The following is a 72,089-nucleotide window of genomic DNA, read 5'->3' on the forward strand; positions in this document are numbered from 1 at the left end:
TGTTCACATCCTAACCACTTATTTACCCACAAATCTGTGTGATTTAACGCAAAATTATATTCTGTAGGCAAATTTCACATTATTCCTAAAGGTGTAATTCTACTTTGCAATGCCTGTGCAATCATTTTCAGATTGGTGGAGTATTCAATCTGAATTTCTAGACATGCTCTGGCCACTTGGGATTCCTGTTCACTTTCTATTAGAGCTAAAGTAGCATCTTGTAGATGTGACACTGAAGATCCCAACACAGCAGCAGTGTTCAAAACCATCTTCTCAAGGAGTTGATGCAAACTTTTCAAATGTTTTACTCCTTTGCCTCCAATATACCCAATATTTTCTAAATCTGATTTAAGTGTATGTATGTCGGATGTCCATAGTGTTAATTAAACTTCCCACTGTTCCTAATCCCCCCAAAATACCTTCTAATATCCCCCTCTTACTTCTAACCTGTGTTGACGTTCTTCTCCCAAACCATTGTTCTATTCCCATCTCCATGTTGATGAGATGTGATTGACACTGGGGATATCTGGATGAGATTTTCCAACTAGACATGTTAAAAGTCCAGACCATAGTCATCAACACTCCATCCCTTAATAGAGGTTTAGATTGGAATTGATTGATTTGGAAAGGAGTAGATGGTTGAAACCTTGTCTGTGTACATACATTATCTACTGCTGACCAAACATTTACATCTTTACATTGTTTGTAATTATTTTTACTTAAAACACAACATTGGTAAAGTCCAGAATCCTTAGGAGATGGATTATCTAGAGAAAAATCAAAATTCTTATGCAACCATCTCACATTCCCGTATTGACTTCTATGTATAACATTTGTTGGACCATTTGAAAAACTTCCCAAAAATATTTTGTTTCTGGTCCATGTTAACAAAGACTCGGGAGGTAACTCTAACCTTGTGTTGCATTTCAATAAAAGAGACGACATATTTTCTTGACTATGTACTGCTTGTGGTGCAACCCTTACTTCTGGAGCGATAGTATTTGTTACTGTAAAAACTACAGATACTTGTACTGATTCTCTGGTTAGCTGGAAGTTCCATGTTTTTACCCAATCTTCATCTCCTTCTGTAATAGAAAGTAATGAAGGATAAAAAATTTCCCCAAAAGTTGTGTCTTTAACATAATCTCTGTTTCGGATGTTCTAACTTTCCCTTTTGCAAGCATATCATTAGGAATATCACCCGACCACACAGCTTTCTCTTCACCTCTTATCTCTATATTCCAGTATAACACATCTGTAGGATTACATTCCCATATGCCTGTCATGCCATGTGATACATAATGTATCTAATAATGTATCTAATCTCCTTGTAATTGTGTAAATTTAGACTTAGATCCTATGGCGGCATGTAATATTAAGTGTCGTGTATGAAGTGTAGCTCAATTCAGCATTTTACATCATAACCCATGCAAATGTTCCCAGTAATATCTACTGCATCGTCTGGCTTATCTTCATCTATTAGATTTTGTATACTTGATCCTCTTGGTTTCCGTGAATGTAAAGTTCCTTTGATATGTCCATTCACTTCACTAGTATTTGTTCCATGATATAAAATGTCTTCTGTGTAGATCAGAATTGAAATAGTACAAAGTAGCAGAAATGTGGTTCCCATCAGATAGTAGCTTTTCCTGGGAAACCTTTTCTTTTCTTGAAGGATTGGTGTTGAATCCCTTCCATCAATGACATGGTATTCCGTATTCCAGCTCTTATTGGAATCCATTTCTTCCTAAAAGAAATGCAGTATCATTATTTTGCAATATACAATTTGCATTGATCAACGTGTACCCACAACTTTTGTTGTCTGCGGATATTTTTAACCATGTTGGATGCTGGTTGCACTAGGATCATAACTTGTCCCATGGTGTCGATTATTTCAAAGGGACCCTCCCAGTTACTTTCCCAAGGTCCACTCTTCCTGAAAGATTTAATCATGACTAGAGCCCCTTTTTTGAATTTGGATTCATATGGTGGCTCCATCCTCTGCATTCATGTGGAAGAAAGGTTTTCAAGTTTTCCTGCAACAATTGCAACCATTTGGACCTTGGAACAGCATCTTTTTGAGGTGTGGACAAAAATGGTTCATGTGGGAAAATTAATGGCATTTTCCTTCCTGTCAATAGTTCAAAAGGAGTAAATGGAGTTGTGGAGGAAGTTGTTCCTCTAACACTCAACAGTACAAAAGGCATCCACCCAAGTATTACCTTTGTCCAATAACATTTTGGCAATTCTGGATTTTATTGTCCTATTCATCCTTTCCACAATACCAGCAGACTGTGGATGGTAAGGCACATGAAACTATTGTACCCCTAGAATAGTACAAACTGCTCGCATGATTCTTCCTGTGAAGTGACTTCCTCGATCAGAGGTAATCTTTCTTGGGATCCCCCAAGTACAAAAGACACGATTAACTAATGCTCTAGCTATAGACAAAGCATCATCTTTCCTGACAGGTAAAATTTCAACCCATTTAGAAAAAACATCTACTACAACCAATGCATACCTGAGACCATTTTTACCTGATGGTAATGAACCAATATAGTCTATTTGTAACGTAGACCATGGACCATCTGCAGGTGTGGTTCGCAGTAGTGGCGATTTCTGTCCTTTTTGTCTTGGATTAATTTGGGCACAAATGAGGCATGATTGAACAATATTTCATACAGTCTCTTCCATCTTTTCCCAGTAAAATCTCTCTGAGAATGCCTAACAATTTCTGTTGGCCCAAATGACCCAAGCTGTCATGATTATATCTCGTGAACTCATCCTGTAGATGTTTTGGTACAACAGGACGCAAGTCCCCATTTAGGTCATGACACAAAACCCGGGAAGCAACAAGACTTGTATCTTTTTCTTGTTCTTCCGCAAAAGAAGGGATATGCGTGTCTGTTCTTTGAACTGCTGAAACCTCGAGAGGTTCAGGCTCAAACACTTCTATCAGGGCTGCCTCTTTGGCTAACGTATCTGCAGTTGCATTTCCAACAGATCATCATCATCAGACTTTTTATGGGCATGAACTTTGACAATTGCAAAACCGTTAGGGGTTTTTGAAGCTATCTCAAAAATTGTTTTCAGTGTGTCACTATGTACAAGAGTCTTGTTAGAAGAATCTACAGCCTCTTTTTTCCAAAACTGACAGGTAATCTGTCAATGATCTCACAACATAGGAGCTATCACTGTAGATTACAATGGGACACTGATCGTCAGCCTCATTCAGCTGTAGCACCATTCTTACTGCTTCTAGCTCTACCCTCTGAGCTGAAAATGACTCAGTAACTTTTGTTTTACCACCTGTCTTCTTGTGGGATAAAAAATGGCATATCCTGTATAATAGTGCCCATCTGAATAGAATCTGGAACCATCTACAAAGACTGCTTCATCTCTTACCTCGGCCTACCGTCTGAAAAGTGATAGAATCGGATCCTGAAAAGAATGGAGACAATCATGAGTTTGCCCTTCATATTGCATCAACTGAGGAAGAACATATTTGGCCTTATAATCTACCTCAATTTGATTGGAAGACAATGACAGTAACCAATGGGCAAATCTCTGATGTGGGATACCTGGGATATTTTTCTCAAAGAGAAGCTTTAGTGTAGAATGAGGAGTTTGCAGAATAATTTGGTTGAAACCAACAATGTGTTCAGTTGCTTTGACTGCAAAGTAGACGCCTACCAAGTGTCTTGCACAAATGTCAAAACCTCTTTCTACAGATGAGAGAAGCTTAGAAAAATAGCCCAAAATTCTCCACTCTTCTCCCTGCAATTTTAACAGAACAGCAGACACCGCTGTCTCTGATGTGTGAACTTGCAAAGCAAATGGAGCTGAAGGATCTACTGTGGACAAAGCAGGTGCATTATGTAAATTCATTTTCAATTGTTCAAATGAGGTTTGTTGTTCAACATCCCAAGGACCAAAATAATCATTATTTTCACCTTTCAAAAGATCGTACAAAGGCCTGGCCTTATCAGCAAAATCCTCAATGAAATTCCTAGAATAGTTTACAAGACCCAAAAAATGTCACAATGCCTTGTGTGTGGTTGGGATTGGGAGAGAAGCGATTGCCTCTATTCTTTCCAGCAATGGCTGTCTTTTTCCTGGACTCAACAACACTCCCAGAAACCTGACCTCGGTCTGCATCAATTTGACCTTTTTAGTGTTAAATTTCAACCCTGCGTCATACAACAGTTCAAACAATTCTGTCAAAAGAGAAACACATGACTCCTTATTCTCAGTAGACAACAGAATATCATCCACATATAGCAGTATGCAATCAGGCCTAGAAAATCTGGATAATACCTTCACCAATGCCTGATGAAAAACACTAGGTGACAAATGTGCTCCTAGAGGTAACCTGCAAAACAGATATTGTTCATCCAAGAAAGTGAATGCAAACTTGTACTGACAACTCTTTTCAAGAGGTATACTGAAAAAAACATTACTGATGTCTAGTACAGAGAAATATTTTGCCTTTGCATTTAGCCTTGCCATCATGTCATGAGTATCTGCAACAATGGGAGCAACATTGGGAGTATGTTTATTAAACATCCCCAAATCCAATATCATTCGATATCTACCATCAGATTTCAATACACACCATAAAGGATTGCTACTTACAGAGTTAGCCTTAGGTATGACACCTTGAGCTAGCAATTCCTGTATGATCTTATACATAGAACCAATTGAATCTGGAGGCAATTTATACTGACGCTGTGGAGGAGGATCACGTCCTTCTACATTCACAACAAAATCCTTCTTTGTACCCACCTCATTCCTGAACTGAGCCCAAAGAGAAGGAAAACATTGTACAATTTCAGTCAGTCCCTCATCACCACCAGTTTCAGGCCACAAATGATCTGATGACACAACATCATTCAAGCAAATACTTCCAACATGGCTATATTCACTAGGGTCAATGACTACAGGTTTACGTCCATTAGAATCTTTCCAGATCACTTGATTCCCTAGATCAATTACCCATCCAAATTTCTGCATAAAATCTATGGCAAGTATATTTTCAGAATCACGACAATGCCAAATGTCAATTCCTGTTTTGAAAGAACAAAGTATTTCCAACATAACATTGGGAACGAGCTTTGCTTTTGTTTTTCCTTTTCAGCTGAATCCGATAATATTACAACTTGGAGATTCTGGTTTTACCATCAACTCAAGGATAGTAACACTTAATTGTGCCCCTGTATCAATAAAAAACACAGCACTTTGTTCTGCCAAAATCACATTGAGAAATGGTCTTCCACATTCATCCAATGTAACACTAGTCACAAATTCCAATGGATGGGGTGTGGGAGCGTTCTTTGCTAGTCAGAGAGATGGAGATGGGAGCAGACCAGTGTGTCTTTTAAAAGCACTGTCCCTGCAATTTGACTCCTTCACTGTCATCTCTCTGATCTGTCTGATTAATGGAGCATACTGTGACTGTGTTTGTGTATTGTCAGTGTGAGGGGATGTGGGAGAATGGAATGGAGGGGCGGAAGGTTTGTTGGATGATTTTGGAATAAGTCAGTATTCCCTTCCCAGCTTACCTGTTCCCGATGTACCTGCCTCTGATTCTGCTCTCAAAAATTTTCTGCATTGACACTTTAAGTGTCCAGGTATACCACAAAAATAACAATTAATATTGCTCCTCTGTGTGATATTTTTACCTCTATGTTCAGTGTAATCTCTGTTCCTAGATGTTAATGTGGGTTTAGGTTTTGGTTGAGTTTTTTCTGATGTCAGTTATCTATCTTTTTCCTCATGAACTACAGCTATTTTTGCCTTGACCTGGTTCCGCTTCATGGATCTCCTAATTTTGTCGATAAAAGTTGTTGCCTCCTGCAATGATGTCTGAACACTAGCCAAATGCACTGAAACAGGATCTAGGTACTTGAATTTTGTTACATACAATTTGATCATCAATGTTGGTTCCTCATTAGACCCAACAGGCATCACCATTCTATAGGCCTGTTCAAATTTGACCAAAAAAGCAAATGGGTCATCATGGATACTCGCACTCAAATGATGCAAAATGTCAAGAGAGGGCATGTCTCCTGTGGTAAATAATAGCAATTGTCTAAGTCTGTCTTCTTTTGTAGTATGTATCAGTTCATTATCCTCATTTAATCTGTGTGTGGTCTGTAATCTTTTTGCCATATGTGAGGGTAACCATACTCTGAATGTCTTGTCTTTTTTGTTCATCATTAAGATTGAATTTATCTTTATTAGATTCAAAAATGTCGGCATTATCAAAATCATCCATCTTCTCATTGTACTTTGGAATGTCTTACAATTTTCATTAATGGATCGTGTATTTTAAGCCTGATTCGTGCTACTCTGTCATGTAATTTTTTCCTTTGTAATTCATTTCCCTGTAAAGCTTCTCCTGAAACATCTGGATTTTGTGTGTCTGGTACAAATGATGTGGAGGTATTATCTTCACTTTTACTATTGGATCTTGTATGAACAGAAACCTTTTTTATGTCTTGGTGTAATTTGGACAATAACTCTGTCCGAGTATCAATTTGATCCTCCAATTGTTCAATATGTTCTGCCAAAATCAAACAATTTGGACAATCAAAGTAATCCCCGTCAGCGTCTTGTGTCTCAGTATGACTGGTCTCTTGTGTGTCCACCTGTTTTTTCGAAGACTAAATTATTGTACACACGGACCATAAGCATCACATTTTGAAGTTTTCTCTAACTTTTTTACAGAGAGAAACCTTTTATCAATACTAAGATTCTCTGCTTCACATTGGCTATACAAATAGACCATAATTGTGCATCTGTATGACTATGAACAAACTTAAACTATATGTTACTTTTCTTAGAATAGTCAAGAATAAAATCCATTTCTCACCTAAGGAATGGCTTTTCCCCTCCTGGATTGATTCAACCGTCAATGGATGGTCCTTTGTGGCTTTTCTGAGTTCCGCAGACCTCCACGTGGTTGTATGCTTTGGAAACACACTCCTCACCGTCCTGTAGATTCCATTTGATCTTTGTGAATATGTGGAATTCTTGATACTTGGACAACAGGTTTTTGGTGTTTTTTTTTAGCAAAAACTCTCCTCCCCCCATAGAAGTGACCCCGCTCAGTCCACTTCTATGGGAGCAGTGGTGTAAGGTGTAACCCCGCTCAGTCCACTTCTATGGGAGCAGTGGTGTCATGTGTGACCCCGCTCCGTCCACTTCTATTTGAGCAGTGATGTCATGTGTGACCCCGCTCCCTCCACTTCTATGGGAGTAGTGGTGTCATGTGTGACCCCGCTCCGTCCACTTCTATGGGAGCAGTGGTGTAATGTGTGATCCCTCTCCGTCCACTTCTATGGGAGCAGTGGTGTAATGTGTGACCCCTCTCCGTCCACTTCTATGGGAGCAGTGGTGTAATGTGTGACCCCGCTCCGTCCACTTCTATAGGAGCAGTGGTGTAAGGTGTGGCCCTGCTCCATACATTACAAACTGTGTATCTAATCCCATCCTGTTTGATACACTCTGCTGAGTTCAATATCTAATCCCATAATGTGATATACTACACTTAGTCCTGTATCTAATAGCAGCATGTGTTACTCTAAGCGTATCTAATCGCGCATGTGATGCAGTCCACATATCTAACCCCAGTTTATGATACAGCGAGCAGCACCATCTATCAGGATCAGCTCTGCCGGCCGTCCTCAGTGACACTGTACTTGTCAGTATCGCTGGCGGTCACCAACAAAATGTGCGATACTCCCCAGACCGGTGTATTTAATCTCGTCATCGTGTGCGCTATGCCCCGGACCGGGGTATCTAATTCCGTCATCGTGTGCGATACGCCCCGGACTGGTGTATCTAATTCCATCATGTGATACACTACACTGAGCCCTATATCTAGATATGTGTAGTGTATCATGTGCTGTGAATAATCCCAGTGTGTGGAACACTCCGCGTATTGTTATGGTAAATATTTATACTTTGCTTTGATTATTATTTTAGACAATTAAATCTATCTACCGTATTTTTCGGACTATAAGACGCACCAGAACATAAGAAGCACCCCATATTTTAGGGTGGAATATAGAAAAAAATATTTTTTATAAGATGGGGGTCCATCTTATAGTCTGAATAGGTATTGTATCTTACCTGGGGGGCAGTGGAGAGAGGGTCACAGGAGGCAGGGTCCCTCAGGAAGTCAACGGCTGCAGCAGAAGAGGTCAGATGCTGTGGAGCCGGTGCCGGGCCAGGGCCTGTGCCTGGCTGAGGCCCTTAGCCTGGCCGGTTCCTGTGCTGGGGCCTGTGGCTGAGGCCTCTGGCTGGGGCTGAGGCCTCTGGCTAGGGCTGATGCCTCTGGCTAGGGCTGAGGCCTCTATATGGGGCTGAGGCCTCTGGCTGGGGCTGAGGCCTCTATATGGGGCTGAGGCCTCTATAAGGGGCTGAGTCCTCTGGCTGAGTCTGAGGCCGGGGTCTCGGGTTGGGGCCTGTACCGGATTGAGCCCGGGGCCCTGGACTGGGGCCTGTACCATGCTGAGACCGGGACCTCTAGGTTTTTCAAAGTAGCCACCTTTTGCTTTGATGACTGCTTTGCACACTCTTGGCATTCTCTTGATGAGATTCAAGAGGTAGTCACCGGAAATGGTTTTCACTTCACAGGTGTGCCCTGTCAGGTTTAATAAGTGTGATTTCTTGCCTTATAAATGGGGTTGGGACCATCAGTTGTGTTGTGCAGAAGTCTGGTGGATACACAGCTGATAGTCCTACTGAATAGACTGTTAGAATTTGTATTATGGCAAGAAAAAATCAGCTAAGTAAAGAAAAACGAGTGGCCATCATTACTTTAAGAAATGAAGGTCAGTCAGTCCGAAAAATTGGGAAAACTTAGAAAGTGTTCCCAAGTGCAGTTGCAAAAACCATCAAGTGCTACAAAGAAACTGGCTCACATGAGGACCGCACCAGGAAAGGAAGACCAAGAGTCACCTCTGCTTCTGAGGATAAGTTTATCCGAGTCACCAGCCTCAGAAATCGCAGGTTAACAGCAGCTCAGATTAGAGACCAGGTCAATGCCACACAGAGTTCTAGCAGCAGACACATCTCTTCAACAACTGTTAAGAGGAGACTTTGTGAAGCAGGCCTTCATGGTAAAATAGCTGCTAGGAAACCACTGCTAAGGACAGGCAACAAGCAGAAGAGACTTGTTTGGGTTAAAGAACACAAGGAATGGACATTAGACCAGTGGAAATCTGTGCTTTGGTCTGATGAGTCCAAATTTGAGATCTTTGGTTCCAACCACCGTGTCTTTGTGCGATGCAGAAAAGGTGAACGGATGGACTCTACATGCCTGGTTCCCACCGTGAAGCATGGAGGAGGAGGTATGATGGTGTAGGGGTGCTTTGCTGGTGACACTATTGGGGATTTATTCATAATTGAAGGCATACTGAACCAGCATGGCTACCACAGCATCTTGCAGTGGCATGCTATTCCATCCGGTTTGCGTTTAGTTGGACCATCATTTATTTTTCAACAGGACAATGACCCCAAACACACCTCCAGGCTGTGTAAGGGCTATTTGACCAAGAAAGAGAGTGATGGGGTGCTACTCCAGATGACCTGGCCTCCACAGTCACCAGACCTGAACCCAATCGAGATGGTTTGGGGTGGGCTGGACCGCAGAGTGAAGGCAAAAGGGCCAACAAGTGCTAAGCATCTCTGGGAACTCCTTCAAGATTGTTGGAAGACCATTTCCTGTGACTACCTCTTGAAGCTCATCAAGAGAATGCCAAGAGTGTGCAAAGCAGTCATCAAAGCAAAAGGTCGCTACTTTGAAGAACCTAGAATATAAGACATATTTTCAGTTGTTTCACACTTTTTTGTTAAGTATATAATTCCACATGTGTTAATTCATAGTTTTGATGCCTTCAGTGTGAATGTACAATTTTCATAGTCATGAAAATAACGAAAAATCTTTAAATGAGAAGGTGTGTCCAAACTTTTGGTCTGTACTGTAGATATATAGTAAATTAGTGCCTCCCAATTTAGTTTGGCTATATAATTTACCATGCAAATAGAGAGTGTGTCTGAAACTCTTAACACGTCAGGATGACAATCAAAATGTCAGATATTAAAAGTAAAACACCCCTGTAGTTTGTGTTCTAAACAGGCATAATTTAAAATAATAATAATATTCCTAATGGGATTTGAACCATAATACTGCAGTTTCAGAGGCTGATGCCTTACCATTGAGCTATCCAGTCAAGTGATAGTAACTGGCAGCTTTACTTGTCTTATGAGATTCACCATGAAAATACTCACGGTGACAAAAAGTCATTGTGATTCTGATTTGAAGAAAATCACATATCAGACTCACACATCAAAATCAAACATCATTTGAATTTGGCTTCCTTGCAGTCTGTGCATAAGTCCCAATGAGTTTTATTATTATTACAGTTGTAAAAGTCACTTGTCAAAGTCACTTGTCAGAATCACTTGTCAGACAGGGTATTTAGCCTCAAACTGACATCATTCTGAGGTTTGATTTTGATATCTGATCATGTCCTAAAATGGACACTGTACTACAGAGACCCCTGTACGGAAATATTAGGGCTCCAGCGACATCAAATCTATTATACAGAGAATAGCGCTATCTCCATAGCTCTGTACACAAGGACATAGAGACCAGACAAAGTACTCATATTCAGGCAGCTTCTATTTTACTCCAACCCTCTTTATAAGAACAAGATCAGAATCTCATTATACCGAGCAGAGAAGCTCCAGGGACAAAGACCCCGTCTGCTCCTAACACGCTGGGGGTCTCATTTGTGGCCCCAGCGTTTCTTGTACAATAAATCCCTTTCTCATCCAGTCCTGTAGTAATGACTTTGTTATCAGGTTTTGTAGGAGGGTTCGTCTGACTCCATCATATGTTATCAATATCTGTGCGAGAAACAAGAGACGTCCAAGTGTCTCGCCCAGGGGAAGATATGGGGGAAACTCGGTACCCAGGCCTTTACCTTCTGTGGGATGTCACGGCAGTCGGCTCCCGGGCCCGTACCCTGGGGTCACTCTTTAAAAGGGGGAAGTTATTTATAGGGGAATTGGTGGTTTTTGGAATTTAGAGTTCGGGACGCCACCTGTGGTTCCTGGTAACGGATACCAGCACTGCTTCAGACCGCCGGGGGTGATGGGATGGCAGCTGAGTTGTTTCTGCTCCCCACAGGCGTAGCGGGTCCCCCGGGACAGGGTTAATGGAAGGGATGCAGGTGAGAGGTGGCCCAGTCAGGTCAGGGGAGAATGATCGACACGCACACAGGGGTTTGCTTCAGTACCTTTACTGGTGTAGACAGCAGGTATGGTCCAGGGTACTTGGTAGGAAGGGTTCACTTCTGGACTCTCCCCAGTGAGTGGGTATAAGGCCTCCTGATCCGTTTCTTCCTCTCTCTGAAGCTTCTGACCCGCCTGGAACTGGGCCTAGCTTCTGTACTGTTCACTCTTTCACCTGTCTGCTTGGTGGTAAGAACTTTCCTCCACTATCCCTGGACGCTGGGGCCTTCGTGGTTCCTAGTTCTTTAGATTTTTGTAGCTTCAGGTTGACCAGGGGTCTGGAACCCTCCTGGCATACCGGTTGTTCCTACTGGGCGTAGAGGACCCTGTAGGCACGGACCCAGTGTCTGGCTTGTATTCTGGGGTGAGCCTCAGATGCTCCTCTGCCCCCTTATCACTTCTCTCTCCTTGCCTCCGGCCACACTCGAGGCCCCAGGCTTCAGCACGTGCTTTGGGCCTTCACTTGCCCTCAGCACAGCAGCTGACAGAAGCTGCTTCTTCACTGAGCACAATCTCTGCTCACTAACTAACTAACTAACTAACTCCACCCTCCAGTATATATCCCTAACAGGCTCCCTCTGGTGGTATGAGGTGGAAGGGTGGAGGTGTCTGTGTGTAATGAGGGCCTCTTGTGGAGAGGTCCATCCATGCCCCTTTTGGGTCCTGTGGTACCTGTGAATAGCAGGGTGCCACACAAGCGCAGTTTTTTTGAATGTCCAGTGTCAGTTCTTCTCCCGTCTAATAAAGAGCCGTGGTGTCTCCGCCCGAACCTGGGAGTATACAGCTGTATACAGCGTACACACACAACTCCATATATACACCGCTCTGTACACACACGGCTCCATACACACACGATCTGTACACACGCGGCTCTGCTCCGTACACCTCGTACACGCGCGGCTCTGCTCCGTACATCTCGTACACACGCGGCTCTGCTCCGTACACCTCGTACACACGTGGCTCTGCTACATCCACACTGTAAACCCCTCCTGACCCCACACATAAACTTTAGCTCATCCAGCACCATGACAACCAGCACAGCAGAGTCCTGCATCCACTGAGGCCCCTGATCATGTGACCCCTGACTCCTCCCCTCCTGTGACCTCATCACAGCTCCTGTGCGCACAGAACAGCCATATATGTGGTGGCGGCTCTGCAGGTGGAGGTATGTGAAGACCCCATTACTGGGCGCAGGGGGCATTAACCCCTTCAGCACGGAGACTCTTTTGGGGTCTCTGTGTGGTGGGAACAGTGAGGTAACAGCTGTGGATAGAATGCGGCTTAGCTGGTTCCCGTCCACATTAGATCCATTCAGACGACTGCAGGATGAAGGACAGAAGCCCAGAGAAGTCTATCAGGCACCCCCATTACTAATCCAGTAAACTAAAAGAAAGAAAACACCCAAAAATATTTTTTTTGAAAACAACTCCCCGACAGACAACAGAGGAATAAAGTTCAGAGAAGAAGCTTCATAGAAAGACATTAAAGTTACAGACGTCATTTAACTCTTTGGGAGAAAGTGATTCCAGGGAGTAAATCCAGAACACGTCTCTGTAGAAGTTTACTGCGTTGTGATTGTGAATCCGCTGCGGTCGTTTCTTCTAACACCGACCATCGGAGATCAAAACTTTTATCACCATCTCCGGGAAATGTCTGGCCACGGTGGTCTCCCCAAACTTCTGCTCTTCTTCATTCTTTTCTTGCAGCGGCCGCAGTGGATTTCATCCTAGACTCATAGAGCCGAACAGAGGAGTGTTGTTTCTTCAGTCTGATTGTAATTGATCGTGACGTTTGTCCAATGTCCACTTTAAAGAATTTGTCCACTACTTTATATGAACCCCCCAACGTACCCCCCCCCGGAGCCCAGAAATGTTTCTGTAAATACCTTGCGGTGCCTTTTCTGCCTCCTTGCGGCACTACCGCTGGCCACTCAGAGGCATCACGTGACCCGTCACTGATGTCACATCAAGTGAGACTAACATCAGTGACGCGCTCCTCGCGGTGGATGCTGGGCTGTGGGCGGGGTTACCCCGTGCATCACACCCAGCATCCCCCGCTCGCTTTCCCAATGAATGAGGAGAGGAAGAGCGTGCGGTGGATGCCGGGTGTGACGTGCTGGGTAACCCACGCCACAGCCCAGCGTCCACTGTGAAACGTATCAGTGAGTACCACCTTCTGCAGCCGGAACTTGACGTGACATGAGCGGATGTCAGAGCTGACTGCAGCCAGGGGTCACGTGATGCCTGTGAGCGGCCAGTGATAGCGCCACTCACAGGCAGAAAAGGCACCACAAAGTATTGAGAAACACTTATGGGCCCCGGGGGAATACATTGGGGGATCATATAAAGTAGTGGACAACCCCTTTAACACAAGGGCACTTTACCGAGTAAATCACAACAGAAATGTAGCAGGTAAAATCCACCAATATCCACAGGTGTCCCATCTAATTTGTGGGAAAACTATCATCTTTAATAATCCTCCAACAGTTCTTGAATGACAAACGCGGAAAAGTGCCCCTTTATGGATTTGAAAGAAAGTCTGTTTAGACACTTTAGCTTAATAATAAAATGGTTAGAAAGCGATTTATCCTGAAGATTCACAAATTGTGGGGTGGTTTTAAAAATGTTATGTTTAGGGTGTTTTTGTGAATGAATCATGTATTGCTCCCATAGTACAGTGCCCCTTTCTTGGCCCCCACACACTGTATACTGTTCCCCTAGTACCGCCATCCACCCACACACTGTATAATGTTCCCACAGTACCTCCATCCCCAATTTTATTTTTTGGGGGTGTTTTTCATATAATATATGGAAACCTACATGAAAATGCTAAAAAATTCCTATCCTATCCAGAGAAAAAAAATACATTGTATATGGAGAATTTGGCATCAAATACCTCTTGTGTTGGTGTTCTTACAAACAAGCTTTTATAATGTCTCAAACTTCTGTGTGTGAATAAGACATGAGATCTAACGTGTTAGAAGATGACAGTCCGGGGAAGACGGGAAACATTCATATAGACGGCCGGTAGTGATCTAGTGGGTGACAGGACTCTGGCCAAATATGTTTCTAGAGCCGTAGTTGAAGATCAAAATGTCATCCTCATCATGAAGTAGTTATTTCTCATGTCACGTGTAATGAATATCTCCTGCAGTATTGTTAATGCCGATTCCAGTGTCGATAAATGAGACGAGAATTAGCAATAAGGAAGATGAGTCTATGAGAAACGTGTTCAGCTACAGACTCCAAGGAAGAAACTGCTTGTTGTCTGTGGCCTAAAATATACAGTGCCTACAAGTAGTATTCAACCCCCTGCAGATTTAGCTGGTTGACACATGCGGAATTAACTTGGCATTGTGACATTTGTACTGTAGATCAGCCTGGAAGTGGGAAATGCACTGCAGCAAATTTTTTTTTTTTTTTTTTTTTAAAAACGTTAAAAGTTAATTCAGAGTGTCATTTATTATTCAACCCCTCAAACCACAAGAATTCTGTTTGGTCCCCCAAAAGTATTAAGAAGTAGTTCAGGCACCAAGAATAATGAGCTTCACATGTGTGGATTAAAGATCTCTTTTGCCAGCCTTTTCTGACTATTTAAGACCCTCCCCAAACTTGTGAACAGCACTCAGACATGGTCAACATGGGAAAGACAAAGGAGCAATCCAAGGCCATCAGAGACAAGATCGTGGAGGGTCACAAGGCTGGCAAGGGGTACAAAACCCTTTCCAAGGAGTTGGGCCTACCTGTCTCCACTGTTGGGAGCATCATCCGTAAGTGGAAGGCTTATGGAACTACTGTTAGCCTTCCACGGCCAGGACAGCCTTTGAAAGTGTCCTCCCGTGCTGAGGCCAGACTTGTCCGAAGAGTCAAGGCTAACCCAAGGACAACAAGGAAGGAGCTCCGGGAAGATCTCATGGCAGTGGGGACATTGGTTTCAGTCAATACCATAAGTAACGTACTCCACCGCAATGGTCTCCGTTCCAGACGAGCCCGTAAGGTACCTTTACTTTCAAAGCGTCATGTCAAGGCTCGTCTACAGTTTGCTCATGATCACTTGGAGGACTCTGAGACAGACTGGTTCAAGGTTCTATGGTCTGAGGAGACCAAGATCGAGATCTTTGGTGCCAACCACACACGTGACGTTTGGAGACTGGATGGCACTGCATACGACCCCAAGAATACCATCCCTACAGTCAAGCATGGTGGTGGCAGCATCATGCTGTGGGGCTGTTTCTCTGCCAAGGGGCCTGGCCATCTGGTCCGCATCCATGGGAAGATGGATAGCACAGCCTACCTGGAGATTTTGGCCAAGAACCTCCGCTCCTCCATCAAGGATCTTAAGATGGGTCGTAATTTCATCTTCCAACAAGACAACGACCCAAAGCACACAGCCAAGAAAACCAAGGCCTGGTTCAAGAGGGAAAAAGTCAAGGTGTTGGAGTGGCCTAGTCAGTCTCCTGACCTTAACCCAATTGAAAACTTGTGGAAGGAGCTCAAGAATAAAGTCCACATGAGACACCCAAAGAACCTAGATAACTTGGAGAAGATCTGCATGGAGGAGTGGGCCAAGATAACTCCACAGACCTGTGCCGGCCTGATCAGGTCTTATGAAAGAAGATTATTAGCTGTAATTGCAAACAAGGGTTATTCCACAAAATATTAAACATAGGGGTTGTATAATAATTGACCCACACTTTTATGTTTAAAATTTAAAAAAATTCAACTGAGCAACATAACTTTTTGGTTTGTAAGATTTATGCTTCTGTTCATAAAACCTACTCTCATTTGCAGTTTGAAGGCTCTAACTTATTTGCATCTTATCAAACCAGCTAAATCTGCAGGGGGTTGAATACTACTTGTAGGCACTGTATAGGTTTTATTACTAGATGTAAAGAAGAAAACTAAATAGTAGAAAATAGTAAATCTCATATGTTTCCCTTTATTATCTCCAGTGATTGTATTATTACTCAGGATTTTTATGAATTTACATCGGCTCATGTTCTTCTCATTCAGGTCTCTACAATATCGGATCCCCTAAATAAGAAAATTTTTCTGATTCATTCATTAAGCATGGATATGGACAGGGACAAGATGGCGGAGAGGATATTACGCCTCACCCTAGAGATCCTCTTCCAGCTTACTGGAGAGGTGAGAGATTCTGATGATGTCACATTACATCATTCTTATCTATGGGAATAACAGATGGACAGAACTGGAGAGGTGAGGACTCTGGAAATGTCTGTAGTGAGATTTATTAATGTGTCTCTCCATAACTAGGGTTACACAGTAGTGAAGAAGACCTCTAGTGAGCGCTGTCAGGACCCTGTGTCTGAGGAATGGAGGAGACCCCTGAGCCCAATCACAGGGCCTCCACCTCACCCCCTGATACATGAGGACATCAATGATCAAAAGATCCTAGAACTCACCTACAAGATGATTGAGCTGCTGACTGGAGAGGTGACACTGCTGGGAATGAGGAATGCTGGGACATTATACAGTAACACTATGAAGGGATCGGGGGGATGACGGTATCATTTTCTGTGTCAGGTTCCTATAAGATGTCAGGATGTCGCTGTCTATTTCTCCATGGAGGAGTGGGAGTATTTAGAAGGACACAAAGATCTGTACAAGGACGTCATGATGGAGGTTCCCCAGCCCCTCACATCACCAGGTAATAGACAGGACTAAATACACACGACCTATAATTATCTGTATTTAAACAATGAATTCAGTCCCTCTATGTGTTTCCTCCAGATCTATCCAGTAAGAGGACAACACCAGAGAGATGTCCCCGTCCTCTTCTTCCACAGGACTGTAAACAAGAAGATCCCAATGTTCCTCAGGATCATCAGGTAGATGGAGAAAAGGTGTCATGAGATCTCCCCTATGATGTGTAGACAGCTGTGAAGGTCTTGTGCTCAGTCTTGTTTTATCCACCAGTATTATATGTTTTATACTTGTGTAATGAGAACGGTGGAGATGGCAGGATTAGAGCTGATCATAGATGGGACTTCTCCATCTGTCTGTGACTCTTTCAATATTTGTTTCAGGGTGAAGATCTGACTCATATTAATACTACAGAGACATATGTGAGGGGTGATGAGCGGTGTAAAGAGGATATTCCTACATATGACTACCCAGGTGAGTAGTGACCACTAAATGCAGAGAAGTTACAGATTCATCTCAGATAATAGTGTAGAAAACCGCAGCACTGCTGGAATAGGTGAACAAGTAGGGTCAAAGCCATTCAAATAGCAAATGAATCTTGGCACTCAGACAGGCATAATTTTAATGTATTTAATTGCAGTCCAACACAGATACTATTGTTTTGGTCCTTAAAACCTTCATCAGTGTGTACTGCAGCATAAAGACAAAAAAATTAAAAACTACATATATCAGACAAAAGCATAAAAAGTACCGTATTTTTCGGACTATAAGACTCACCGGACCATAAGACGCACTTAGGTTTTAGAAGAGGAAAATAAAAAAAAATGTAAGCAAAAAATGTGGCCATGATGCCCTGTTAAGTGGTGGTGAATATTCATTGCCTTTAATAGCGGTCACTCTACAGTGTGCGCGCTATTAGGGAGAATGAATGGTCACTGCTCCCCACGCACACAGTCCCGGCGTGGGGATCAGTGACTATTCAGGCACATAGCGTGACACAGCACTGGAGGAGAGAGGAGGTGAGTATGAAAGTTTATTTTTTTTTTTGTGCCGCGTGAGGGGGATCAGGGGGTGCCAAGCATACCTGGATGAGGGGGCCATACATACAAGGATGAAGGGGGTCATGCATACCGGGATGAGAGAGGCCATACATACAGGGTGCCATACTTACCAGGAGCTGCAGGCACAGTGTGCCGGTTATTAAGGAAAATTTAATATTCACTGCTCCCCACGTCCATGGGCGTGGGGAGCCATAAATATTAATTTTCTTTAGTAGTGGGCACAATGTAGGCTGCAGAAGGCGGCAGTTGCCTCCTGCGCACCGCTACTCCGCCACTGTCACTTCCCCCACATCCCCCACCACCCACAGCCACAGTATTTTATGTATATCGGACTATAAGACGCACCCCCCCCTCCTCCAAAATTTTAGAGGAAAAAAGTGCGTCTTAAAGTCCGAAAAATATGGTAGTAGAAACAAACTGTCATAAGGTATTTCTGAAATTCATATAATCATCTGAAAATCAATAACATTACAATAGAGAGCTCATAATAATAATAAGTGTGACCTACTAGACTGCTAGGAATATAGTTAAAGGTGAAAGCAGGAAGGACACAGTGTCTCAGTGGAAAGACAGGATCTAGGGAGACAAACAGCTATAAGAACATCAGCCTCATAGGGAATTATCCAATCGGTACCTGCAGATATATGTAGAAACCTACCCAGTAGTGAGAGCAGGAAGTATGACAGGCGTGAAACGTGGCATCCGCCGCTGGTTCCAAAGGTCGCCATGTCAAGGGAGGAGAAAGCCTAGTATATGTGGTCAGAGGGCGGGACCTAATGTCCCAGGAGACCAATCAGAGTGAACCGCTGGTGTAACGTTCCTGGAAGTGGACTGAAGCGATAGGAGGCGGTGTCTGGATAGCAGTGACATCACCGGAAGTGACGCCGTGTCGAGTGCCGCTATCAATTGCCTGAAGGCATAGGAGGTGTGACTGGAGAAACTGAGGGCGAACGTGCGTTCCACGGTGCAGGACGTGCATGTCAGAGGCTGCGTCCTGCGTTCCACAAGCAAGAAGACTGTGTACTGAGTGGGTAGAGTGCGTTACAGAACAGGGGAGTTTGCGTTCCACTGTGGGATGAGGGATGGACGCCGTGCAGGACTATAGGACAAAAGAATAATAAGCCTGGAAATATCACAGGAGGTGAACAGGTGTAAGTGGATCAGCCTGTGGGCCGTGGAGGATGATGATCAGTGATTAAAATAAGGAGAAGCCGTTCTGCAACATAAAGAATACAAAATAAATACCATGATAATGAGAGAAAATTAATCTCTCTAAAATGACATGCAAATACTGTATCTCAAAACACATACAGTACAGACCAAAAGTTTGGACACACCTTCTCATTTAAAGATTTTTCTGTATTTTCATGACTATGAAAATTGTACATTCACACTGAAGGCATCAAAACTATGAATTAACACATGTGGAATTATATACTTAACAAAAAAGTGTGAAACAACTGAAAATATGTCTTATATTCTAGGTTCTTCAAAGTAGCCACCTTTTGCTTTGATGACTGCTTTGCACACTCTTGGCATTCTCTTGATGAACTTCAAGAGGTAGTCACCGGAAATGGTTTTCACTTCATAGGTGTGCCCTTTCAGGTTTAATAAGTGGCATTTCTTGCCTTATAAATGGGGTTGGGACCATCAGTTGTGTTGTGCAGAAGTCAGATGGATACACAGCTGATAGTCCTACTGAATAGACTGTTAGAATTTGTATCATGGCAAGAAAAAAGCAGCTAAGTAAAGAAAAACAAGTGGCCATCGCCCAAGCATGCTCGCTGAAAGGGTTAACAGAACATACTCGCTCATCACTAGTTCTAATTTATTAATTTGTCACCAGTAAGAGAAACTATATTCTCTTTTCCATGGTATCACCTATATTCATTGATAATGAACACGTCCACTAGAGGGCGTCTCCTACTAGTTCGACGTTGTCTCACTGCCAATAGTTCCCATATAATGAGGGACTAACCACGTTACTGGTAGCACAGAGGCTCTGGAAAAGTGAAAATGGCTCGTTGCTCCTCAAAAGAAATTCAGCAAATTCTGCTCTCCCAAATGCAAATGCTCTCCTTCCTTCTGAGCACCACAGTGTGCCCAAACCGCAGTTAGTGTCCATATGTTTGGCATTTGTGTAGCGATGAGAGTCGGCCTAATTAACGGGTGCATGTCTCCAGAAGCATGAGCTAGGCACAATATACAGGCACTACAACGTACTGGCCACTACAATGTACTGGTCACTACAAAGGTAGTTTGCAATTTTAACTCAGCAACATCCACTGCTGCTTGTTTCTGGAAAAAAAAAACATGGAGTGAAAATCTACACTACACCTGTAGATAAATTCCCAAAGGGGTATATTTTATAAAATGGGGTCACTTGAGGGGGGATTCTGCTCTTCTAGCACTTATGGGCTTTGTATATGGAGTCCTGCTCCGTCCTTCCCGAGTCTCGCTGTGTGGCTAAGCAGTAATGTACAGTCACATATGGGGTATTTCTACATTGAGCAGAAATTGTGGGATACATTTTGGTGCCATTTTTATCCATTTCCCAGTGTGAAAATGCAAAATCTAGGGCTAAAACAAAATTTTAGTGGGAAAAATGTTATTATTTTTTCTTCACTGTCCAATAGTATAAAATTCTGTGACCCCCCATGTGGTGTCAATATGATCACTGCTTCCCTAGATGAATTCATTGAGAGGTTTAGTTTGTAAAATAGGGTTTCTTATGGGGGAGGTTCTATTGTTCTGGCACCTCAGGGGCTCTGCCAATGTGATATGGCACCCTCAAGCCAGTCTAGCAAAATCTGAACTCCAATATGGCACTTTTTCCCTTCTGAGCTTTGCACTGTGCCTCAAAAGTAGTTTTCGTCCACATATGGGGTATCAGCATACTCAGGAGAAATTACGCAACAAATTTTGGGGTCCATTTTATCCTGCTATCCTTGTGAAAATGAAAAAAATTAGGGCTAAAACAACATTTTTGTGGGAAAAATATCTTTTTTTCATTTTCACAGATCAACGTTGTAAAATTCTGTGAAGCACCTGTGGTTTCAAGGTGCTCACCACACATCTAGATAAGTTCCCTGAGCGGTCAGGTTTCCAAAAAGAGGTCACTTGTTTAGGCAAATCAGGTGTTCTCCAAAAGCGACATGACACTCGCAGACCTGAAAGGTCTTGGAATTACTGTTGCAGAAGGTCCTTCAGCTGCTTGGCTCCTGCAGCCTCTGTTCTGTTGGTAAGCTTCCTCTCCTGCTCTTCACCGGTCACATAGATCAGTGCAGAGCAGAAGAATAGACAACAGCTCTTTCTGTGATTGGGGAGGATGCGGTATCCACTTTCTACTCCATCACAGGAAGCCGCCTCTGAACTATAAGACGCACACACTTTTAAACAAGAGTTTTTTTCTTGTTAAAAAATGCATTATATAGTCCACATAATATGGTAACTAAATTCCTTAAGGGGTATAGTTTCCAAAATGGGTTCACTTGTGGAGGTTTTCCTCTGTTCAGGCACATCAGGGGCTCTCCAAACACGACATGACACCCGCAGACCACTCCATCAAAGAAACGTCATTCCTTCCTTTCTGAGCTGTGTCGTACGCCCAAACAGTAGTTTCTCCCACATATGGGGTATCTGCGTACTCAGGAGAAATTGCAGAAGAAATTGTGTGGTGCAATTTTTCTTGTTACCCTTGTGAAGAAGCAAAATGTGTGGCAAAAAAACATTTTTGTGGGAAAAATTAGATTTTCTGTATTTTCACGGCTCAACATTATAAACTTCTGTGAAGAACATGGGGGTTCAAGGAGCTCACCATACTTCTAGATAAGTTCCTTGAGGGGTCTAGGTTCCAAAATGGTGTTACTTGTAGGGTGTTTCCACTGTTTAGGCACATCAGGGGCTCTCCAATCGCGACATGGCGTCCGCTAATTATTCCAGCAAATTTTACATTTAAAAAGTCAAATGGCGATCCTTTTCTTCGGAGCCCTGCCATGCACCCAAACTGTTGTTTTCCCCCACGTGGAGTATCAGCATGCACAACAAATTTTGGAGGAAGCCTAAAAATTTCCTTCCACATTCCATTAATTCCTGTGAAACACCTGGACGGTTACTAAACTTCTTGAATGTAGTTTTGAGCACCTTGAGGGGTGCAGTTTTTAGAATTTTGTCACTTTTGGGTATTTTCTGTCATATGCATATTGACAAATTACCGAGAGGGTAAAAAAAACCCTGGTTGAGGGGTGTATAAAAAAATGTCTTTTATTACTGTTTTACTAAAATGTGGTAAAGAAGTAAATTAAAACTACACTAGTTTGTCTGTGCCCTTACTCTGATATTAAGTCTCTAGAAACTGTATAGTATTAGAATACATCTGATATCATGAGCTCATTATATTAATTATAGTTTTCCTTTATGTCTGCAGTTCATAGATTAGTTGATCACATTATTTACTAGGACATACACAGGTTCCCTAGTGCTACCGAAAATATATACATAGCCACCCCAACAAGTTTCGCCATGTCTGGCTTCCTCGGGGGGCTGGGGCTATTATTGGCTGGACAGAGCCAGCGCCACCCAGAGCTTGTTCTTCCGACGTCTCTTCCATCACCAGCACTGCTTGCAGAATGAATAAATGGTAATTACTTACCGGTAATTTTTTTTTCCTGAAACCCATGACAGCCCCATACAAGAGAGTAGTATCCGCCCCTATTACTGGACAGGAAGCCATGAGCGAAAAATAAAAAGGCAACTCCCACTTCCTCCTTCAATGTGGTTTCCAGGAGTCAAGTAAGAGTCACCCAATTCATCATCATTTTTATTTATACATTCACTCAAGCACATTCTTCATTGTGAGAAGAGAAGACTAAGAACCATCAGCCAAAAGTCAGAGGGAGGGAAAATTAGGGTGCTGTCATGGGTTTCAGGAAAATCAAATTACCGGTGAGTAAATATCGTTTTTCCCTCCGCCATAACAGCACCATACGAGAGACCATAGCAACGGAGTCCTTCAATAGGGAGGGAGCACCCCTGTAGGATCTTACACCTGAAGAAAGATACCCAGAATATCCTAGTTTAACAGATAGTGCTTCAAGATTGAATGATATCTAAAAAATTCACAATCAACATAATGTCTATCGATTTGGAGCTTAAACCAAAAGCGCCAAAAGAGTAAACAGGATTTTTACAACACTCTTTCCTCTTTATCTCCCAGAGAAAGGTCTATATTTAGAGACCTCACTTATATACATGGTTGAATATCTTTTGATTTGATTAGATATTGATTTGATTTGATTTAGATTTGATTAGATATTCTGTTTTCATTAAATCAACTAACCAACAACTGAAGTATATAAGAACTGGTGCTAAGACTCGGCGTGTAATAGAAGCAGAAGTTAATTGATTCAGGGAACCTGGTAACCTTAACTAGGCTTTGACTAGGGTTTCTACCTTAATATTTTTGGCATTTTCAATTGAAGGCCCCACGTAAGGCCAAGATCTGGGCCATAAGAATCTTTTTTAGGGTCAATGATCACATAATCGTTCAAAACTACTCAACTCTATGCTATCAAGAGTAGATAGAGCATCCCAGATTGCCAAAATGGGGATTTCAAAACCAGCAGAAATATTTAGTACTCTATATCCCTTAAGGTGTAACGTTAAGTTCCCCTAAGAAATGTATTTAAGCTGAACGGACACTTATAGTTCGAGATTTCCATCCTGGGGAGTTTCTGGCTACCACAATCTAGCCAAGTACCTAGAAAGGGTAAGACACAAATCTAAGCTATTCCAAAAGAAAAGTCACAATCCACCGTTCATGCAGGGATGATCGTATTTACGCTATTCTCCTATAATAGCATCAATTCAGCAACTTTATAATCCAACCATGGAGATTGTTAGATTAAAGTACTTCAAATGCCAAATAGTTTAGTTTTCAAGCAAAGAAACTAAGTAAACCGAGTGATAACCATCACCTCTGATACACTTTTTTTTTTTTTCCAAAGCAACTCATTCAGAAAGAGATCTAGATCTCTTATGGTATTGGTCAAATCTCAGATGGTCTTAAGCTAAGGTATTAGCATCCCGTCCCGTTAAACATGTACCATAAGTACGTATCATCCTGTGCTTGAGTAATAATCAGAACGGTCTTACCTCAGTGTGAACGCATTTGTCTTAACTTGCAAAGATGCTTCTCCTTCACCACAGGAGTCTCACGGGTACGGGGACATTTTAACTCATCCACTGATTCCTCCTTTTATAGGTTTATTGCAGCGCTGCCGTCTTATCACTCCAAGAGCGCACTGACTGAATATTTAACCAACTCGCCACTTAGTTGAGTCTACCAGTTTATGACTTTAATCCCAAGAATACATAGTGTAATATGGCTCCATTGACTTAGTTTCCAATTAGTCCATCTGCACTTCTAACTGGGAGAATACACTGGTCTTGAAATAATTTTACCAGATCCGGTATAATCGTGTCTGTCGGGCAACTCCATTAGGAGGATGGACTGGGATATTTACCGGTTCGTCAGTCCCATAACGGCGAGTCCAACTCCTACCTCCCTTAGTAGGGCAGACCGGTAGTGCTGGCCAACTCAATACAATCAAGTTTATCTTACCATTCCGAATCAAGAGGGTAGATTGAGGCAATGTTTTGTTTATCAACCATCGATACCGGTGAGTCCAGCTCGCACTTCCCTTAGGAAGGCCGATCGGTATAGTGCTGCCTTACTTGGCACAATCAAGTTCATCTTACCATTCCATACCAGGAGGGTAGATTGAGGCAATTGGTGGTCTATCAACCAACTCATACCTCCCTTAAGAGGTCAGACCGGTATAGTGCCGCCCTCTTGGCACGATCAAGTTTCCTATCACTCTAAACCAGGAGGGTAGATTGGGGCAAATGTTGGATTTTCAGCCCCCCACCGGTGAGTACAACTCGCAGCTCCTCCTACCATTTCCTATTTGGTATAGAGAGTTTAATCACTTAACGTCCAAAAGGTCATTCGAAGACTCTAGGTAGGAGTTTTAAGTGGACTTATAGTGGTTTCTTTTAAGCTTAGCGCAGGAGGAGGGGGGGGGACTGAGCTGTAGATGTTTATCAGCCAGTTCATCTAAAGAGATTGAGGCCTCTCATATGATGAGAGGTTGAAAAAGTTGAGCTTGTTTAGCTTAGAAAAACGACTCCTCAGAGGGGATCTCATTTACATCTATAAATATATGTGTGGTCAGTACAAAGGACTAGCACATGACTTATTCCCTCCAATAACCATACGAAGGACCAGGGGCACTCATTACGGGTGGAAGAAAGGCGATTCCAGCACCTAAAATAGGAAAGGGTTGAACTTTATGGACCTAGGTCTTTATTCAACCTATGTTACGTTACTAATGATCCTAGATTGTGAAGATCAACTGGACTTAAATTGTTATTATTCTTTTAGCGCCCCCATTCACACCTTTACCAAGAAGACCACTGGGACACAAATGTTAAATGCAGACTATTTCAATATGCTATCCAAGTATGAGGGATTGACTGAATCTGGACTCAGCAGCTATCCTTTGGACTGTATTTAATAGAATCACCCCAGACCGAGGGCATCGACTAGAAACCTTCCTTACCAATATCAGTAATATTGCTAGTAAAGGGTAGTGAAGCTTTGAGACCTTAGTGAAACAGATCTACAGGCCCCAAGTTGCCTGGCTAATCGGGCAACCCCCTGTGAGGCAGACAGCTGAGGAAAATTCTAGACCTAACGTGGCAGGTTTTTCCACAACTATGAAGCGGTCTGAAAAAACCTTCAGACAGGCCAACGTTAGACATAAACCCACACCTGAATTGGCATGAGGCCTAGCCCTGAGGCTCAATACGCAAGCCCTGAGGCTCAATACGCAAGCCACGAGGCTCAATACGCAAGCCACGAGCCCTAGCCGTGAGGCTCAATACACAAGCCATGAGGCTCAATACGCAAGCCACGAGGCCTAGCCGTGAGGCTCAATGCGCAAGCCCTGAGGCTCAATACGCAAGCCCTGAGGCTCAATACGCAAGCCACGAGGCTCAATACGCAAGCCATCAGGCCTAGCCGTGAGGCTCAATACACAAGCCATGAGGCTCAATACGCAAGCCATGAGGCTCAATACGCAAGCCACGAGGCCTAGCCGTGAGGCTCAATACGCAAGCCATGAGGCCTAGCCGTAAGGCTCAATACGCAAGCCATGAGGCCTAGCCGTGAGGCTCAGTACGCAAGCCATGAGGCCTAGCTGTGAGGCTCAATACGCAAGCCATGAGGCCTAGCCGTGAGGCTCAATACGCAAGCCATGAGGCCTAGCCGTGAGGCTCAATACGCAAGCCATGAGGCCTAGCCGTGAGGCTCAATACGCAAACCATGAGGCCTAGCCATGAGGCTCAATACGCAAGCCATGAGGCCTAGCCTTGAGGCTCAATACGCAAGCCATGAGGCCTAGCTTTGAGGCTCAATACGCAAGCCATGAGGCCTAGCTTTGAGGCTCAATACGCAAGCCATGAGGCCTAGCCGTGAGGCTCAATACGCAAGCCATGAGGCCTAGCCGTGAGGCTCAATACGCAAGCCATGAGGCCTAGCCGTGAGGCTCAATACGCAAGCCATGAGGCCTAGCCGTGAGGCTTAATACGCAAGCCATGAGGCCTAGTGACTCGCCCCCTGGGCCGTGGGGCACTCGGATCCGGACAATAGGGAAACGGTGGGAGTAGTAGTGGCAACCCGGTTCCGTGGCTCAGGGGGGTCAGGCCAGTGGTAGTCCGTTATGTGCTGTTGATATTATCCGACTACGCCACCCGTGGATTTGCGGTCATTAGGAACCGCCGCTGCAAGGCTAACCGCTGGGGCTGATGATGTATGCAGCTGGGATGGTGTGACTTCCCACGGGAAGAGTGCGGCCCCAGGGCAGTGTAGTGGATGTTGGGAGTGATGGTAGTGAGAGTCCCAGTGCTGATAGTGCTGGATTTGCAAGGAGCACACAGACAACAGGTTGCAGTCCAGGGTCTTTACTAGAACAGGTAAATTGACCCACAAACAGTCCCGGCTAGGAGGGGACCTGGATGTCTTAGAGCAACGGGGAAATTGGCCCTGGTCAGGGTGTGGGTGTAGGCCTACCGTGGTTTCTGTGCTCCTTCTGGCTATCTCCTCCTTATAGGGTAACAGCCCACGTTTCCGAGCTCTCCGTGTATTCTCGCCTGTATGGCCTGCGACGTGGGTTCCTTTCTGCTCCCAGCCTTGTACGGCTTTGCTGGTCCCTTCTGTTGTGGCAGGGCCTCCAGGCTTCTTAGGCCAAGGAATATACAGTCCCCTGCGAACTGGTTATCTGCTGGGGGATGTGGAATCCTCCCAGCCTCAGACACCAAAGTCTGGTAGATTAAGTCCTCTATCTGCCAAGACAGGCTCACTTCGCCTCTTGTCTCTGGCTTGTGGCTCTCCTCCTGCCACACTTCCTCTTAGGTGCAATACAACTTTCTGTCCCTGCTCTGCTCTGGGACACGTCTCAGTCCTGAGACAGGTCATTCGGTTCTCCCTAACCCTGCCCCCAGTACCAGCTTTTATAGGGGCAGCCAGCTCCCCCTACTGGCCTGAGACAGGAGGCATTGCATGCTAATGTTCCCCTGACTAGAGAACCTCCCCCTTGCTCTCAGACACAGCTTTAATATATTTGTGGCATCCAGGCTAGGGTGACACATTCCCCCCTAGTGAAATTTAGTACTCCGGGACTAAACAATAAACAAAGACAATATGCATAACCATAAAACATTAACAGACAGACGACGCACAGATTGAGTTCTTAAGGTCACAGTGTGGCCTGTGATCGGGTGTCCATATCACCAGCACAACAGGGAGCCTTAACCAGGTGGGGGTCTGTCCTACCCCAAGTCCTTTACAGTCTTAGTTCATTCCTGGGCTAGGCTCCGAACGCAGTCCATACAAGGTCCCGGTTATAAAAAGTCCATAACCTTTGAGTCCTTACGGTAGCTGCAAGAAACTGAAACACAGAATTACCAAACATGCATGTAACTTTGCAAAGAATTCAATATTTGGCAACAGGGTCATTTACAATCTTAGCGCGCTCTATATTTTCCAGCGAGCGGGTATCTGCCCCTTTGTGCTCCTGGTTGACCTACGTAGCCCACTGTCTGGTGGTGGACCAACCTGGCTTTCCCCACTAGCGTTAGGGGTACAGCTACCAGCTGGGTGTACAGGTAGGGCAGGCAGCTGTCTGCGGGTCCTTTGGCTTACCGCAGGCATGGCAGGCTCACTGTCAGCAGAGGGTTGACTCTCCTGGGCTGATGGTGCAGGCTCTTCTGCCTCTGGAACTGCTTGCTCCTCTTCACCTTCCGGCTCTGGTGTTGGTTGTTGCTGTGCCGGTTGCAGGAAATGCAGGACGGGTACCACTATGGCATCATTTATGCGAGTCCAGGACTGAGGGAATTCTCCGAGAACGGTGCTGATCATTTCTTCCTTGTCCTCTGCGGGTTCAAGGTCACTCTGATCCTCTTCTGCACTACGGAGTTGCTCGGGGCATCTTTTGAGGTGGTCCCTGGAGACAACACTAGTGGTTTCTCCTCCGTCCTTGGTGATTACGCACACCTTTGGGTTGTCATGGTCAGACTGCAGTACGGTGTAGGGTTCCCTTTCCCACTGGTCGTCCAACTTATGTAGCCTTCTCTTCCACTTCAGGACCTGCTCACCAGGTTCTAGGGGACCAGCAAGGGCGTGTTGGTTGAAGAGTCTTTCTTGCCTTTCTCTCACCTGGGCCAGGCTCCTCTCCACACTCTCCTGTACCTTCTTGTACAGCAGTTGCCTTTCTGTATCCCAGTCTGCATCCAGGGAGGTGTCCTCAGGCGTTAGGACTCCCATCTCCAGGTCTACGGGCAGCTTACCTGGTCTGGCTCGCATCAGGTAAGCCGGGGTGCAGTTTGTAGCATTCACAGGGATATTGTTGTATAGGTCTACTAGGTCCGGCAGTTTTTCTGGCCACAGGCTGCGTTCCTCCAGGGGCAACGTCTTCAGGAGATCAATGACTATATTGTTCATCTTCTCACACATCCCGTTGGTTTGGGGGTGGTAAGGCATTGTACAAATCTTCTTACAGCCATAGAGGTTGCAGAACTCTTGGAAGATTTCAGCCTCGAACGCTGGACCCTGGTCTCTCAGGACCTGTTCCGGATACCCGTGTGGACGACAGAAGTATTGCTGGAAGGCTCTGGCCGCTGTTTGGGCTGTCAAGTCTTTTACCGGGACCACCACGAGAAAACGGGAATAGTGGTCCACGATTGTCAGGGCGTAGATGTACCCTGACCGGCTTGGAGCCAACTTGACGTGGTCTAGAGCTACCAGCTCAAGAGGCTGCGTGGTGACGATGGGCCTCAAGGGTGTCTTCTGGCTGGTGCGATCCTTCCTCCTTAGGTGACAAGGGCCACAGTCTCTGCACCACTTCTCCACAGCTCCTCTCATGCCGACCCAAAGGAACCGTCCTCTTAGCAGGAACTCCAGTTTCTTCCAACCGAAGTGCCCCGCTCTGTCATGGTAAGCCCCCAGGACCATAGCTGCATCCCGCCTTCGAACCACGACTTGCCAGGTCAGCTCGTGCGTCCGGTGGTTGACAATCCTTCTGCACAACTTGCCTTCGTAGAGGAACAGCTTGCTCTTCTCTTTCCATAGCTGCTTAGCTTCCTCTGGAGCATCCGGATCCATGCGGGCATCTTCCTGGGTCAGCAGATCTTTCACCAGGCGGATGGCAGGGTCACTATCTTGGGTCTCAGCCCAGCTGTGGTGAGGTAGGGGATTGATCGTCACGGTTGTTAGATCCTCCTCCTTCACGCGGTGGGAGTATTGAGCGGCTCCATACCGGTGAAACACGGGGAGTTCTATCTCCTCCAGCTCTTCTGGGTCTTCGTCACCTTCAGGTAAGTGAGGCTTCCTCGATAGGGCGTCAGCGTTGGCATTGGTTTTGCCGGCCCAGTACTTGATCACAAAGTCATAGTTGGAGAGACAGGCCATCCACCGCTGTTCTAGGGCACCCAGTCTTACATTGTCCAGGTGTGTCAACGGGTTGTTGTCCGTGTACACGGTGAACTTTGCGGAGGCCATGTAATGCTTGAAGCGTTCCGTTACGGCCCACACCACTGCCAAGAATTCTAGCTTGAAGGAACTGTAATTCTCCGGGTTCCTCTCGGTGGGCCTCAGCTTCCGGCTGGCGTACGCGATCACCCTTTATCTGCCCTGTTGGTTTTGGGACAGTACGGCTCCCAGTCCCACATTACTGGCGTCCGTGTGGAGAATAAAAGGCTGGCCATAATCAGGGTAGGCCAGGATCTCATCCCCCGTGAGGGCCATCTTCAACTGGCGGAAGGACTCCTCTTCCGGTTTATCCCACTTGAAGGGTGGCTTTTGACTTCTGGACTTAGACTGTCCGATCAGGAGGTCCTGCATAGGAGCTGCCATCTTAGTGAACCCGGGGATGAACCTTCGGTAGTAGCCTACCAACCCGAGAAACTGTCTCACCTCTTTGATGTTCGAGGGGCTTGGCCAGCTCTTGATTGCCGTGACCTTGTCAGGGTCGGGGGCTACTCCTTCCGCACTTACCACGTGCCCTAGGTACTGGACCTTTGGTTTCAGCAGGTGACACTTCGATGGTTTCACCTTCAGGCCATAGCCTGCCAGGGCTTCGAACACCTCGGCCAGGTGCTTCAGATGGTCCTCGTAGGTCTTCGAATAGACGATCACGTCGTCCAGGTAAAGGAGGACCGTCTCGAAGTTTCGGTGCCCTAGACAGCATTCCATCAGCCTCTGGAAGGTCCCTGGTGCGTTGCAGAGCCCGAAGGGCATACAGTTGAACTCACTCAGTCCCATCGGGGTGGTGAAGGCGGTATTCTCCTTGTCAGCCTCTGCCACAGGAACCTGCCAGTACCCGCTAGTAAGGTCCAAAGTAGAAAAGAAGTTAGCTGATTTTAGTGCGGCTAAAGACTCCTCTATTCAAGGCAGCGGGTATGCGTCTTTATGGGTGATACGGTTGATTTGTCTATAGTCTACGCACATTCTCATGGTGCCATCTTTCTTTTTCACCAGAACCAAGGGGGCTGCCCAGGGGCTACAGCTATCTGTAATGACCCCAGCTTCTTTCATTTCTCTTAGCATGCCCTTTGCGTTCTGATAATGTGCAGGGGGTACAGGTCTGTGTCTTTCTTTTATCGGTGGGTGGCTCCCTGTGGGGATGTGGTGTTCTATCCCCTTTACTCTGCCAAAGTCTAGCGGGTGTTTACTAAAGACTCTCTCGTACTCCTGTACCACCCGGTAGACTCCTTGTTTTTTGTGCAGGGGAGTGGAGTCAGCACCCACATGGAGTTTCTGGCACCAGTCCTCCTTTTGTTTCTGGGAGCCGTTACCCTCTGCCTGTGGAGATGGAGGCAAGGGTTCCACGGCCCTGATAGCTTTGTGTTCGACCACAAACAGTTTGGCGAGTGTAGCGTACCTGGGTAAGTGTACTTCCCTCTCACCAATGTTGAGGATGCGGACGGGCACCCTCCCATGACGGACATCAACCACCCCCCGGGCTGTCAAAATGGTGGGCCTGCTGTCCGAGTATGCGGGTTCTACCATGGCTTGGTTGTCTCTACCTCTCAACCCGATTGCAGTCCGACATCAGATCATCATTTCACTTTTCGGAGGCATGGAAATGGGGAATGGGTCACTCAGTCTTACGCTACCGATCTCACCACCAGAAAGTTCTACCTGCTGCCGTCTCATCAGGGCTTTTATCTCCTTGTTGAGGACTCTCTGTTGGCTGGAACAAGCATTCACCGCCACCTGTTGTAGAATTACAATTACCTCTGAAAGACAATTTTCAATCACGTTAGTACCCACAGTTATTTTAGGGTGACTTTCACGACGGTCAATTTCCACAATAATCACTCCCTGTGCCGGTAGTTCAACTTTACCAATTTTAATGGTCATCTCCTTGAACCCCATCTGCGGCACGGGTAAGCCATTACTGGCGATGATGCTCAAGTTACTGTCTGGATACCGTGTGATATCAGCATCAGTCCAATACTGCTTAAAAAGTACATAAGGGATAGTGGTTACTTGTGACCCAGTATCCAGCAAGGCACTCATGGGGATACCGTCCAGCACCACGAGTAAAACCGGGCGCCGCCCAGCGTACTTATCACGCCAATTATAAGGGCCTGGGGGTTGGCCCTCTGCCCCAGGTTGGACCCGTTTAAATTACAGTACCTGGAAATGTGTCCGGGCTGGTTGCATCGACGGCAAATGGGCTGTCCATCCTCTGCGTAGGGGTCTGTGGGCCTCCCTCGGAACAACGGGATCCTCCTCTGTCGACGCCACGGGACATCCTCCGGACTTGAAGCCAGCTCGATGGGTCTTGACGGGTCCACTTGCAACGCTTGGACGGTCCTGGTCAATGCCGCGACGCTCCTGGTCAGCTCCTGGACTTGGTGGTGCAGGTCTTTCGACGGGGCTTGGTTCAGGGCCTGTGCATCAGCCCCCACGGGGTCCATAGAGGAGGGCGCCCCTCCTGGTGGTAGGTGAGAGCAGGGGGCCGGGGGTTTATAGCGCCACTGGTTGCAGGTTCACGGAGCACCCTTATGGTCCTGTCCTTAAATTGGGCAAAGGTCAGATCAGGGTTCTGAAAGAATATGAGGCGCAGTTGGGCCCTGTGGGCGCTGGACAGCAGACCTTCTATGAATTGTTCTGTTAGTAGTCTATCCGTTTCCTGCACACTGCCAGGGTCAGTTTGTTGGATGGCCCTTAGGGCTTCCTGCAAATTTAGGGCATAGTCTCTGATGCTGTCCTGTGCCCGCTGCTTACATCCATAGAACCTCATTTTAATTTCAGCTTAGGTACGTGTGTCAAAGGTACCCCGCAGCCGGGCCAGAATACCCTTCACGGTTCTTTTCTCCTCAGCGGGCCATGACTTTACCTCCCTTTGGGCTGCGCCAGTTAACTGCCCTGTTAATATGCTAACCTTCTGTTCCTCTGTCAGGGGGTAAACCTGGAACAAACTGTACAGCCTTTCCTTAAAGTCAGTTAGGGCATGGGGCTCCCCTGAGTACTTGGGCAGCCAGGTCGCTCCAGGGATGTAGGGCAGGGAAAAGGGCATCACCGCTGCTGCAGCCGCGTTGGTGGTAATGGGTGCCTCTGTGTCCGACATCTTCCTCCCCCCTAGTTAAGCGTGGCCTACCTTCCGACGATCCTCTTCTGTAGGCCGCGGCTCCGCTGCTGCTGCTCTGGACGAGGACCTTGTGTCGCATCCTGATGACGTCAGCGTCGCTCTCTCTCCCTTCCAGGACCTTGCGCAGCGTCGGTGCGTGGGGCGGAGCTTCGGATCTCGCGCGGTTTGGACGTCCACGCCCCTCTTCTTCCCGTGCGGCGTACAGAAGATGGCGTCCGATGGCGGGAAAACGGCTGAAGATGGTGGGAACCGATGGAAGATGGCGGGAGATGGCTGGAAATGGCGGGAAATGGCTCAGGACGGCGGGAAACCTCTTTTCAGGTAAGTGCAAAGTCTTTTTCAGGCACGCAATACCCGTTTGTGGCGGGTTGGTTGCAATCCTGCTGACTACGCCAAAGCTGACTCGCCCCCTGGGCCGTGGGGCACTCGGATCCGGACAATAGGGAAACGGTGGGAGTAGTAGTGGCAACTCGGTTCCGTGGCTCAGGGTGGTCAGGCCAGTGGTAGTCCGTTATGTGCTGTTGATATTATCCGACTACGCCACCCGTGGATTTGCGGTCATTAGGAACCGCCGCTGCAAGGCAGACCGCTGGGGCTGATGATGTATGCAGCTGGGATGGTGTGACTTCCCACGGGAAGAGTGCGGCCCCAGGGCAGTGTAGTGGATGTTGGGAGTGATGGTAGTGAGAGTCCCAGTGCTGATAGTGCTGGAGGAGCAAGGAGCACACAGACAACAGGTTGCAGTCCAGGGTCTTTACTAGAACAGGTAAATTGACCCACAAACAGTCCCGGCTAGGAGGGGACCTGGATGTCTGAGAGAAACGGGGAAATTGGCCCTGGTCAGGGTGAGGGTGTAGGCCTACCGTGCTTTCTGTGCTCCTTCTGGCTATCTCCTCCTTATAGGGTAACAGCCCACGTTTCCGAGCTCTCCGTGTATTCTCGCCTGTATGGCCTGCGACGTGGGTTCCTTTCTGCTCCCAGCCTTGTACGGCTTTGCTGGTCCCTTCTGTTGTGGCAGGGCCTCCAGGCTTCTTAGGCCAAGGAATATACAGTCCGGTGCGAACTGGTTATCTGCTGGGGATGTGGAATCCTCCCAGCCTCAGACACCAAAGTCTGGTAGATTAAGTCCTCTATCTGCCAAGACAGGCTCACTTCTCCTCTTGTCTCTGGCTTGTGGCTCTCCTCCTGCCACACTTCCTCTTAGGTGCAATACAACTTTCTGTCCCTGCTCTGCTCTGGGACACGTCTCAGTCCTGAGACAGGTCATCCGGTTCTCCCTAACCCTGCCCCCAGTACCAGCTTTTATAGGGGCAGCCAGCTCCCCCTACTGGCCTGAGACAGGAGGCATTGCATGCTAATGTTCCCCTGACTAGAGAACCTCCCCCTTGCTCTCAGACACAGCTTTAATATATTTGTGGCATCCAGGCCAGGGTGACACACTAGCAGTGAGGCTCAATACGCAAGCCATGAGGCCTAGCCGTGAAGCTCAATACGCAAGCCATGAGGCCTAGGCCAAACAAACGTAGGTAGGTACGGAATCATTAAATTTAGATTCTTCCAGACTGATGTTATCATTTCAGCGCCCAACTGGGCCCCTGCTTATTGCCACTCACTAGAGGTTGCTATAGAACACAGCATGGTGTTTCATGATTCACTGGTGTTCCATGATTCACTGGTGTTCCATGATTCACGGCTGCTCCTGCCGTGAGCTCCAGGCTTCTACATCCTTGAGGATATGAAACCACATTGAAGGAGGAAGTGGGAGTTGCCTTTTTATTTTGTGCTCAGGGCTTCCTGTCGGGTAATAGGGGTGGATCCTACTCTCTCGTATGGTGCTGTCATGGGGCTCCCAAGGAAAAAGATGGCTCCTGGTGACAGAAGCACATGTTGCAGTAGGAGATCCCAGAGGAGATGGGACCCACCATTTGCAGAAGCCCTTATATGACAAAATGGCAGAAAACCAGAGCAGTAGAAATCACCATAAAGTGGCTCCATTTTGGAAATTATATTCCTCAGTGAATTAATCTATAGGACAAGTGACTATTTTGACTCCAAAGCCACTTTCCTGAAATTAGCACGCAGTGGATCTTGTAGAGTGAAAATTGCACATTTGTCATTTTATAACCCAACACATAGTGACCAGATTGTGCTCCAGGAGACACACACCGTAAATTAAGTGGGTTCTTCTCACTATAGTAATGCCAAATACATGGAGGCTAAATGTGGTTTGGGCGCATTGCAAGGCTCAGAATGAGGGGGAGATTTCACTTTGAGAGGTAAGATATTGCTGGATTGGTTTATGGAAGCCATGTTGCTTTTCAAGTGCCTTTGAGCCACTAATAATGTGGAAACCTCTGTTTTTCCATTAACAGATGATGGACCTGAGTGGTGACTTGTTTTTTTGCGAGTAGAAGTTTTTATTGGTATTATTTTCACCTACATAACATTGGTGGCTTCTTATTCCATATTTGGGAGGCAGAATGAATAAACAGTTGAACACTACACTCTTCTGGTTCATCCTATGAGGTTTTCTATTAGACTGTGAACTGTCATTGTCTTGGTGAATAATTAGATTTTTTTGCATAACTTCCCATTTTTACGGACAGTTTAAGTAGAAATGTTCAAAAATATATAATTACAAGGATTTTTATTAAAAAATAATAATTGGTTTTATTATTGGCAGATGTCTGTACCAGGAGATCAGAGGGACACCTGACATCTTCAATTTTCAAATCAGATAATTTTGAGATCCCACAGGATACAATTGAAATGAATGCCATTACTCCAGATATACCATCATCCCTTCACAGCAAAGATCTGTCATCTGATCCTATGAAACAGGTCCTGTCTTCTGATTCATTACCGACTACTAAGGAAAATCAAAGTCGCAAAATAAGCATTAAAAAACAAATTGCTACTAAAGCAAAGAAGCCATTTTCACGTTCAGAATATGGAAATAGTTTTCCCCTCAAAAAGTCTTTTCTTAAACATGAAAAAATTCACAAAGCGAAGAATAGATTTTCTTGTTCCAAGTGTGGGAGATGTTTTAATCAGAAATCAGATTTTGTTAGGCACCTGAGAACTCACACAGGGGAGAAGCCATTTTCCTGTTCAGAATGTGGGAAATGTTTTACAAAGAAATCAACTTTCATCAGACATCAGAGAACTCACACAGGGGAGAAGCCATTTTCATGTTCAGAATGTGGAAACTGCTTTACAGCGAAATCAAATCTTATTGCACATCAGAGAACTCACACAGGGGAGAAGCCATTTTCATGTTCAGAATGTGGGAAATGTTTTATAAAGAAATTAACTTTTATCAGACATCAGAGAACTCACACAGGGGAGAAGCCATTTTCATGTTCAGAATGTGGGAACTGCTTTACAGAGAAAACATATCTTATTGCACATCAGAGAACTCACACAGGGGAGAAGCCATTTTCATGTTCAGAATGTGGGAAATGTTTTGCAAATCAATCAAATCTTATCAGCCATCAGAGAACTCACACAGGGGAGAAGCCATTTTCATGTTCCGAATGTGGGAACTGCTTTACAGAGAAATCAAATCTTATTACACACCAGAGAACCCACACAGGGTTGAAGCCATTTTCATGTTCAGAATGTGAGAAATGTTTTGTACAGAAATCAAAACTTATTGCACATCAGAGAACTCACACAGGGGAGAAGCATTTTTCATGTTCAGAATGTGGGAACTGTTTTACAGAGCAATAAATACTTATGGAACATCAGAGAACTCACACAGGGGAGAAGCCATTTTCATGTTCAGAATGTGGGAAATATTTTGCAAAGAAATCAAATCTTATAAAACATCAGATAATTCACACAGGGGAGAAGCCATTTTCATGTTCAGAATGTGGGAAATGTTTTGTACAGAAATCAAATCTTCTCAAACATCAGAGAACTCACACAGGGGAGAAGCCATTTTCATGTTCAGAATGTGGGAACTGTTTTACAGCGAAATCAACGCTTATCGAACATCAGAGAACTCACACAGGGGAGAAGCCATTTTCATGTTCAGTATGTGGGAAATGTTTTGCAAAGAAATCAAATCTTATCAAACATCAGAGAGCTCACACAGGGGAGAAGCCATTTTCATGTTCAAAATGTGGGAAATGTTTTAACCAGAAAGCAAATCTTGATAGCCACCAGAGAACCCACAAAGAGAAGAATGCCGCAACTACACCCAACTAGTCTCTGTACAGATTATAAAGGCCCTAGCTGCACAACTAAAAACGCCACGGACCTCTCTTAATAGGCCATTGAGGAGTTTTTTGTACCTCCTGAGGAACCAGAGGGGAGGCCACAACACGCTGTCAACCAGGGGAAAGGAAAGTATAAAGTAAAATATGAAAACCCTGAGTGAGAAACTAAAATACATTCATATACACTCCCTGACAGAAGTTATGTCGCTTATCCATGTTATGTAAATAAAAGATTATAACCTGATGTTAAATTCATCCATTGGTTTTAGAAATTACTCTTTTGAAATCTGAAACCCTCCCAAATTTGGTTTCGGTTAAGAAAATAGATTGGCATCAATGGTGAAATATTGATCATTTAATGAACACCGAATGGTCAGATTTTGGCAAGACCAAAGTTTTGTCGCCCACAGAAAGTAATGTGATATTCAAGCAAATAATTATCTTAAAATAAAAATATATGTTGCATAACATTGATGAATGAAGTTGTGGTGCTATTAGAGTCATATTTAATATTTTGTGTGACTTCCATGAGCTTGAAGGACTGCATCCATGCGGTTCAACAATGATTCATACAATTTATTAATGACGTCATCAGGAATAGCAGAGAATGCAGTCTTACATGCCTCCCAGAGTTCATCTAGATTCTTTGGTTTTGTCTTCCAAGCTTACTCTTTTATCCTACCCCAAACTTGCTAAATGATGTTCATGTCTGGTGACTGGGCTGGCCAGTCCTTGAGCACCTTGATCTTTTTTGCCTGGAGGAACTTTGTTGTAGAGATGGATGGATGAGATGGAGCATCATCCTGCTGCAGAATTTGACCCCTTTTATGATTTGGAATGTAAGAGGTAGCTAATACTTCTTGATATTTTAGGCTATTGATATTGCCTTCCACCTTGCACATGTTTCGCACCCCCCCATACTGAATGTAACCCCAGACCATGATCTTTCTGGGTGTATTTTGGATCCATACGGGCTCAAGTAGGGCTCCTGCAGTATTTGCGGCGGCTGTGGTGTAATTCCACTGAACATTCATCAGAGAAATCCACCTTCTGCCACTTTCCCAGCGTCCATTTGTTTAGCAGGCTGTGGGACTTTGCAAATGCCTCATGGTTTTTTATTTGTCTTTTGTTTAGTGCTGGCTTCTGGGCACTGATTCGACCATGGAGGCTATTTCGAGACAGAATCCTACAAACTGTTCTAGTTGACACAGGGACTTGAGGTGACCAGGCCTGTTGGAGCTCTGCTGCAGTGGAAGAGGGGCTTGCTTTGGATTTCTAACCAATTAACGTTCATCCTGTGCAGTTGTCTTACGGGGTCTGCCTGACCTGGGCTTGTCAAACACATCTTCAGTCTCTTCAAATCTTTTTTTAATTCTTTGTACTTGACGCTGAGACACATTAAAGGTGCCAGCCGCCTCTGCAGTGGATCTGGTCTCCAGCCTCTTGATAATCAAGGCTTTGGTCGCAGGGTGGATTTTTGGCATGTTGTCAGAGCTCAAGTTGCAGTTCAAGTGAAGGTCTGGGGTGCTGAGTTTCTTTTTATACACACCCACTAATTAACCGATCATTTACTGAGCACTGGTGAGGATGTAAATTAGGATTGGGTGCATTATATGACCAGGCGACAAAACTTTTGTCTTACCAAAATCTGACCATTCTGTGTTCATTAAATGATCAATATTTCAGCATTAATGCCAATTTATTTTCCTAACCTAAACCAAATTTGGGAGGGTTTCAGCTTTCAAAAGAGTAATTTATAAAACCAATGGATGAATTTAACGTCAGGTTATAAGCTTTTATTTACATAACATGGATAAGCGACATAACTTCTGTCAGGGAGTGTAGGGCAAAGAAGGCAAGCTAAGGAGAACCAAAAATAAAAGGAACAAGTATAATCTCCCAGAAACCTAACATTGTTAGAATGAAAAGGTACTGGGAGGGAAAGCAAACTGACCGGGAGGATATTTTCACCTTTGTGGTGAAACTTACAAAATTCATCCTCACCAACTGTAAATGTAAAACCTGTCCATGTGTAATGACCACGGACAAGATAAAGATTCCCAACTCACATCAGGACCACAAGATCCCAGGTACTTTCAGCTGCATCACAACTAATGTAGTGTACTTAATTATATGTACCAAATGTCCAACTGGGGGTCTGTATGTAGGGGAGACAGGGCAAAAACTTAGAACAAGGATGAATTCTCATTGTCACACAATAAAAGAAAAAAGAATAGATCTATCTGTGGCCAAACATTTTTGTATCCCTGATCACAGCATCATGGACATGAAATTACTTGTATTAAAAGGTAACTTCAAATCTCAGAGAGACAGCGTTATGACAACCTTTGACACTCGGAGCAGGAATGAATGTGTCACTTGGATTTATGTCTTTTTACTAGTGATGAGCGAATACATTCGGCACTATTCGTTACTCGCACGAATAGTACACAATTCAGGCTATTCTGCAAGTAATTACCTATTCACCTGGGTATATTCGAGTGACCCGCCCAGAATGTTTGGCGCTTTATTTGCAACCAATGAACATGCTGGGCTTGCTTGCCAATCACAGTAATACCGCTGCCATCTTTGTTGTGGCATTACTGTGATTGGCTGGCCTTACAGCATCGTAGGGGGATATTTAAGCCCTGCCGGCGCCATTTTGCACATAGTAAATGAGGAATCTACGTAGTGTGAGAGCAGGGAGAGTGAAAGCAGCGTATAGGGAGTGTTTGAGTCCAAAAAGCTCTTTTAAGAGCTATTTAGAGTGAAGATTAGTTCTCTAAATTTAAAAAGCCATTGCGCTGATACACTGAGGAGGATAAGTGAGGATTGTTGGAAGGATAATAATGAATGGGTTTTCAAATGTTCAGTGAATTTTATTATTTTATTAATTCATTAAAATACTGTTAGAGATTTCATAGATATATAAATTAGTATAAAACCAAGGAGTCGAGCTATATTAAAAAAGAGACCACTTGGTCAGTCTTCCAGGGATCCAGAGCTGATTAGGACCTGTAATAGGATATATAAAGACTGTGATTACTAGCCTGTATAGGTTAGATGTTTTATGGTAGGACTACTGTACATGTATTTACCTTAAAATGTGAGAAGGTCTCTGTAGATGATGAAGAGGAGGATGAGGAGGGGTGTGGGTCCTCTTGTGAGGTAGGATGTCAGAATTGATGCTGAAATTAGAAATCTCATTAAAGAGAAGAAGCTCTGTCTTGTTTCGGTTAATTTGATTATTTTGAATTATTAGAGGACTTACATAAAGAGCACAAATCTTGATGTTTAATTATTATCCAGGGGTGTCCCCCAGGTGGAAGGGTGTATATTCCTGTGGGGCTGTAGGAGGTTGATTCCGATTGATGTAGCTGGTTGAGCCTGTGGCCTAAACCGAAAATATACAGTTTTATGGTGTTTAAAGCTTATTGTATGTTGTATCTGGTAGTTCGAAGGTTTACCTGGTTATGCTAGGGTGTTACTTATGGGTGATCCTTGAGGGCCCTATTAAGGTTTTGCTTTTATCCTGAAGAAGCAAGAATCCCGGTGTCAGCTACAATAAGATGGTGCCCTAGGGTAGTAAAGTTGTTTAGGAAAGTTCGTATACAGTGTGGCTCACCTATAGAGATGACTTGGCGACCTAAGCGATGGGTATCTGTAACTGGCAGATAGCCCCCTTCCGGGGAGTAGCAGCTGGATAATAATTAAACATCAAGATTTGTGCTCTTTATGTAAGTCCTCTAATAATTCAAAATAATCGAATTAACCGAAACAAGACAGAGCTTCTTCTTTAATGAGATTTCTAATTTCAGCATCAATTCTGACATCTTACCTCACAAGAGGACCCACACCCCTCCTCATCCTCCTCTTCATCATCTACAGAGACCTTCTCACATTTTAAGGTAAATACATGTACAGTAGTCCTACCATAAAACATCTACCCTATACAGGCTAGTAATCACAGTCTTTATATATCCTATTACAGGTCCTAATCAGCTCTGGATCCCTGGAAGACTGACCAAGTGGTCTCTTTTTTAATATAGCTCGACTCCTTGGTTTTATACTAATTTATGTATCTATGAAATATCTAACAGTATTGTAATGAACGAATAAAATAATAAAATTCACTGAACATTTGAAAATCCATTCATTATTATCCTTCCAACAATCCTCACTTACACGGAAGAGGATATCAGCGCAATGGCTTTTTACATTTTGTTTTATCCCCTCAGTGGTTTATGGTGACACATACCGTTTGCTGCAGACCCACTGTGTTAACTTACCAGCGCCCCTATTTTTAGATTTTTACACACACCCAAGATTAGTTCTCTGTTAGGTTGAGAGAGCGTAGGCTGAGATTTAATACGAGGAGAGGAAAAGGGAGGCAGGGTGTTAGCATTGCAAGTACATGCTGCAGATCTCTGCTAGGTTGCATTGTGTATAGTCAGAAGCATATAAACCGAAGTACATGGCGGAATAGATAAACCATAGTTCATATGTGGGCGCTCCCATAAAGTACAACCTACAAAAAGAGTGGAGTGACAGAGCCCCAAAAAGAGTCAGGTCACCATCATAATGAGTCCAGATAAAAAATCAGTTTGATTGTATATCAAAAATCTAAAAAGAAGGTCCCACGGACCCTCCTAAATAGAGCACAACCAATAGAATAGTATGTCATGGGTGAAAACTACACAAAGGACAGAGACAACCATGTGACTCCACAAATATGGGTACACGAAAAGAAGTGACAATATTATCAATCCAAGTATCAATAAATCAAGTTACCAAGTAAATGGACAACGTAACTTACAATTAATTACATTAAATGTCCTATGTTAATCCATTGCTGGACACTTCAACATGAATAAAAAGCCAAAATATCCAGATCAATATATACTAAACGTCTGGACAATGAAGAGATACCAGCTGCTTATAAAAGATATAGATTTTATTTAATCAAATTGATAAAACCAATTAACAAGACAGGGCAACAACCTGCATAAAGGAGCGACACATACATGAGCTGGGAGGGAAAATTAACCCCCAAAAAAGGCCAAAAAACTGAATGTCACTAGTAAACAATAAATTAATCAATATAATGCCATATACGTATATATACAATGTACTTGTTACTAAGTGACATAAATCATACACATGATGGTAACATAGATTTACAAAAATTTATTTAAATCAATACTGAAGAGACTGTCCTAATGAAAAAATTCACAAAATACAGCCTAAAATGCCAACGTTTAAGGTGCCAGTGCTTCAGTGACTATGATGGTCATACAGGTAATGGATAGCCATGTCATGATGTAAAACAGGCCTATGAATACAGGGAAACTGCAGACTGGATCAATCATATATACACAGGGTAAAGTTACCTAGTCAATCCACTGTCACCACATGCAGTGTCGTCCCCACCCGACACTGTTTCGCCAACGCTTCTTCCGGGGCTTGTCTATAGGAATAGGGGCCATGATATATAAATATTGTACCATCCAATAGAAAATTGCCACGTCAGAGTGTCCGCGTTATTGCTTGTTGTCACATGCCTGGAGTGGGTGGTGCAAACACGCATCGGTCCATCCCTTATGGCAAATGGGACTTCCTGAGAAGCACGCTGTGACCAGCATGCTGAAACGCATAGCGGTCACGTGTGCCGGCACTTCCGGAAGTCTGAAGGGATATGTGCGCTCTATCAATCTATCAATTTGGATTCAGTCAAGGGATATGGGGCCCAGGACATATAGAGGTCTATACAGTTAGGTCCATATATATTTGGACAGAGACAACATTCTTCTAATTTTGGTTCTAGACATTACCACAATGAATTTTAAACAAAACAATTCAGATGCAGTTGAAGTTCAGACTTTCAGCTTTCATTTGAGGGGATCCACTTTAAAATTGGATGAAGAGTTTAGGAGTTTCAACTCCTTAACATGTGCCACCCTGTTTTTAAAGGCACCAAAAGTAATTGGACAATTGACTCCAAGGCTATTTCATGGACAGGTGTGGGCAATCCCTTCGTTATGTCATTCTCAATTAAGCAGATAAAAGGCCTGGAGTTGATTTGAGGTGTGGTGCTTGCATTTGCAAGGTTTTGCTGTGAAGTAAACATGCGGTCAAAGGAGCTCTCCATGCAGGTGAAACAAGCCATCCTTAAGCTGCAAAAACAGAGAAAACCCATCCGAGAAATTGCTACTATATAAGGAGTGGCAAAATCGACAGTTTGGTACATCCTGAGAAAGAAAGAAAGCACTGGTGAACTCATCAATGCAAAAAGACCTGGGCGCCCACGGAAGACAACAGTGGTGGATGATCGCAGAATAATCTCCATGGTGAAGAGAAACCCCTTCACAACAGCCAACCAAGTGAATAACACTCTCCAGGAGGTAGGCTTATCAATATCCAAATCTACCATAAAGAGAAGACTGCATGGAAGTAAATACTGAGGGTTCACTGCACGGTGCAAGCCACTCATAAGCATCAAGAATAAAAAGGCTAGACTGGACTTTGCTAAAAAAAAACATCTAAAAAAGCCAGCACAGTTCTGGAAGAACATTCTATTGACAGATGAAACCAAGATCAACCTCTACCAGAATGATGGAAAGAGAGAAGTATGGTGAAGGCGTGGTACAGCTCATGATCCAAAACATACTACATCATCTGTAAAACACGGCGGAAGCAGTGTGATGGCTTGGGCATGCATGGCTGCCAGTGACACTGGGTCACTAGTGTTTATTGATGATGTGACACAGGACAGAAGCAGCCGAATGAATTATGATGTATTCAGAGCCATACTGTGTGCTCAGATCCAGCCAAATGCAGCCAAACTGATTGGTCTTCGTTTCATACTACAGATGGACAATGACCCAAAACATAAAGCCAAAGCAACCTAGGAGTTTATTAAAGCAAAGAAGTGGAATATTCTTGAATGGCCAAGTCAGTCACCTGATCTCAACCCAATTGAGCATGCATTTCACTTGTTAAAGACTAAACTTCAGACAGAAAGGCCCACAAACAAACAGCAGCTGAAAACCACCGCAGTGAAGGCCTGGCAGAGCCTCAAAAAGGAGGAAACACAGCGTCTGGTGATGTCCATGAGTTCAAGACTTCAGGCAGTCATTGCCAACAAAGGGTTTTCCACCAAGTACTAGAAATGAACATTTGATTTACAATTATTTAATCTGTCCAATTACTTTTGGTCCCTTTAAAAACAGGGTGGCACATGTTAAGGAGCTGAAACTCCTAAACCCTTCATCCAATTTTAATGTGGATCCCCTCAAATGAAAGCTGAAAGTCTGAACTTCAACTACATCTGAATTGTTTTGTTTAAAATTCATTGTGGTAATGTCTACAACCAAAATTAGAAAAATGTTGTCTCTGTCCAAATATATATGGACCTAACTGTATATAAAATATAATAGGACATTCCTCATACAATATAGGGAATAGAAGGAGAGAAATACATGAAATATTCCCGAATAGAAATAAATATAAAATAAAAACCCAATATGGAACACTTATCTTAATGAGAATAATAGACCAAAGTATAAAAAGAAAATGTGCCTAGTGCAAAGAGTATGTAGTATTCTGAAACCCATACTATATAAAAACAAGCTAGGATAGCTATATATTTCCAATTTTATATAAATAAAGTGCATAAGTGCTCAATATGAGGGCAAGGGTAGTGACCCTAGATAGTCCATACACATTAAAATTAAATATAACTTAAATACCTAAAACCTACAATAAATATGCAAAAGTTGATACATAACATAAATACAGTGGATACGGAAAGTATTCAGACCCCTTTCAATTTTTCACTCTTTGTTTCATTGCTGCCATTTGGTAAATTCTAAAAGGTTCATTTTTTTTTCTCATTAAAGTCCACTCTGCACCCCATCTTGACTGAAAAAAAACAGAAATGTAGACATTTTTGCAAATTTATTAAAAAAGAAAAAACTGAAATATGAAATATCACATGGTAAGTATTCAGATCCTTTGCTCTGTATTGAGTAGAAACTCCCTTTTCAGCTAGTACACCCATGAGTCTTCTTGGGAATGATGCAACAAGTTTTTCACACCTGGATTTGGGGATCCTCTGCCATTCTTCCTTGCAGATCCTCTTCAGGTCCGTCAGGTTGGATGGTGAACGTTGGTGGACAGCCATTTTCAGGTCTCTCCAGAGATGCTCAATTGGGTTTAGGTTAGGACTCTGGCTGGGCCAGTCAAGAATGGTCACAGAGTTGTTCTGAAGTCACTCCTTTGTTATTTTAGCTGTGTGCTTAGGGTCATTGTCTTGTTGGAAGGTGAACCTTCGGCCAAGTCTGAGGTCCAGAGCACTCTGGAAGAGGTTTTCATCCAGGATATCTCTGTACTTGGTCGCATTCATGTTTCCTTCAATTACAACCAGTCGTCCTGTCCCTGCAGCTGAAAAACACCCCCATAGCATGATGCTGCCACCACCATGTTGCACTGTTGGGATTGTATTGGGCAGGTGATGAGCAGTGCCTGGTTTTCTCCACACATACCGCTTACAATTATCACCAAAAAGTTCTCTCTTCGTCTCGTCAGAACAGAGAATCTTATTTCTCATAGTCTGGGAGTCCTTCATGTGTTTTTGAGCAAACTCTATGTGGGCTTTCATATGTCTTGCACTGAGGAGAGGCTTCCGTCGGGCCACTCTGCCATAAAGTTAAAAGTAAAAACACAGGAGAAAACTGAGTGTACAGCATATAGAAAAGACTTTATTAGTAAAAATATAAATACATAATATTACATATATAGTAAATAGATGCAAATAGGGAGATGATACAGAACCACGGAAGCACGTAGCGGCTATCCACAGCTAACAAATGTAGCAGGATAGTATAAAGAGGGGGAGAGGGAAGAGCGACCCAGAGTAGCAAGTGCTAATGATGGACAAAATAGGAGAGGTATGTATAGAAGGATATCAGTACTTCAAGTAATAGTGGATACATATCCCATTTTTCCCCCTAATGGGGCCAGAGTAGGTATAGTCCATAATATAAAATACACTCACCGATGAAATCACCAAGGGACGCTCAAGGAGGGGGCCAGGGGACAGGGCAGGAGCAGACCAGTGTGGGACCTGCGGGCCTCGACGCGCGTTTCGCAAGTTTGCTTTGTCAAGAGGCGTCACAGTGAGGGCACCGGCGTCTTTTTAAATATCCCCCCCAAAAAAATTAGGTCACATGTGCACGCATGTGACCGGAAGGAAATGGCCGCCAACCGGAAGGCGTGAGCGGCGCATGCGCGGGGATCGTCAAACCGTCCCGCCCCCAGAACGCCCGTCATGACGTCGGCGCGAACCCGGAAGTGCTAAGGAGCAGAGTCCGGGGTAGCGCCGACACCATGGAGACAGACGCCTGGGAAGCAAGGAGGGTGAGTAGCCCCGCGCATGCGCACCGCCAAACCAGGAGGCCAGGTATAGTTACCAAAATACTCTTGTCCACATATGCATTATATCACCATATGATCATAATGATAAAATTTGTTAGATGGATCATCACCCTTAACACTCTGGCACCGCGGGGTTGGAATGAAAGTTTGGGCTTCTCACCTTTTTTGTGACATATCGTGCTTTTTTGTCCTGCGCCTCTATTGGATTGACGGTCCTTACAATCCCCTTTTGGGTAATATGGAGGAACAAATTTTATCATTATGATCATATGATCATCCTCCTTTTGGATACTATTTACTATGCAGCCTATGCGCCATTTACTGCATGCTCTCCTGTGGCCCCTTCTGTACATATTTCCTCATAGGCAGTGAGCCTCCGTGGCTCATGTTGTTTTTAATATTTATTAGTATGGATTTATTATTTTTCATTTCTTAATTTCTTTCTTTTTGTATGTATATATAGTGTCCTTCTCTGTGGACCTTATACCTATCGTGCAGCCTGCTTCCAGTGATATCCTCCCTCTCGCTGACAAGATCGAAGATAAGGAAATGGATTGATTTTTGACATCTTCAGATACTGCCCCCAGGTTGCCTTTATGTCATGGACATTTCCACCTCCCTTTTTCTACATTTGCACCTATTGTCTCTATGTATTTCAATTTGTGTAGTTGTACTCACTTATATATGTTCCATGTGAGACTTATTGCATTTGATTATGGTGATATAATGCATATGTGGACAAGAGTATTTTGGTAACTATACCTGGCCTCCTGGTTTGGCGGTGCGCATGCGCGGGGCTACTCACCCTCCTGGCTTCCCAGGCGTCTGTCTCCATGGTGTCGGCGCTACCCCGGACTCTGCTCCTTAGCACTTCCGGGTTCGCGCCGTCGTCATGACGGGCGTTCTGGGGGCGGGACGGTTTGACGATCCCCGTGCATGCGCCGCTCACGCCTTCCGGTTGGCGGCCATTTCCTTCCGGTCACATGCGTGCACATGTGACCTAATTTTTTTGGGGGGGGGTATTTAAAAAGACGCCGGTGCCCTCACTGTGACGCCTCTTGACAAAGCAAACTTGCGAAACGCGCGTCGAGGCCCGCAGGTCCCACACTGGTCTGCTCCTGCCCTGTCCCCTGGCCCCCTCCTTGAGCGTCCCTTGGTGATTTCATCGGTGAGTGTATTTTATATTATGGACTATACCTACTCTGGCCCCATTAGGGGGAAAAATGGGATATGTATCCACTATTACTTGAAGTACTGATATCCTTCTATACATACCTCTCCTATTTTGTCCATCATTAGCACTTGCTACTCTGGGTCGCTCTTCCCTCTCCCCCTCTTTATACTATCCTGCTACATTTGTTAGCTGTGGATAGCCGCTACGTGCTTCCGTGGTTCTGTATCGTCTCCCTATTTGCATCTATTTACTATATATGTAATATTATGTATTTATATTTTTACTAATAAAGTCTTTTCTATATGCTGTACACTCAGTTTTCTCCTGTGTTTACATTTATCTTGAGTAGGCAGTTTTTTGTGCGACTATGGGGTGTGAGTCGTGGCTCTTCCGCACTCCATACTCGTGATCCTCACTATGCTTGCCGAAGTGTTTATTATCACTCTGCCATAAAGGCCCGACTAGTGGAGGGCTTCAGTGATAGTTGACTTTGTGGAACTTTCTCCCCATCTCCCTACTGCATTTCTGGAGATCAGTCACAGTGATCTTGGGGGTTCTTCTTTCCCTCTCGCACCAAGGCTCTTCTCCCACTATTGCTCAGTTTGGCAGGACAGCCAAGTCTAGGAAGACTTCTGGTGGTCCTAAACTTCTTCCATTTAAGGATTATGGAGGCCACTGTGCTCTTATGAACCTTGAGTAATGCAGAAATTCTTTTATAACCTTGGCTAGATCTGTGCCTTGCCACAATTCTGTCTCTGAGCTCCTTGGGCAGTTCCTTTGAGCTCATGATTCTCATTTGGTCTGACATGCACTGTGAGCTGTGGGGTCTTATATAGACAGGTGTGTGCCTTTCCAAATCAAGTCCTATCAGTTTAATTAAACACAGCTGGACTCCAATGAAGGAGTAGAACCATCTCAAGGAGGATCACAAGGAAATGGACAGCATGTGCCTTAAATATGAGTGTCTGAGCAAAGGGTCTGAATACTTATGACCATGTGATATCAATTTTTCTTTTTTAATAAATTTGCACAAATTTCTACATTTCTGTTTTTTTCAGTCAAGATGGGGTGCAGAGTGTACTTTAATGAGAAAAAAATGAACTTTTTAGAATTTACCAAATGGCTGCAATGAAGCAAAGAGTGAAAAATTTAAAGGGGTCTGAATACTTTCCGTACCCACTGTATATATTAGTATAAAAAAAAACTATACATTTAAGAACCACATCTAACATAGTGATACATTAATTCACATAGCCGACTATATTGTCACTGTAGTCTTCTATCCCACACGTATAGAGTCATCCGCGAGGATAGACGTGCAACTGCCTTGCTCGTACAGTTGAGCTGGTCCCCCAGCCACTGGAAACAGACATCCCGCATGACCCATCAACCCAGGCAAAAGCTTTCCTAAGGATGAATAAAAACAATTAAAAACAAGCACGAATACATATACAATAAAACCATAAGATATTAAAAGAAACCCCCATCTACTCTTTAGCCTCTATTATAGGAAGGAACTGAACCCAAAGCTTTCATTAAGTCCTGCCGGTGCTAGGGTACCCAGTCGATAGATCCACTTACTCTCCAATTGTGCTAAAATCTTCCCCAGGTCCACTCCTCTTGCTCCCATGGTGACTTGATCAATATCTATGATGCGGAATTCTCTTGGGCTGCATTGATGGTGATGTAAAAAATGGCGTGGTAAAGTTTTGAGAGTGCTAGGGTCTTCCACCGTTTTGGCTTTGATAATGTCCCTAACATGCTCTCTTACTCAAATTTTTAATTCTTTAGTAGTAAGTCCGACATATATCTTTTTACAAGGACATTGGGCATAATAAATTACGCCCTTCGAGGTACAATTTAAATGTGCTCTTATTTCAAATGTTTTGGAGCCACCAAAATTATCAAACTTCTTTGCCTTCTTCAAATAACCACACGCCTTACAAAGCCCGCACGGAAAAAAAACATTAATTTCTTTCCTGTTTATCTCTACATCTCTCCAGATTATAGTGACTGTAAACCAACAGATCTTTTAAGTTTGGACTTCGCTTCGCCACCATTGAGGGTGCTGGGGGGAGGATTTGACAGAGGATAGGATCTGTTAATAGAACTTACCAGTGCTTCTGTATTATTGATCTCACTTCAGGCCACTGATTGTTATATACCAAAATAAATCATACCTCCTCCGATTTGTTGATGTTTTTTTTATTGCCATAAATTTATTGATCTCTTGGGGTTCGTGCTGCTATCCTGTAACTCCGTCTGATTGACCTACGGCTATATCCCCTCTTCAAACCGATTTGCCAGTTCTGTCACTTGTTCCTCAAATGTTTTCTCATTAGAGCATATCCTCTTGGCCCTAAGGAACTGACCTATTGGAATTCCTCTTATGGTGGAGGGTGGGTGTGCCAATTCTGCGTGCAACAACGAGTTTGTCGCAGTTGGTTTCCTAAATATGTCAGTAGTTATAATACCATTCTCAGATACCCTGATTTTTAAATCCAAGAAGTCCAGACTTCTTCCAGATTTATATGTTAGCCGAATATTCAAATTATCATTCAGCTTGGTCATAAGCCTCTCCAAATCTCTGGCCGTAGCCTCCCGCGCAAACCATATATCATCAATGTATCTCATCCTTCCCTGGACGGTGTCCATCTCAACAGGTGGTATCCGCCTGGAATATATCCCGCTCCCACGAACCCAAAAAAAGGTTGGCGTAGGAGGGGACACAGGAGGCCCCCATATCGGAGCCCTGTTGTTGTAAGTAGACACATGTCGAAGGACAAATTCCAGGAGGACCACGAGCAGCTCGGCCAGGGACAGCTTAAGACCACTTGACTTCAGATACCACGAAACCACCCTAATACCATCTTCATGTTTGATGGACGTATAAAGTGTCTCTATGTCTGCAGTGACCATGACTATATGGTCACCGAGGCAGAGGTGATCCAATCTTTGTAGGGCGGCCGTGGTATCTTGTAGGAGGGCAGGCCAGAGACCAAGGGCTTCAAGTAGTGATCAATTACATTAGATATAATTTCACACAAACTGCCGTTACTGGCAACAATTGGCCTGCCTGGCGGATCAATCAGATTTTTGTGATGTTTTGGAATTAAGTCAAAGGTGGCCAAACGGGGCTGTAGTTTGCGCACCGTATCCAACAGCTCTTTTGGTATCACACCCTGTTTGAATGCCCTTTCGAGGATAGACACCAATTCATCCTGGAAAGAGGATAGGGGGTTATAAGAAAGTTTTTTTTATAACAATGGGGGGTATTCAGAAGTTTACATGCTTGCTTTTTGTAAAGGCTGACTGGCCCGACAACGACGTTTCCCCATTTATCCGCAGGTTTAAAAATAACATCTTTCAATTTTTGTAAATATTTTAGCGACATTTTTTTCCATTTTACTTAGGTTAGATTTCCAAGGCGTACATTGGGAAAGATTCTCAATGTCCAAAGTGACCAACTTAGTGAATACCTCAATGGCAGGACATAGGCTGAGGGCTGGAAATTTCTTAGATTTGTTACATAGATTACGGGGAAAGTCACTAACCTCTGAATTACTTTCTGCCTCCAGAGATTCCAGGGTTTCCAATGCTTCCCTTTCTTCTCTGGTAGGAAATAGGTCATGCAACGCTGTTTTGTAATGTAATTTTTTGTAAATGAGTTTCCTTGCAAATAGATGTGTATCTTTCACCGTAGTGAACTGGTCTAGGTGATGAGAGGGAGGATAGGTAGGGCCCTTCTCTAAGAGTGTTAGTTGAGTTGTGAATAAGGTATGGGTAGATAAATTAATTACCTTATCTGTCACCACCTACCTTTTATATACAGCTGGTATCTCTTCTTTGTCCAGACTTTTAGTATATATTGATCTGGATATTTTGGTTGTTTAACGTAACTTACAAGCACGGTATACAATCATACATATGTGTTATCCTGGCACAATGTTGTGCACAACGCCCCCCGAAGAGCCTCACGCGAAACACGCGTCGGGTCCCCAGCGAGACACCGGTCCATACAGCACTATGGGTATGTTATGACTCATCTTCATGTCAGTGTCAATTTCTCTTCCCAGGCAATGTCAGTATATTTCTGAACATCATAGAAGGTTACACATGTCTTATAGGCACCTTTACTGTTATGATGCCAGGATAACACATATGCATGATTGTATACAGTGCTTGTAAGTTACGTTGTCCAATTACTTGGTAACTGGATTTATTGATACTTGGATTGATAATATTGTCACTTCTTTTCATGAACCCATATTTGTGGACTCACATGGTTGTCTCTCTGTCCTTTGTGTAGTTTTCACCTATGACCTACTATTTTATTGGTTGTGCTCTATTTAGGAGTGTCCGTGGGACCTCCTTTTTTATATTTTTAATACACAATAAAACTGATTTTTTATCTGGAATCATTATGCCTGCTGAGCTATGCAAACTAAACTATTTACCAGTAATTTTCCTGAGTCTGCTGTTGGCGTGTGTCATAAAGGCAGTATAACGAAAAAATTACTCTGCTATTGGTTAAATAAAAAGCCTATATTTATCTAGCAGTTGTGCATTTAGCGCAAAGCCTTCTGAGATACGCAAACTAAACTATTTACCACTAATTTTCCTGAGTCTGCTGTTGCCGTGTGTAATAAAGCTGATAGCTTACAAAAATTGCCCACACATTGCTACATACAGGGAATTTATAAATCCAAAAATAACAGATACTAGTGACTAGGTGTCCCTCAATAACTATACAACCTACAACTATGACACATAGTCAGACATAAAAGCTCATTTATTCAACAAGAAAATCACAGACAATATATATTTTTTTATACAAAAATGGATAGACACAGAGGAAAAAAGTCCAGAAAAATGGGTATTCTGAGGGCAGGCAGAAAAATCATAAAATATCAGAGTCTATACGAGACATACCACTAAGTACCATACCGGGATCAAAAATTCCGAATCATATAACAATAACAATTAAGTTTAAAGTGCATAGTGCAATAGATATATTCCCAATACCTGTACACATATATAAATAATAACATGTAGTAAATAGGCTCAAAAAGATGAGATAGTGATACAGGAACACATAAAATAGGCAGAGCGGTATGTCAAATAGTAAAATGTAAGTATATAATGAACTACCTGTAAGTCCCTCAGAGTCCACGCACATCCGACGCGCGTTTCGCCGTTTAAGCTTTAACCAGGATGTGGTAAGATAAAGAAAATGGGGTATATATAGAAGGAATTGGCCAGTAAGATTGTGTGTTGACATAGCGCTATGCCCTGATGAGCCAATCACCGCCGCATCTGAGGATCGCGTCTCGGTGGAGCGCGGTGTGTCAGAGGCGGCGGCATTGGCGTGCGTGTCATGCTGGAACGCAAATCCGGAAGTGACGTATGCGGAACATCCGGAAATGAAAACAGGCCGAAGGACTGAATGAGAGACATATTGGTGTAGCAAATGCGTGCCACCTTGAAACGCAAATACCGGAAGTGATGTGTACACAGATACACAATGAAAAATAGCCGTGGGTTGGCTAATAAGTATGTGGACGTGATTAGTATGTGCCATATTGGAGTATAAAGACAACGACTGTGGCTAATGTATGTAACAAATATATATAAAAGCGTGTAAAGATGTATGTATGTAACCATACAGACAATATACATATAATATATAAAACACATGAAACATGTACAGAATGCATAGCATGCACAAACACCTCTTAAACATACTAAAATAAGAAAGGGGGGGAAAAGGGGAGGGGGGGGAAGAAGGGAGGGGGGAAGTGAGGGGGGGGGAAGAGGGAAAGGGAGGGGGGAAGTAAGGAGGGAGAGGGGAAGAAAAGGGGAAAGTGTACATAAGTGTATTGACATATATATTAGTACAGTCCGTCATATAAAGAACTTGAATAAGGCTTGCTATTTCATTCATCCGACACATAAGGGCGGCCGTCTTCCTCCTCTTAAATAAATGTACGGAAAGGCGAAAGAACTAGAAAAATAGGGTAAGAACAATAAGTAAACATAGAATAAAAATACAAGACAAAGACATATAAATTAAAAACCTCATAAAATAGTGACCAATAAAAAACCGAAGATCAAAAGACTAAAAAAGAAGAAAATAAGTACTAGGAAAAATATATATATATGTACCAGAAAAATAAAATAAAAGGGGGGGGGGGGGGGGGGAACAGGGAGAGAAAAGAGGGTTTAAAGGAAGGGAGCAAAACTATTAAATTCGTTGAGGCCATTAGGTACCATGGTGTTAAGAATGGTTATCCATTTGACTTCCTTTTGGGCAAGGACTTTTTTCCAATTCCCACCACGAATCCCCACATAGACCCGATCAATGCCACTGACCTTTAGAAGAGAGGCGTCACATCCGTGATATCTTTTAAAATGGCGAGGTAAGGTTTTCAACTCATCCAAATTATCTATCTCCCTGGCTGTTGTAATATCAAGGACGTGTTCTCTCGTCCGTCTACGAAGTTCTCGGGTAGTCATCCCGATATACATTTTACCACAGGGGCATCTTGCACTATAGATGACCCCTGCTGTAATACATGTAATGGTATGGGTAATTTTGTACTCTTTGGTTTGATCTGCGTTAGTGAATCCCTTCGTAGAAAGGATATTTGGACAAGCCACGCAGGACCCACAAGGTCTGCACCCCCATGCGGGACCCCTGGATCCGAAAATGTATGTTTCTTTATTATTTTTTTGTAAATGGCTATGGACTAATTTGTCTCGTAGATTCTGGGATCGCCTAAATGTGACCGTGGGATTCCGGGAAATGTATGAGGAAAGAGTTTTATCTAATTGTAGCACTTGCCAATGTTTCTTTAAAGCATTCCACATTTCACCACTCCGAGTATTGAATGTTGAGATAAATCTCACTATGTCTTTTTCTTTAGGTTTGCCTTGTTGATATAGTAAGTCTTTCCTTTTAGAGAATTTGGCTCTTCGATAACTATTTCGTATAACTTGTTCACTATAACCTCTCTCTCTGAATCTTTTTTTGAGGTCTGATGCCTGTCTTTCAAAAGTGTCATCGCTCGAGCAGATACGACGGATTCTCAAGAATTGTCCTGTAGGAATGCTATTAATTAGCTTTCTTGGATGCGAAGAACTTGCATGAAGGAGAGTGTTAGCCGCTGTAGGCTTCCGAAAGACGTCCGTTTGAATGTATCCATTGGGATCGACACTCAGCAGAACATCCAGGAATTCGATATTCTTTCTCCCAGTCTTGAAAGTAAGGTTGATATTGAGGTCATTACAATTCAGAGTGGAGATGAGATAGGCAACCTCAGTGTCCGAGCCCTGCCATAGAAAAAAGATATCATCAATGTAACGACCCCAGTACAGAATCCTGTCAGCACCCTGCACTGGGTCAGTCATGAAGATGCCCCTCTCCCACAGCCCCAGGAACAGATTGGCATAAAAAATATATATTGTCTGTGATTTTCTTGTTGAATAAATGAGCTTTTATGTCTGACTATGTGTCATAGTTGTAGGTTGTATAGTTATTGAGGGACACCTAGTCACTAGTATCTGTTATTTTTGGATTTATTTATTTCCTGTATTTTTACAGAGTTTCTTTGCCTAACATGGATTTTCGTGCCAAAGAGGCGACATGGCATGACCAGGCCCTGTCTGTCTTTAGAGGAAAAATTTCCCAGACTGATATTAGTGACCATAAAAATATTCGTGATCTTAAGCAGAAATTGAAACTTCTGTACCACCGCCGTATCAAGATATGGTGGAATAAATTTACTTTAGAGAGATATGTGGAGGAGAGTTTAATACCAAGAGGCCTTAGAGTTCAAGTCTTTCCATCATATGGTAAAGAGGATGGTGAGTTTACCTCACAATGGGAGACAATATGTAATGATTGCTCGGGGAAGTTCCTACGGCTGATTATTAAGAAAAATGGAACTACCATGACTGAGACGGACCAGGAAATCGACTCCTTACAGGAGCAACTTAAATCATTAATGTCCCAGAATGATTTTGATAAATTCAATAATGAAATTGATGACTTATTTGTGATTTGGGAAAAACAAATTAAGACTACGAAAACTACAAAATATCACCGTGACTTACAAGATAAAGAACATGATAAGATATATAAATGGAAATTTACAACCACTCCGCATGAACGGAGAGCATCAAAGTCTTCCATGGCCTCTACTGATAATGAATCAAACGACTCTTCTTCCTCAAGATACAGTTATAATACTAGATGGAGGCAAAAAGGTCCGGGTCCATATAATAATACACCTAAAGGCGGATCCACAAACGAGAAGGGAGCATCTAATTCTAGTTCAAAGGTAATCAACTTATCTGAACACACTCTTACCCAATCACAGATTGATGTTCTGGGGAAGGGTCTGTCTTTTTCACCCTCGGGTAATTTTGACTTTTTCACTGCATTAAAAGACCTGCACTTATTTGCCCGTAAATTGATTTTTAAAAAAATGTTTCATAAACATATTGATCCCCATATGTTTCCTACTTTAGAAGAACATGAAGCCATAGAGACTTTACAAGACCTCCTTGATGAGCAGACAAAATCAAATACATGTAAGTTACCTGAATCTATCAGACCCAAATCCCAAAAATTTCCTCCTCTATCCATGTATTCAAACATTGATCTATTTGTACAATTGGTAACAGAGGAATTTAGAAAGATACCGTTCTTACGGCCTTATGACAATTGTAGTAGAGATGAGAGGAGGGCAATTGAGGAGCTCAATAATCTTCGGGACATAATGATAAAACCTTCTGATAAAGGTGGCAATATAGTTCTTTGGCCTACCGTAAAATATAACAAGGAGGTCAAAAAACATTTGGGGGACCCTACCACCTATAAAAGACTTACATTTAACCCCCTCAGGAAGTTTCAAGACCTACTTGGGTCTATACTATCTGAGGCAGTATTGAGAGGAACATTGTCTAAACAAGAGGCAGAATGTTTATACAACAAAAATCCACGTATCGCCACTTTTTACCTTCTCCCGAAGACTCACAAGAACTTAACCACTCCTCCAGGAAGGCCCATAGTGTCCGGCATACAAAATTTCTGTGAGCCAATCTGCAGATTTATCGATCACACCCTTCGTCCATTAGTAGAAACACTACCATCTTATCTTAAGGACACTGCTGATTTCCTTAAGAAAATTGATGGAATACATGTTGATGATGATGTCATCATGGTGACTTGTGACGTGGAAGCGTTATACACGTCTATTCGCCATGATGACGGAATCAGAGCAGTAAAGGAATTCCTGGGGATGTCAGACATGGAAGATGAGATGCGCAGCCTCGTGTCTGAGCTCTTACACTTTGCCTTGAATCATAATTTTTTTCTACACGGAGAATCCTTCTTCCTGCAGCTCCAGGGGACAGCAATGGGGGCAGCATGTGCTCCCTCGTATGCCAATCTGTTCCTGGGGCTGTGGGAGAGGGGCATCTTCATGACTGACCCAGTGCAGGGTGCTGACAGGATTCTGTACTGGGGTCGTTACATTGATGATATCTTTTTTCTATGGCAGGGCTCGGACACTGAGGTTGCCTATCTCATCTCCACTCTGAATTGTAATGACCTCAATATCAACCTTACTTTCAAGACTGGGAGAAAGAATATCGAATTCCTGGATGTTCTGCTGAGTGTCGATCCCAATGGATACATTCAAACGGACGTCTTTCGGAAGCCTACAGCGGCTAACACTCTCCTTCATGCAAGTTCTTCGCATCCAAGAAAGCTAATTAATAGCATTCCTACAGGACAATTCTTGAGAATCCGTCGTATCTGCTCGAGCGATGACACTTTTGAAAGACAGGCATCAGACCTCAAAAAAAGATTCAGAGAGAGAGGTTATAGTGAACAAGTTATACGAAAAAGTTATCGAAGAGCCAAATTCTCTAAAAGGAAAGACTTACTATATCAACAAGGCAAACCTAAAGAAAAAGACATAGTGAGATTTATCTCAACATTCAATACTCGGAGTGGTGAAATGTGGAATGCTTTAAAGAAACATTGGCAAGTGCTACAATTAGATAAAACTCTTTCCTCATACATTTCCCGGAATCCCACGGTCACATTTAGGCGATCCCAGAATCTACGAGACAAATTAGTCCATAGCCATTTACAAAAAAATAATAAAGAAACATACATTTTCGGATCCAGGGGTCCCGCATGGGGGTGCAGACCTTGTGGGTCCTGCGTGGCTTGTCCAAATATCCTTTCTACGAAGGGATTCACTAACGCAGATCAAACCAAAGAGTACAAAATTACCCATACCATTACATGTATTACAGCAGGGGTCATCTATAGTGCAAGATGCCCCTGTGGTAAAATGTATATCGGGATGACTACCCGAGAACTTCGTAGACGGACGAGAGAACACGTCCTTGATATTACAACAGCCAGGGAGATAGATAATTTGGATGAGTTGAAAACCTTACCTCGCCATTTTAAAAGATATCACGGATGTGACGCCTCTCTTCTAAAGGTCAGTGGCATTGATCGGGTCTATGTGGGGATTCGTGGTGGGAATTGGAAAAAAGTCCTTGCCCAAAAGGAAGTCAAATGGATAACCATTCTTAACACCATGGTACCTAATGGCCTCAACGAATTTAATAGTTTTGCTCCCTTCCTTTAAACCCTCTTTTCTCTCCCTGTTCCCCCCCCCCCCCCCCCTTTTATTTTATTTTTCTGGTACATATATATATATTTTTCCTAGTACTTATTTTCTTCTTTTTTAGTCTTTTGATCTTCGGTTTTTTATTGGTCACTATTTTATGAGGTTTTTAATTTATATGTCTTTGTCTTGTATTTTTATTCTATGTTTACTTATTGTTCTTACCCTATTTTTCTAGTTCTTTCGCCTTTCCGTACATTTATTTAAGAGGAGGAAGACGGCCGCCCTTATGTGTCGGATGAATGAAATAGCAAGCCTTATTCAAGTTCTTTATATGACGGACTGTACTAATATATATGTCAATACACTTATGTACACTTTCCCCTTTTCTTCCCCTCTCCCTCCTTACTTCCCCCCTCCCTTTCCCTCTCCCCCCCCCTCACTTCCCCCCTCCCTTCTTCCCCCCCCTCCCCTTTTCCCCCCCTTTCTTATTTTAGTATGTTTAAGAGGTGTTTGTGCATGCTATGCATTCTGTACATGTTTCATGTGTTTTATATATTATATGTATATTGTCTGTATGGTTACATACATACATCTTTACACGCTTTTATATATATTTGTTACATACATTAGCCACAGTCGTTGTCTTTATACTCCAATATGGCACATACTAATCACGTCCACATACTTATTAGCCAACCCACGGCTATTTTTCATTGTGTATCTGTGTACACATCACTTCCGGTATTTGCGTTTCAAGGTGGCACGCATTTGCTACACCAATATGTCTCTCATTCAGTCCTTCGGCCTGTTTTCATTTCCGGATGTTCCGCATACGTCACTTCCGGATTTGCGTTCCAGCATGACACGCACGCCAATGCCGCCGCCTCTGACACACCGCGCTCCACCGAGACGCGATCCTCAGATGCGGCGGTGATTGGCTCATCAGGGCATAGCGCTATGTCAACACACAATCTTACTGGCCAATTCCTTCTATATATACCCCATTTTCTTTATCTTACCACATCCTGGTTAAAGCTTATACGGCGAAACGCGCGTCGGATGTGCGTGGACTCTGAGGGACTTACAGGTAGTTCATTATATACTTACATTTTACTATTTGACATACCGCTCTGCCTATTTTATGTGTTCCTGTATCACTATCTCATCTTTTTGAGCCTATTTACTACATGTTATTATTTATATATGTGTACAGGTATTGGGAATATATCTATTGCACTATGCACTTTAAACTTAATTGTTATTGTTATATGATTCGGAATTTTTGATCCCGGTATGGTACTTAGTGGTATGTCTCGTATAGACTCTGATATTTTATGATTTTTCTGCCTGCCCTCAGCATACCCATTTTTCTGGACTTTTTTCCTCTGTGTCTATCCATTTTTGTATAAAAAAATATATATTGTCTGTGATTTTCTTGTTGAATAAATGAGCTTTTATGTCTGACTATGTGTCATAGTTGTAGGTTGTATAGTTATTGAGGGACACCTAGTCACTAGTATCTGTTATTTTTGGATTTATTTATTTCCTGTATTTTTACAGAGTTTCTTTGCCTAACATGGATTTTCGTGCCAAAGAGGCGACATGGCATGACCAGGCCCTGTCTGTCTTTAGAGGAAAAATTTCCCAGACTGATATTAGTGACCATAAAAATATTCGTGATCTTAAGCAGAAATTGAAACTTCTGTACCACCGCCGTATCAAGATATGGTGGAATAAATTTACTTTAGAGAGATATGTGGAGGAGAGTTTAATACCAAGAGGCCTTAGAGTTCAAGTCTTTCCATCATATGGTAAAGAGGATGGTGAGTTTACCTCACAATGGGAGACAATATGTAATGATTGCTCGGGGAAGTTCCTACGGCTGATTATTAAGAAAAATGGAACTACCATGACTGAGACGGACCAGGAAATCGACTCCTTACAGGAGCAACTTAAATCATTAATGTCCCAGAATGATTTTGATAAATTCAATAATGAAATTGATGACTTATTTGTGATTTGGGAAAAACAAATTAAGACTACGAAAACTACAAAATATCACCGTGACTTACAAGATAAAGAACATGATAAGATATATAAATGGAAATTTACAACCACTCCGCATGAACGGAGAGCATCAAAGTCTTCCATGGCCTCTACTGATAATGAATCAAACGACTCTTCTTCCTCAAGATACAGTTATAATACTAGATGGAGGCAAAAAGGTCCGGGTCCATATAATAATACACCTAAAGGCGGATCCACAAACGAGAAGGGAGCATCTAATTCTAGTTCAAAGGTAATCAACTTATCTGAACACACTCTTACCCAATCACAGATTGATGTTCTGGGGAAGGGTCTGTCTTTTTCACCCTCGGGTAATTTTGACTTTTTCACTGCATTAAAAGACCTGCACTTATTTGCCCGTAAATTGATTTTTAAAAAAATGTTTCATAAACATATTGATCCCCATATGTTTCCTACTTTAGAAGAACATGAAGCCATAGAGACTTTACAAGACCTCCTTGATGAGCAGACAAAATCAAATACATGTAAGTTACCTGAATCTATCAGACCCAAATCCCAAAAATTTCCTCCTCTATCCATGTATTCAAACATTGATCTATTTGTACAATTGGTAACAGAGGAATTTAGAAAGATACCGTTCTTACGGCCTTATGACAATTGTAGTAGAGATGAGAGGAGGGCAATTGAGGAGCTCAATAATCTTCGGGACATAATGATAAAACCTTCTGATAAAGGTGGCAATATAGTTCTTTGGCCTACCGTAAAATATAACAAGGAGGTCAAAAAACATTTGGGGGACCCTACCACCTATAAAAGACTTACATTTAACCCCCTCAGGAAGTTTCAAGACCTACTTGGGTCTATACTATCTGAGGCAGTATTGAGAGGAACATTGTCTAAACAAGAGGCAGAATGTTTATACAACAAAAATCCACGTATCGCCACTTTTTACCTTCTCCCGAAGACTCACAAGAACTTAACCACTCCTCCAGGAAGGCCCATAGTGTCCGGCATACAAAATTTCTGTGAGCCAATCTGCAGATTTATCGATCACACCCTTCGTCCATTAGTAGAAACACTACCATCTTATCTTAAGGACACTGCTGATTTCCTTAAGAAAATTGATGGAATACATGTTGATGATGATGTCATCATGGTGACTTGTGACGTGGAAGCGTTATACACGTCTATTCGCCATGATGACGGAATCAGAGCAGTAAAGGAATTCCTGGGGATGTCAGACATGGAAGATGAGATGCGCAGCCTCGTGTCTGAGCTCTTACACTTTGCCTTGAATCATAATTTTTTTCTACACGGAGAATCCTTCTTCCTGCAGCTCCAGGGGACAGCAATGGGGGCAGCATGTGCTCCCTCGTATGCCAATCTGTTCCTGGGGCTGTGGGAGAGGGGCATCTTCATGACTGACCCAGTGCAGGGTGCTGACAGGATTCTGTACTGGGGTCGTTACATTGATGATATCTTTTTTCTATGGCAGGGCTCGGACACTGAGGTTGCCTATCTCATCTCCACTCTGAATTGTAATGACCTCAATATCAACCTTACTTTCAAGACTGGGAGAAAGAATATCGAATTCCTGGATGTTCTGCTGAGTGTCGATCCCAATGGATACATTCAAACGGACGTCTTTCGGAAGCCTACAGCGGCTAACACTCTCCTTCATGCAAGTTCTTCGCATCCAAGAAAGCTAATTAATAGCATTCCTACAGGACAATTCTTGAGAATCCGTCGTATCTGCTCGAGCGATGACACTTTTGAAAGACAGGCATCAGACCTCAAAAAAAGATTCAGAGAGAGAGGTTATAGTGAACAAGTTATACGAAAAAGTTATCGAAGAGCCAAATTCTCTAAAAGGAAAGACTTACTATATCAACAAGGCAAACCTAAAGAAAAAGACATAGTGAGATTTATCTCAACATTCAATACTCGGAGTGGTGAAATGTGGAATGCTTTAAAGAAACATTGGCAAGTGCTACAATTAGATAAAACTCTTTCCTCATACATTTCCCGGAATCCCACGGTCACATTTAGGCGATCCCAGAATCTACGAGACAAATTAGTCCATAGCCATTTACAAAAAAATAATAAAGAAACATACATTTTCGGATCCAGGGGTCCCGCATGGGGGTGCAGACCTTGTGGGTCCTGCGTGGCTTGTCCAAATATCCTTTCTACGAAGGGATTCACTAACGCAGATCAAACCAAAGAGTACAAAATTACCCATACCATTACATGTATTACAGCAGGGGTCATCTATAGTGCAAGATGCCCCTGTGGTAAAATGTATATCGGGATGACTACCCGAGAACTTCGTAGACGGACGAGAGAACACGTCCTTGATATTACAACAGCCAGGGAGATAGATAATTTGGATGAGTTGAAAACCTTACCTCGCCATTTTAAAAGATATCACGGATGTGACGCCTCTCTTCTAAAGGTCAGTGGCATTGATCGGGTCTATGTGGGGATTCGTGGTGGGAATTGGAAAAAAGTCCTTGCCCAAAAGGAAGTCAAATGGATAACCATTCTTAACACCATGGTACCTAATGGCCTCAACGAATTTAATAGTTTTGCTCCCTTCCTTTAAACCCTCTTTTCTCTCCCTGTTCCCCCCCCCCCCCCCCCCTTTTATTTTATTTTTCTGGTACATATATATATATTTTTCCTAGTACTTATTTTCTTCTTTTTTAGTCTTTTGATCTTCGGTTTTTTATTGGTCACTATTTTATGAGGTTTTTAATTTATATGTCTTTGTCTTGTATTTTTATTCTATGTTTACTTATTGTTCTTACCCTATTTTTCTAGTTCTTTCGCCTTTCCGTACATTTATTTAAGAGGAGGAAGACGGCCGCCCTTATGTGTCGGATGAATGAAATAGCAAGCCTTATTCAAGTTCTTTATATGACGGACTGTACTAATATATATGTCAATACACTTATGTACACTTTCCCCTTTTCTTCCCCTCTCCCTCCTTACTTCCCCCCTCCCTTTCCCTCTCCCCCCCCCTCACTTCCCCCCTCCCTTCTTCCCCCCCCTCCCCTTTTCCCCCCCTTTCTTATTTTAGTATGTTTAAGAGGTGTTTGTGCATGCTATGCATTCTGTACATGTTTCATGTGTTTTATATATTATATGTATATTGTCTGTATGGTTACATACATACATCTTTACACGCTTTTATATATATTTGTTACATACATTAGCCACAGTCGTTGTCTTTATACTCCAATATGGCACATACTAATCACGTCCACATACTTATTAGCCAACCCACGGCTATTTTTCATTGTGTATCTGTGTACACATCACTTCCGGTATTTGCGTTTCAAGGTGGCACGCATTTGCTACACCAATATGTCTCTCATTCAGTCCTTCGGCCTGTTTTCATTTCCGGATGTTCCGCATACGTCACTTCCGGATTTGCGTTCCAGCATGACACGCACGCCAATGCCGCCGCCTCTGACACACCGCGCTCCACCGAGACGCGATCCTCAGATGCGGCGGTGATTGGCTCATCAGGGCATAGCGCTATGTCAACACACAATCTTACTGGCCAATTCCTTCTATATATACCCCATTTTCTTTATCTTACCACATCCTGGTTAAAGCTTAAACGGCGAAACGCGCGTCGGATGTGCGTGGACTCTGAGGGACTTACAGGTAGTTCATTATATACTTACATTTTACTATTTGACATACCGCTCTGCCTATTTTATGTGTTCCTGTATCACTATCTCATCTTTTTGAGCCTATTTACTACATGTTATTATTTATATATGTGTACAGGTATTGGGAATATATCTATTGCACTATGCACTTTAAACTTAATTGTTATTGTTATATGATTCGGAATTTTTGATCCCGGTATGGTACTTAGTGGTATGTCTCGTATAGACTCTGATATTTTATGATTTTTCTGCCTGCCCTCAGAATACCCATTTTTCTGGACTTTTTTCCTCTGTGTCTATCCATTTTTGTATAAAAAAATATATATTGTCTGTGATTTTCTTGTTGAATAAATGAGCTTTTATGTCTGACTATGTGTCATAGTTGTAGGTTGTATAGTTATTGAGGGACACCTAGTCACTAGTATCTGTTATTTTTGGATTTATTTATTTCCTGTATTTTTACAGAGTTTCTTTGCCTAACATGGATTTTCGTGCCAAAGAGGCGACATGGCATGACCAGGCCCTGTCTGTCTTTAGAGGAAAAATTTCCCAGACTGATATTAGTGACCATAAAAATATTCGTGATCTTAAGCAGAAATTGAAACTTCTGTACCACCGCCGTATCAAGATATGGTGGAATAAATTTACTTTAGAGAGATATGTGGAGGAGAGTTTAATACCAAGAGGCCTTAGAGTTCAAGTCTTTCCATCATATGGTAAAGAGGATGGTGAGTTTACCTCACAATGGGAGACAATATGTAATGATTGCTCGGGGAAGTTCCTACGGCTGATTATTAAGAAAAATGGAACTACCATGACTGAGACGGACCAGGAAATCGACTCCTTACAGGAGCAACTTAAATCATTAATGTCCCAGAATGATTTTGATAAATTCAATAATGAAATTGATGACTTATTTGTGATTTGGGAAAAACAAATTAAGACTACGAAAACTACAAAATATCACCGTGACTTACAAGATAAAGAACATGATAAGATATATAAATGGAAATTTACAACCACTCCGCATGAACGGAGAGCATCAAAGTCTTCCATGGCCTCTACTGATAATGAATCAAACGACTCTTCTTCCTCAAGATACAGTTATAATACTAGATGGAGGCAAAAAGGTCCGGGTCCATATAATAATACACCTAAAGGCGGATCCACAAACGAGAAGGGAGCATCTAATTCTAGTTCAAAGGTAATCAACTTATCTGAACACACTCTTACCCAATCACAGATTGATGTTCTGGGGAAGGGTCTGTCTTTTTCACCCTCGGGTAATTTTGACTTTTTCACTGCATTAAAAGACCTGCACTTATTTGCCCGTAAATTGATTTTTAAAAAAATGTTTCATAAACATATTGATCCCCATATGTTTCCTACTTTAGAAGAACATGAAGCCATAGAGACTTTACAAGACCTCCTTGATGAGCAGACAAAATCAAATACATGTAAGTTACCTGAATCTATCAGACCCAAATCCCAAAAATTTCCTCCTCTATCCATGTATTCAAACATTGATCTATTTGTACAATTGGTAACAGAGGAATTTAGAAAGATACCGTTCTTACGGCCTTATGACAATTGTAGTAGAGATGAGAGGAGGGCAATTGAGGAGCTCAATAATCTTCGGGACATAATGATAAAACCTTCTGATAAAGGTGGCAATATAGTTCTTTGGCCTACCGTAAAATATAACAAGGAGGTCAAAAAACATTTGGGGGACCCTACCACCTATAAAAGACTTACATTTAACCCCCTCAGGAAGTTTCAAGACCTACTTGGGTCTATACTATCTGAGGCAGTATTGAGAGGAACATTGTCTAAACAAGAGGCAGAATGTTTATACAACAAAAATCCACGTATCGCCACTTTTTACCTTCTCCCGAAGACTCACAAGAACTTAACCACTCCTCCAGGAAGGCCCATAGTGTCCGGCATACAAAATTTCTGTGAGCCAATCTGCAGATTTATCGATCACACCCTTCGTCCATTAGTAGAAACACTACCATCTTATCTTAAGGACACTGCTGATTTCCTTAAGAAAATTGATGGAATACATGTTGATGATGATGTCATCATGGTGACTTGTGACGTGGAAGCGTTATACACGTCTATTCGCCATGATGACGGAATCAGAGCAGTAAAGGAATTCCTGGGGATGTCAGACATGGAAGATGAGATGCGCAGCCTCGTGTCTGAGCTCTTACACTTTGCCTTGAATCATAATTTTTTTCTACACGGAGAATCCTTCTTCCTGCAGCTCCAGGGGACAGCAATGGGGGCAGCATGTGCTCCCTCGTATGCCAATCTGTTCCTGGGGCTGTGGGAGAGGGGCATCTTCATGACTGACCCAGTGCAGGGTGCTGACAGGATTCTGTACTGGGGTCGTTACATTGATGATATCTTTTTTCTATGGCAGGGCTCGGACACTGAGGTTGCCTATCTCATCTCCACTCTGAATTGTAATGACCTCAATATCAACCTTACTTTCAAGACTGGGAGAAAGAATATCGAATTCCTGGATGTTCTGCTGAGTGTCGATCCCAATGGATACATTCAAACGGACGTCTTTCGGAAGCCTACAGCGGCTAACACTCTCCTTCATGCAAGTTCTTCGCATCCAAGAAAGCTAATTAATAGCATTCCTACAGGACAATTCTTGAGAATCCGTCGTATCTGCTCGAGCGATGACACTTTTGAAAGACAGGCATCAGACCTCAAAAAAAGATTCAGAGAGAGAGGTTATAGTGAACAAGTTATACGAAAAAGTTATCGAAGAGCCAAATTCTCTAAAAGGAAAGACTTACTATATCAACAAGGCAAACCTAAAGAAAAAGACATAGTGAGATTTATCTCAACATTCAATACTCGGAGTGGTGAAATGTGGAATGCTTTAAAGAAACATTGGCAAGTGCTACAATTAGATAAAACTCTTTCCTCATACATTTCCCGGAATCCCACGGTCACATTTAGGCGATCCCAGAATCTACGAGACAAATTAGTCCATAGCCATTTACAAAAAAATAATAAAGAAACATACATTTTCGGATCCAGGGGTCCCGCATGGGGGTGCAGACCTTGTGGGTCCTGCGTGGCTTGTCCAAATATCCTTTCTACGAAGGGATTCACTAACGCAGATCAAACCAAAGAGTACAAAATTACCCATACCATTACATGTATTACAGCAGGGGTCATCTATAGTGCAAGATGCCCCTGTGGTAAAATGTATATCGGGATGACTACCCGAGAACTTCGTAGACGGACGAGAGAACACGTCCTTGATATTACAACAGCCAGGGAGATAGATAATTTGGATGAGTTGAAAACCTTACCTCGCCATTTTAAAAGATATCACGGATGTGACGCCTCTCTTCTAAAGGTCAGTGGCATTGATCGGGTCTATGTGGGGATTCGTGGTGGGAATTGGAAAAAAGTCCTTGCCCAAAAGGAAGTCAAATGGATAACCATTCTTAACACCATGGTACCTAATGGCCTCAACGAATTTAATAGTTTTGCTCCCTTCCTTTAAACCCTCTTTTCTCTCCCTGTTCCCCCCCCCCCTTTTATTTTATTTTTCTGGTACATATATATATATTTTTCCTAGTACTTATTTTCTTCTTTTTTAGTCTTTTGATCTTCGGTTTTTTATTGGTCACTATTTTATGAGGTTTTTAATTTATATGTCTTTGTCTTGTATTTTTATTCTATGTTTACTTATTGTTCTTACCCTATTTTTCTAGTTCTTTCGCCTTTCCGTACATTTATTTAAGAGGAGGAAGACGGCCGCCCTTATGTGTCGGATGAATGAAATAGCAAGCCTTATTCAAGTTCTTTATATGACGGACTGTACTAATATATATGTCAATACACTTATGTACACTTTCCCCTTTTCTTCCCCTCTCCCTCCTTACTTCCCCCCTCCCTTTCCCTCTCCCCCCCCCTCACTTCCCCCCTCCCTTCTTCCCCCCCCTCCCCTTTTCCCCCCCTTTCTTATTTTAGTATGTTTAAGAGGTGTTTGTGCATGCTATGCATTCTGTACATGTTTCATGTGTTTTATATATTATATGTATATTGTCTGTATGGTTACATACATACATCTTTACACGCTTTTATATATATTTGTTACATACATTAGCCACAGTCGTTGTCTTTATACTCCAATATGGCACATACTAATCACGTCCACATACTTATTAGCCAACCCACGGCTATTTTTCATTGTGTATCTGTGTACACATCACTTCCGGTATTTGCGTTTCAAGGTGGCACGCATTTGCTACACCAATATGTCTCTCATTCAGTCCTTCGGCCTGTTTTCATTTCCGGATGTTCCGCATACGTCACTTCCGGATTTGCGTTCCAGCATGACACGCACGCCAATGCCGCCGCCTCTGACACACCGCGCTCCACCGAGACGCGATCCTCAGATGCGGCGGTGATTGGCTCATCAGGGCATAGCGCTATGTCAACACACAATCTTACTGGCCAATTCCTTCTATATATACCCCATTTTCTTTATCTTACCACATCCTGGTTAAAGCTTAAACGGCGAAACGCGCGTCGGATGTGCGTGGACTCTGAGGGACTTACAGGTAGTTCATTATATACTTACATTTTACTATTTGACATACCGCTCTGCCTATTTTATGTGTTCCTGTATCACTATCTCATCTTTTTGAGCCTATTTACTACATGTTATTATTTATATATGTGTACAGGTATTGGGAATATATCTATTGCACTATGCACTTTAAACTTAATTGTTATTGTTATATGATTCGGAATTTTTGATCCCGGTATGGTACTTAGTGGTATGTCTCGTATAGACTCTGATATTTTATGATTTTTCTGCCTGCCCTCAGAATACCCATTTTTCTGGACTTTTTTCCTCTGTGTCTATCCATTTTTGTATAAAAAAATATATATTGTCTGTGATTTTCTTGTTGAATAAATGAGCTTTTATGTCTGACTATGTGTCATAGTTGTAGGTTGTATACAGGGAATTTATACATAACACATCTGTGAGGCTACTTGTGAAAAATAAAGCCAGGGAATTTTTTTCCATAAAGCATTCAATATGGGAAAGGGTGACGTTGAGGAACGGGGATGTGGATGTGGTGGTGCCCAAAGGTCAGAAGTAGTGATGAGCGAGTGTGCTCGACACTGCTTGGTTCTAGCCCAAGCATCTCACTGCTCGACATTCTTGGCGAGTATTTCCGGGATGCTTGGGCGGGAGCTCGGGTCCCCGTCCTGCATGTTTGGTGCTCTTAAGAGAGCCAATGAACATGCAGAGATTGTCTGCCACTCACTGTAATGCCATAGCCATCTTGGTTGTGGCATTAGAGTGATTGGCTGGCCGCATATCGTCATCGGGTATATATAAGACCTGGTGCCCCTATGCTCATCACAGTCTAACCCGGAAACAGGCAGAGTAGGGAGAGGTGCTGCTGTGTGAAGGACAGAATTGGCAGTGTAATAGTTAGGTATAGGTATTCCACACCAAGATAGATATCCATCTGAACTAACAGTCCTTCTGAAGACTAATCCAGCTGCATATATTCAGTGGTGATAGCAGGAGTTAGGCAGGCAGGTTTTGTGGACACTGTATACAGCACAATAGGGTCCATTGCACGTTCTGTCTGCTCCTGCTGTTACAGATATCTGTAGACATGGCCACAGATATCAGGGGCCAGGTCTAATTTTTTTTTTATCTTAATCCTGATTAGTAGCTTAAAAAGCAATACAGTACACCATTTTGCTGCTCCATATGCTTGTTAGCAGAATACAGGCATTTTTTTTAATTTTATTCACATTGCTGTATTGTAAAGCAGAGACAATTTTCCATCATCACACCTGATCCCATATTACTGCCGTAATAATAGACATTTTGTTGAGCGTGCCAAATATACTCTATTTAAAGTCAGCCAGCTGTGTATTGTTGAACTTATTCACACTTGGTGGTTGAACAATACTATACTGAAAGGCCCCAGCCTAAAACCGTGGTCGTCACACCTGATCCCATATTACTGCCATAATAATACAGACATTTTGTGGAGCATACCAAATATACTCGATTTAAAGTCAGACAGCTGTGTGTTGTTGAACTTATTCACACTTGGTCGCTGAACAATACTATACTAAAAGACCCCAGCCTAAAACTGTGGTCGTCACTAGTGTTGAGCGAATTTGTTCGGCGAATGTGCGAAAGTTTCAAATTCAGCACGAATATGGCACATTTGGATTCGTGATCACAAAGGCGAGCAAACTTTCTTAAAATCTGAAAAGTTTAAGAATTTGCGTGGGACCATGAATACAGGGCAACCACGGCGTTTTGAACAGTTTTGTTAGCATAGTGCAAGTGTATGATGGGCGGTGATATGTGCCAGGTGAGTGTAGGGGCTGTCTAGAGCTTAGAACAGATCAGATCAGCGGCGCACTTTTTTTTCTTTTTTCCTGTGGGCGGTAACTTTAACTGAGGAAAGCGCAGCCAGCCAATCATAGCGCAGGAAGCATCTACACTGTCCAGACATAAGGGCTTCTGCAATTGGCTGCAGAAATCACATGTCCTCTCAATGTAAAAAGCGGCCATGTTCCCTCAGCACCATTATATCCATGTCACTGCTGGAGACAGACGCAGCTCAGTGTTCTCCTGTGTAATGAGAGATATTAGCTAGATAGATGGGCGCTTGTGTGGTAGTCAGATAGTGTAGATAATTCCTGGCCTGTGTACCTCTGCAACCTCTGGTGCAGCACATTTTTGGTGTTCTTGTGCAAGTACTGAGATTCTGACAGAAACAGAGGGCCCATGCCATACAATAGTGCTGTGCACCGCTGGTATAGAGCTCCATGGCTCAGTATACCTTGAATCTTTTTTTGCACTTGCTAATGTGATCAAGCAAGCGCAGTGCACCTTTTCATTTAGTGGGGTTGAAAATGTGCTGTGCACAGTCTGCAGAGCTTCTTATTGCAGAGCACAAAATCAGTTTTTTTCTGTTGCTATTGTGATATTGAAAGCTGTGTGCAGTAGTTTTTTTAGTGTCAGATACTATTTTAGTGGAGTTGAACTTCAGGTGGTTTCGGCTATGTGCCCACGTTGCATTTATGCAGCAGAAAATTTCTGCTGCATAAATGCAAGTCCTCTCCCGGAAAAACGCATGCGGAATTCCGCACGTGTTTATCGCGCATTTTTCGCGCGTTTATCACGCGTTTTCCACATGCGGAATTGCCTTGCGTTTTTTATGCATTGGACAAAGGCAATTCCGCTTGCGGAAACGCAAAATTAAATGACATGCTGCGGATTTTTGAACGCGGCATAAACGCTGCGGAAAAATCCGCAGCATGTGCATAGAACTTGCGGAATCCCATTGGGGACCATGGGGTGCGGATATACATGCGTTTTTCAAGCGTTTACGCTGCGGAAATTCCGCAGCATATACGCTTGAAAAATGCTACGTGGGCGCACAGCCTTCAGAGTAAAAAAAAAAATTTTTCTCTTGCTACGCCCAGTCCAAAAAATATTTTTTCCTGTGCCAAAAGTCATACAGTGCTATAAGCCAGCTACTAAGTCAGTGGCGGTCAAATTCAGATGGACGCAGAACTTATGCAGAGCAACCCAAAAATATACTGC

At 43.2% G+C, this 72,089-nt stretch overlaps 1 protein-coding gene across 1 annotated transcript; it reads left to right on the forward strand.

The window, feature by feature from the left end:
- The first annotated feature begins 12,616 nt into the window (after positions 1 to 12,616).
- LOC141197808 (uncharacterized) lies at positions 12,617 to 37,001 on the forward strand. Its single transcript, XM_073662885.1, has 7 exons — positions 12,617 to 13,081; positions 16,320 to 16,454; positions 16,584 to 16,763; positions 16,854 to 16,977; positions 17,061 to 17,158; positions 17,357 to 17,447; positions 35,936 to 37,001. Exons 2-7 carry the CDS (start codon positions 16,377 to 16,379, stop codon positions 36,982 to 36,984), a joined length of 1,620 nt encoding a protein of 539 aa, XP_073518986.1. The 5' UTR covers positions 12,617 to 13,081; positions 16,320 to 16,376; the 3' UTR covers positions 36,985 to 37,001.
- The last annotated feature ends 35,088 nt before the right edge of the window (positions 37,002 to 72,089 follow it).

This window comes from Phyllobates terribilis, unplaced genomic scaffold (genome assembly GCF_046119375.1).
Source record: "Phyllobates terribilis strain yellow unplaced genomic scaffold, ASM4611937v1 Scaffold_88__1_contigs__length_6355796, whole genome shotgun sequence".
Lineage (NCBI taxonomy): Eukaryota > Metazoa > Chordata > Amphibia > Anura > Dendrobatidae > Phyllobates > Phyllobates terribilis.

What these genes read in the sequence shown, in the direction of transcription:
- LOC141197808 (XM_073662885.1), top strand. Translation starts at nt 16,377, where the DNA reads ATGGATATGGACAGGGACAAGATGGCGGAGAGGATATTACGCCTCACC. An exon ending in TTGAGCTGCTGACTGGAGAG is followed by an intron (nt 16,764 to 16,853) that starts GTGACACTGCTG and finishes TTTCTGTGTCAG; the next exon opens with GTTCCTATAAGATGTCAGGA. An exon ending in CCAGCCCCTCACATCACCAG is followed by an intron (nt 16,978 to 17,060) that starts GTAATAGACAGG and finishes TGTTTCCTCCAG; the next exon opens with ATCTATCCAGTAAGAGGACA.